A 72,089-nucleotide genomic window follows, 5' to 3' on the forward strand; every position below is an offset into this window, starting at 1 on the left:
CAGCCACTATAAAGAAAATTAACTCTATCTCAGCTGAAACCAGGACAGTTGTGTTGGTTTTTTTTTAAAATATGGTTGCATGCTGAGCTAAGATCTTTGGTTAAGCCATATGCAGTGGCACATAGGTCCCTCTTCAGAGTTATTTGATTTGATACCTTCATGTGCAATTTGTTTAAATTCTCCTGTGCAGTACAGATTTACCTTTATTTCTGACATACTACCCTGTTACCGAGCTGAAGCACCAGCTATCAAAATGCATCCAGGAATTTGGGGCAAAAGAAAAATATTATGCAAAGGCACAATAAGCAAGACAGAGTTGAGAAGAAAGACTGTTTTAAAGAAAACTAGATTTGCAGTGTGAGCTACCTTGTGAAGTATTTCAATTCTAACCCATTGAAGGCTGCAAACCAGAACAGAATTGTGCATCTGTTAAAAGTATGGTTATACTAGCCAGTAAAAGCAAATTGCTGAAGCTTCCCAATTTCTTTCTTCTTGTCTGATCAGTGTACCTTGTCATGGGCATGTTCTTATGCAGTTCCAATGAAATGGTAAAAGAGATTAGCTTACACCACATCACTTGAGGTTCAACCTGAAAAAGTTGCACTTCATACATGAGGCAGACCAACAGCTACTTTGGGCCTACTGATGACTGATCACAATAGCAGCATGATTGTCTGGTTAGTGCATCACTACTTTTATAAAACTTATTAAAATAGCTTATTGATGAGGCAAAAATCACAGTCCAAGGAAACAATTTTCTGTTTCATCTAATGCCGTTATTTCCTGTGCCATGGTCTTCTGCAATAGCAGGATACAATTGAACAGGATTCATCAAGACCCTGAGCAGGGGTTTTGGGAAAAGCTCTGTGTGGTGCTAGGGCCTGGACAATACAGCTCTAAGCTCATTCCTTCTCTCCTGGTGGAGGTCTCCTTAGGCTTGAACTAAACCAAACTGTAACCTGGCACTGTTGTGGCCCACAGATGGGATTTATAGGCAAGCATTACTCCCTAAGACTAGTTCTGGGGTGCAGTGGGTTAGTGATTGTTGAACACTAGACTCCCAAAAGCAACACATTATTTTTCCCCCCCCCTCAACTTGTACATTTAATATAGTCTGACCTAAGCAATAGGCACTTCTTCCTTGCTCCTTTTAAAATATGCCAAAGATAGTGTTCAGGAAAGAAGGTGGGTCACTGCAAATCTACTGAAGGCTGCTAGTTGCAGCAAGTGTTGGAGCATAGGTGTTCTGACAGGACTCCAAGCTCTTTTTTGCTTGTGGTCACTTTTCAAGAGTAGGCAATGGAAAGGGGTAATTCCCCATAAAAGGTAATTGTTCCTTGACAGCAGAAGCTACTGTTACACTAAAAAATGTGAGCCAGTTTTAAAAGATTAAGAGAGCTGCAGAAACAGTGCCAGCTGCCTGCTCTTGGTAGGAGTAAATTAGGTCTAACTCTGTGCTGCCCTGAATTTGTCATCAGCAAAAGGCAGCAAGGTTGGTCAAACTTTTGGAGTGATGTCTGTGTGAGGAAGGACTGAGTAAGCTAGGACTTGTCATTCTGGGAAAGAGTTCAGGCAGGGACGTAGGACAGTAATTTACAAAATAGTGTAGAAAAGGTTAATAGAGAGAAGTCTTTCTGAAGCTGGCTTTTCCTAACTTTGATATTGCTGGTTTCGTACTGGAAGAAACAAATAAAAGGAGCTGGTTCTTCATGCAAGAAGCAGACCTGTGCAACTCCTCTCTAGGGTCCTGCCAGGGTCTGCAGATATGAAGTTTACAGAGGTTAGAATGGAAATGGGACAAGTACTAGGATTAGAGATCCATTGAGGATTAAATAAAGCATATCAGGCTCAGGAAATCTGATATTTCAGACAGTATTTCAGTCAAGCAGCCTATAATGCTCATCCTGTTGATACCCTTTCCTGGGCACCTCCTCATGGCCACGGTTGGAGACAGTTTACAAGCAAGCCAGACCCCTGTTCCAATCAGTATGACTGTCCTTTTGTGGTCATAACCCTTAATTTTAAAAAAAAAAATTATGAACATATATGCTTAATAATCACATATCTTTTATGCCAGGCAGATATACACCCACTGGTTAAATTAGTCTGTGTACTCAATAATTATTCCTCAATGGGGAAGTGACCCAACTTTTTTTTGCTTCTAACAATTTTCTTGCTTCAACAGTAGAGCGCAAGCTTTTCTCCTTCCTACTGTTTATTTTGTCTTCGTTAGGCTGATAGGAGCTTACACATCTCTTTTTCAACTTACAAAAAAAGAAGTGGTAGCCATCAGATCTTTTGCTTTGTATCCACCAACCTACCTACCTCTTCTCTTTGCCCTTTACTCCTCTGACTTTCAGGACTGGAAAGGATGAAAGCAATCAACTATGTGGTATATTTCAAATTCAGCTGCCAGTTAAATACTAAATTCATTACTTACCATTCCATGAATTTTTTTTTCTTCTTGTTGGGGAATGAAATAAAACTGCAAATTTATTGTCTCACCTAGTCTCTGGACAAAATGCGGAATGGATCAGTGAAACCCAAGCATCTGAGGCAGCCAGATAGACATGTAGCAAACCTGTCTATTGGCTGTGCTGGCAATCATAAGTTTTTGAAGGACTGGGGTCTAGGCATCAATGTGATCAATGGGCAAGCTGATGTGCTTTGCAGCAGGGTGCTTGAACTGGAAAAGGAGCTGAAGAGAAAAGATCAAGAGTTGCAAGAGGGTCAAAGTCATGTTCCTGAGCTTCAGGAACAGCTGACTATGCAGATTAAGGTCATAGCAGAACTCACCAAGGAACTTCAGAGCAAGTGTATACAGTTGAACAAGCTGCAGGATGTTGTTAGCACTCAAGGAGAGCACTCTCTTCAGCCTTCTCCATTTAAAATGGCTTCAAGGATTCAAGTCTCTGCCAATAGGAGGAGAGGAGCCAAGGAAGGCGTATCTGCAGAGCCGACAACAGGGCTGTATGATTTGAACGGGCAAGCTACGTTTTCCTTTGAAAAAGCATGAGTCCGAAAGGATTCCAGGTGAGCTCATTTCAGGGGGATTATATGCTTGTGTTACAAGGATATTACTTTTATCACAATGATATCCTCTCCTCATGATAAATCAAGATTAAAGTATCAATCTTTTTTATATAGGCTTTGTCACTGTGGTAGTTAGATGCTGGTTGAGTTTGTGTCTAATTTTAATCAGGAATCATCTGTGTCCCACAGACTTCAGATGAAAAGTGGTGGGTATCCTCTGTATTTTAGTTGAGGAGACTCTTATAGTCTCTTTGGGATTTATCTTACTGCCAGCTAAGCAGAACCTAAGCCTCTTCTCAGGTCTAGGTTTGCCTAGTGCTTCCAGCTTAAGCTATACTCTGGAGCACTGATGAGCGGAAGGCTGGATGCCTTCACATGCGTTCAGATGCTTATTCCTATAGCATGGATGGCTTCAGAAGGAGCAAGTGGCCCCAGGTTAGCTCTTCCAAATGCAATATGTACACTGATTCTGAGCTGTGTACAAAGTTTGTCAGCCCAGTTTCAACTCAGTCTGGTGCGAAATATAATTAAATGTTTTGTATGGTGATTATCCTCTTAGCAGCTTCCTCCTGCCCTCCAGCTTCTGACAGTCATGGTGTAGGAACCTAATTTTACTTCCTCTTTGAATCCTATTATACTTCTAGCCTCTGCAAGAGCCAGAAATATCCATGGTCACAGCTGACCTTGTGGACAGAGGTATCAGACTGGTGTCCTTAAACATACCTTAGACCCTCTTTTATCTTGCAGTGTAGACATAACCTGAGTATCTGTTTTAACATGGTGGTAGCCGGAATCTATCTGGACTTCAGCCAGCAGCGTAAGTGCCTCAGATTTGTGGGGAGCTTTATTATTCTGTTAAGAGTTCATGGCACATTTGAGTCTGTACTGTAGTAGACCTGGGAGTTATCAGACTTGATTTCTCATCCATCATGTCCAGCATTGCACATTAGAGGCTGTCTTGTGAACCAGAAAGGCTGCCTGGGTCACCATAAGGAGCTGAAATCTTATGCTAGCAATGTTTTTCCAGAGTAAGCGAACTGTATTAACATTTTATCACAAGTACCTGGGCAGTTTAAATAATTGTTTGTTTAAGGAGTGTTCCATTTGTAATTACCTGTCTTCTCCTTGGCATGATCCTTGTACTGCAGCCCACCAGATAGTTTTCTAGGGTGCTTTCAGAGACAGAATTGTAACAGCACTGAGGAGTGAAGCAAAGAGAAGAGCCAGCTGATAAGCTAAGTGCAGCACAGACTTTGCCATTCAAAACAAAAACAAATATTGCAGCTTAAGTGATCTAAATGTAATGCTGATCATGCGATAGAAACAGAGCTAGAAATTTTCTTTCCTGATTCAGTGCCTCAGCACTTCTAAAAATGTTTCCCTTTTGGTCGTATGACGCCTCTGTTTTCTTGTCTTTCTAAAAGATTTAGTGTAACATAACAGGATAAAGGAGCAATTCTCTTCCTTTTCCCTCCTTTAATCTCTTACAATCTGGTTCAGAGATTGTCATTGTTACTGCTAAGGCTCCCGTAGATTCATAACAATTTAGAACACACCACTCCTAAATTTATTCTGATATTTACTCCGCTGGAAACAACTGATTGCTTAAGTATGCACTGCATTGGCAGTAAGAGCACACCATCCTCCCCTCTCCTCCCCACCATTTCCAGCTTTTCTGTGATTCTGTTTGTACCTTTGTTTTCTTCTCTTCAGTACTTGCACATTCTTGAATTTTCATTTAAATTCTTGTCTTCCACGATGGCCATTAAACTTGGATTTGTCTGCTAATGATTGTCCTTAGAGTAAGTAATTTGAGAGTGAAGTGGAACTCATCATTTGTTTGATTATCTAGTCCTACAAAGTGTATCAACTTGGCCAGAGCAATTAGCATTAAAGAGTTTGCCATGTGTTCTTTACAAAAAAAGAAGTTGCTCCTCAAGCTTCAGTGCGAAACTAAGTAAAAACAATTTTGGACACGCAACCAAATCTTCAACTTTTAATATTAAAATATTAATTTAACATAATTTAACATTAATTTAACATGAGTTTTAACTGACTAAATAACTCATGTAAACATCTTTAATTGGAGTCAGGTTTATGACTGAACAAAAACGTATCTTGCAGCAGCCCTGCAGGAAAAGACTTGGGGGTACTGGTGGACATTAAACTGAACATGAGGCGGCAACGTACACTTGCAGCCCAGAAAGCCAATCGTATCCTGGGCTGCATAAAAAGAAGAATGGCCGGCAGGTTGAGGGAGGTGATCCTCCCCCTCTACACCACTCTCGAGACCCCACCTGGAGTACTGTGTCCAGCTCAGGTGCCCACAGCACAAGAAAGACATCGACCTGTTAGAGTGGGTCCAGAGGAGGGCCACGAAAATCAGAGGGCTGGAACACCTCTTCTATGAAGAAAGGCTGAGAGAGTTGGGGTTGTTCAACCTCGAGAAGCCTCCAGGGAGACCTTATTGCAGTCTTTCAGTACATAAAAAGGGATTATAAGACAGACAGAGGAAGACTTTTTACCAAGACCTGTAGTGACAGGACCAGTGGCAACAGTTTTAAACTGAAAGAGGGTAGGTTAGATTGGATATAAGGAAGAAGCTTTTTTATGATGAGGGTGGTGAGACACTGGAACAAGTTACCCAGAGAAGTTGTGGATGCCCCATCCTTGGAAGCGTTCAAGGTCAGGTTGGACAGGGCTTTGAGCAACCTGATCTAGTAGTGAAAGATGTCCCTTCCCATGGCTGGAGCACTGTATTAGATGACCTTTTAAGGTCCCTTCCAACCCAAATAATTCAATTTCCCCATCCTTTCTTCCCTCATCTTACAGTTGATTTATTGAATAGTAAATCATCAGAGAGGCTAGAATTAAGAAAAAGTGATTTCTAGGGTATGCTAAGTATTCAATAGATGATTCCAGACATTAAAAATTTATTTTCTTAGAATATTAAACTTATCTTCAACTTCATGTTTTACTCAGTGTTTTTAAACTTAATTTTCTGCAATTAACCATCTTCCAGCTTTAGCTCTTGGTAGGAAATAAAGTGGCAATCTTCCTGTGTTTTACATGTAGGTCCAAGAGCATGGTCCAGTAGTCAGGAAGACAGTTATATAGCGGAATATGGTCTTGTATTATTGGCATTACAGCAGGTGGGTTTGTTGTTGTTGTTGGGTTTTTTAATGATGCTTTTTATTAATGTTCTTTTTAGCATAAGTAGTCACGTAAAAGACAAATCAGACTAGTTTTGGTTTTATATACTGTTTAGATCATCTCCAAGAGTTCATGTCTTTGAACCTTTGGCTAAGGTTCTGAAACTTAAATCAGTCTTATTAATGGGTACTTGTCATCTGCTTTGCAGTGATCAAAGTGTCTTTGTTCAAATATCTTAGGCTTTGAAAGACCAGACATCTTGGACTACAGTACAGCAAGCATGGGTGACTTGCGTTAATACATGTGCAAGATACTAATGAAACCTCAGTTCCTGTGGCATAATCAATTTTTAAAAATCTTGAAGATCATACCGAAAGTATTTGTCATTTGCAAGTTAACATTTTTTTGTGCCACAGCTACCTTAACACTGCTCTGTGACAACTCTTAGACCTGGACAGAGTGCTTTTTTAAATTACCCTTATAGAAAATGTATTTTATAAACCAACATACATTATAGTCACAGAGGGACTGCATATTTATGCTTTCTGCAACAAATCAACTAATAGGGAAAGCATATTTATGCTTTCTCCAACAAATCAACTAATAGTGAAAGATCTTGCTCAGACTTCTGGGGTGAGGGCAGATATATCTTTTGATGCGATAGTGGCCAAAGTATCATTTGATCTTCCAAATACTTTGGAAGCAAACAGATGCGAAAAAAACCACCTCAAAACTGTTTTAGACATAGCACTACTATGCCTCTCAGTTAGATAAGCCTGTGATACACATGCACATGTTTAAGCCACCATCATCTTGCTATTGAGACAACCAAATGCTGGAAGGTGCAAACATTTGGTTTCCTTACCTGGGCTGTAAATATTGTAGTAGGTCAAATTCAGACAGTTGGCATACGTGTAAGGGCAAAGTCTAACCCTCACTGTCTACAGAATTCTGTCCACTGTAATTAAAAAATACTGATCCTTTAGCCTAACAGTGTCTATAGAAGTGTTTAGAGTTGTTGATATAAGTAGCTGCCTCCCCTTTACAGAGAGAGGACTTAATGCAGACCCACTTCGGCATAAGACAGTTGCACAGTGTTGCTATACAGTTATGAAAGGAGCTATTTCAGACGGAAGGGAAGCTCCATGCTATGTTCTTGAATTTGCATTGAGTCCAGAATGTTACCAGTTCCTTTTAGAAACATTTCTAAAACAAACGGCACAATTTTATGCTATTCATTTAGCAAGGTTTTGAGCGTCATACTTTTGTTTGGAGTATCTCAGCATGAAGGTTTTTAATGAAAGTTTTAGAAGCTTTCAATGGTTCTTGATCTATCCCATATGAGTGGATGTTTTCTCATGTATATGTTTCATCTCTTGAGCTAGTTGGATAAATCCATCTCAGTTTCCAAAAATATGAGTTTTTCTTTAATGGGAGTTTGAGCATTGAAAATTTAAGTAAAGCCTGAAGATTTCAGAGTTTGAACATGGTATATGAAAGCAGATCTCTCAAACAAGTATTTCAAATGGAAATTTTTTAAATCTCTTAATCCTTTGCAGTGTTTAGAATCTAGGTGTCTCAGTATCTGTAGGACTTGGTTCTCCATTTTTCTGTGTCCTTCCAGAGCATGCTATCTCCATCAGCAGCAGTTAAGCTGCCTGTATCAAGACCCTTCCCATTATGGGCTCAGGATCATGACCCAGTTCTGTTATTAGCTATTATTGGTTGGGGAAGAACTATCTTGACACTTGACATTGATGTCTTTTACCAGTCAATGTCAGCAGATAACCAAAAATCTCTCATTAGGAGCAGAAAGGTATATTAAAAGAAAGCATTGCTCTGCAAAGTATATGTTGTACCCTTGTACTTGCGAGAAGACATCTATTTTATTATGGGAATAAATTCCCAATCCCGTTCACAAAAAGCCCTTCTTGGAGTGTCAAGTGCTATTTCTAGGGGTTGACTGGGAAGGTATTGAAAGGGGCAGGGAGAACATTTCCACACGAGCTAACAGCAGGGAGGGGAACAAAGCCTGCAGAAGGATGCTATGGCAAAACTGGCCCCATGCAGTGAAGAAAAGTCCTACAAGCGGCAGGACCAAGAAATACCTCAACACCAGAACAGATGTGTGGAGCTGTGCACTCCCTTTTTAGCCTTTTAGTAGTATTCATCAGGACAGTGACTGGCACTGTTATCCTACAAGCGTGAGGTTGTTTACCCAGTGTGCAAGACGCCAATATACACACAGGGCAGAGGTATTTTTATTTCATGCCTGCGCAGAGATGGGTACTAGGTGGTAGCTCCACAAAGCTAGCACAAAGTTCAGTGGTCATACAGGTACACTATTTATACAGTCTAGTTATGCATATGCCTAAGTAATTACACAAAGCAGTTTTCTATTGGTCTACATTTCTCTTATTTCAGATTAAAGCTACAGTGCTACTTTAATATTCTGTGCACGCTCAAAGGTGAGGGGTCTCTGCTTGGGCCGGGGTCTCCAGCTCGAGGGGTGTGACTTTTAGTATTATAATGAGGATAGTTCATGTGAGGGTGCTTCTTATCACACTTCTAGTAGTTGTTTCAGATGGTTCCCAAAACATTTTAATTAGCTTACATATTTCTCCAGGATGTGCTTTTCTCCCAAGGACAGTAATTCTTGTTCAGATGTTCTGCTTTCCAGCCTGAATCCCTGTTATCAGCTTTATGTAAGCCTTATAGACCCATAGAATAGCTTGGGTTGGAAGGGACCTTTAAAGATCATCTAGTCCAACCCCCTGCCATGGGCAGGGACGTCTTTCACTAGATCGGGTTGCTCAAAGCCCCAGCCAACCTGACCTTCAACACTTCCAGGGATGCGGCATCCACAACTTCTCTGGACCACCTGCTCCAGTGTCTCACCACCCTCATGAGCAGAGGAAGCCTTGGCCTTCCACCAGCTCCTGTTAGACTACACTGTTAGACTACAGCACAAGTATGGGATTAAATGTCTTCTGTCCTTTCAGGACATCTAATTATTTCCAGCAGCAGTTCTCAAAAGTGGGGCAGGTATAGGAGAAGCTGAGGAAAACAACAGAGAGAAAACTGTTAGATACTGTGCTGCATGCCCATGAAATGAGCAAGCAACTGATTCAAGAGCCTGAGCCGTGGTTATGATACTCATGTGTCCTTCACTCTGTGGCCAGCTGCACTTTCTGAAAACAGCATAGTCTCCTATGCTGTAATTCTGGAAGCTTTAGTGCTCATTTTAAGTATCAGTTTATGAGCCATTACTGTATTTTATTACAGCATTGTATGCATGATGCAGGCCAGAGTGAATTAAGTACACAAGGTCATTTTTAGCAGAAAACAAAGTTAGAGCTTGTATTCTAATAAGCCTGTTGCTTTCAGCAGAAGCTAAGTTATGATCTCTGTTTCTAAACACAATCCTCACCATAGCTACTTGATTTTATTTTTCTTGCCTCATCTCATTACCTTTACTTATTTTCAGTCATTATATGGCTAGTAACATCGTAAGTCCACTTACTTGCCTTAACTGATTGTTCATTCCTGGATTTTCCTCAGGATATTTTCCCACATAACATAGTTTTGATGATAACCTTGCATTGTTTTATGAATACAAGCGAGAGTGGGCCCTAAATGCCTCAGACAGCTGTTAGGGTGTTTATTTTGTTATGCAGCTTCCTTACACATGCACATTAGGAATATGGGGACTTAAAGGCAGAATTTATCTTTCATTTCAGCAGTAAAGGAAAACCACTCAGTAGGTCCATAAAAGCTCCATCAGTGCAGAAGTTGTTTAACTGCATTCATTTCTGGCATGGATTCAAAGCACTGCTTTATATGAAGTCCTTGACCTAGAACATAGGCAAGTCAATCAAAACTCATAGATTGCCTAGTATGTATGTATAGCCAGCTTTGTCTCGGTTGGTTACTCATTATTAGTGGATTAATCCACGGTTGATTTTCCCACATTTCTTCTTAAAATCCAACTACTGGGCTCTTCCACCAGCAGCTGAAATAGACTGTTCTTGTCTTTACAACTCACCCATTTATATGTATTTACTACTGCAGGAAATGATGCAGAGGCTCTGTCTCAGGGAGCAGCAAGAACAGGGTTGCTCCACAAGAGTAAGTGAACTTACAGCACAGACAATGTCCTCACTAACTAGGGCACCATCCCACAAGGTCTGGACAGGGTAGGCAGAGCACAGTGGTGATAACAGGGTCCACCAGGAGTCCCACAGAAGAAGAGCTCAATCAGATGCAAGCTCTAACCAAGAGACAAAAACAAAGTACTTCCACTGTTGGGCCAATACTCATCCAGAAGACAAAACCAATTATTTCTATAACATAGCTCAGGCAAGAATTGAATGCCCAGACCTGAGCTTAAATAGAGTATGCAGGTCAATGAGCAGAGGATGCATGGGTGGTGGTCCCAAGTGAGGCTGATCAGGGTAGTTAAGGCCTATTACTGCCCTCAGGGCCCTGACAGGCTAGTCCTTGATCACTGATGTGCCTACTTTACCTGCCTTTTGTCTGACTTTTACAGGTACCCTGAAGCTTTTCCAAAGACTTTTTAACAAAACAACTTGAGGTGGCTGTAGTTTGCTATAGCATCACCAAAGTGTGATATAATGTAAGTTTATTTCCCTGAATGCTGAATTTCAGAAAGCAAAGAGGTCAGCAGTAATGACCACATACCTATATCCACAAGCTCTTGTGTTAGATTTTTACTTCTGATTATACCCTAAAAATTCCTAAAAGCAGTAGAGGAAAGGGCCTGCTTTGGGGAGATTCTGTCATGTCTGGTCATTCTTAAGGAGACAGAGTATATTTGGCATCCCGCATGAGCAGACTACTACAGGATTTTTACTCAGGTAAGAGCATTTATGCTGTTTGTTGTCATCTGTGCAAAGGACGTGGGCACAGCAGAGGTAGGAATAGTTTTGCAGGGAGGTGGATGGAGGGCAAAGAGCAGTGTGGGAGGGATCAGCAGTAACCTTCCACCTCCACACACACCTCTCCTGGATCCTGGACTTATTTTGTGAATTTTGGGACAATGTTCAACAGGTACTTTGCAAGCTGACCTTGTGATCATGTCCTGATCATAAATTTGCTTAGTAGCTATGAACAGGGAAAGCCACAGGATCAATGTTATTTTGCAGGTGCAAGGGAAGTTCTCTGTAGTCATTTTTTTAATCACATTCATTTGCAACTTGCTTCATTTTTCCCATCACCAATGTCTTCTAACATTCTCCTAAGAAACAGCAGCACCTGTTAATCATGTTTTTGTGTACTTTTCTTTCCTTGCGTCTTTCCTCACCACAAAGGAGAAACTCTTGATGAGGTCTTCCTACCATCAGTGTTGACTTTAACCTTATTACTATCATTGGTGTTATGTTTTTGCTGGATATTAGAAAACATGTATTAGAATGTTAGAAAAGTGGACCTGATCTTATAACAAGTTGCTATTCCTGTACAGGCAGTGGTATGTGAAGACATACCTTTCACATTTCTTTCCTTCAGATAAGCAAGGCTATATACCTGAGTCGTGCAATAGGGAAATAATATGTTGATAAACAGTGCAAAACTTTCTGGGGAGTATGTCTTCTACTGGGAGCCTTTTTACATCTAACCTGATGCTTTCTGTGGGCAGGGTCACACAGGAGGAGAGAGGCCATAGTGTGACACAGCTAATGGGATGCATATTAATTGCAAGGATTGTAACATTTGTCAGTGTTACTGGTCATGTGAGTGTTCGAAATGAGAGGAAACATCTTGAGAGGAATGAATACCTGGTGAATAATATACCACAACCATGCTGGATCTTTTAAACTTTGGGGTTTTTGCTCGAAACCAGTGAGAAGAAGCTTATCACGGATGCCCTGAATACAAATCGGTTCTTGAAGAGACTGGAGCCTCACCAGATCCAAGATATGGTGGAATGTATGTATGAAAGGACTTTCCAGCAAGGGAGCTACATCATCAGACAGGGAGAGGCAGGCAATCACATTTTTGTGCTCAAAGGTGAATACTGATTATTTGTACGACACACAAGTGCAAGAAACAGCAAAGTAATTTAGAAGTCTTTGCAGGAAACCACAATGATGATGTTTGTGCTCTTAAATAATTTATGCTGGCCCTGCTGAGGGCAATGCAAGTTTTACTTGTGACTTTTATGAAACAGAGTGAGAGCAACAAAAAGCGCCTTAGAAACTTGAACCTTGATTTAATGCTATTTTGTGACCTCTTTCATTTCTGAAAGCCTAGAGGCCAGAAAATCCTTTCTGTTGTAGGTACAGCCAACCCTTTCTTCTCCAAAGGAAGAGCAGGTATAATTTAAAATACAGGAAACTGCTCAATGGTGAAGGCACTTCTGACATAAACTTACTTTTCAACATTCATGAAAGCTTATACCAGTTTTCTCTGTATGGGATATTGAGAAATGAGGCCTGAGTTTACTGTTCTTAAAGCTTAGAGTTTTTTAAAAACAGCTGCTTCTTTTTTCTGGGGAAAAAAAACCCCAACACAACAAAAAACAAGCTTTAGGACAAGAAGACTTGCCTAAAATAATGCCAGCAGGTCTGAAGTAATCTCACTGTAGTCGTCTGTGCTGACTACTACTGTGCTTACACTCAAATCTTGAATTACAGATCAGCCATAGTGGAGCCCAAGTTTAACACCTGAAAGTTGCTCCTAGTGGCAAGACTCCTTTTCATCATCTCACCATAAAAAAAAAAAATCAGTATTTGTGATTAATTTGCATACTTCATCAACTCTGGACCACTGTAAGGCCCAGAGGCTCATATGAATTAGAGTTCATGCTGTAAAGAGTATGTTCTGTTGAGGTAGGAATATTTAAGCCAGAAGCATACTGGTATATGTTGGAAAGCACATCTTCTGGCTTCATGTGGATGGGGTAGTTTGAAAAATTGATGATAGCTGTGTTAGGATAACATAGATGGTGCAGGGAGAGAGTGGAAGCAGGATTTGTAATGGTGTAATCATATTCTTGCTAGACAAAATGATAACATTTTGAAAAACAGATGAAATATGAGAAAGAAGTTGTGCACCTGGAAATTTTTCTGGCACATTAGACCTTTTTTGGGGTCTAGACACCAGCGGGTGTCTTGGAGAGAACAGGGCCAAACTTTCAGAACATATTTAAGGGAAAGTTTTTTTGGGCCATAGCCTGTGAAGAAATTCAGACTTTCTTTGACTTTTGCTAGGTTTGTAGTAAGGCTCAAAGACAATTTCTTAAAGGAAGATTTAATGTGTTTTTTGTTTTTCTGCCCTGTCCTTTGCATTCTGCACATATATACACATACACATGTATGAACAGACTAACCTCTACTCCACACTAGGCTATCTGAACCAGTACTGGCTGTTTTGTTGTAGCAAAGTTTTATCCCATCAGGATTTAGAATGGCCCTTTTCCATGGCCTTTTTAGTGTTGAAAAGTGTGTCTCAGCTTTCCCTCCCTTCCAGATTAGCACTACATTTAAAAAAAAAAAAAAAAAAAAAAGAAACCTCTACTGGTTTGTACATGTGTTTCAAAGCACTGTTTGCATCATTGCTCCCATTCCTGTGTTTCAGGGAGTGGCGAAGCCAGAAATATATTGATTTGTTTTCTCTTCCCTCTGTGCCATTGAGCTCAGTTTTAATACCTATTATCCTGATGATTTTTGACAGAGCACAGCCTGGAAGTCTTTCAGCAGAATAAACTACTCTCCTCAATACCTGTGTGGACAGCATTTGGTGAACTAGCCATTTTATACAACTGCACACGGACAGCCTCTGTGAAAGGTACCTAAGGTTTATTATAACAATGTTGCTCAAAATGAAAACTATGTACTTTTGTGAGGTCCCTATTATATCCAGATTTTCTTTGATGTTTTCATTTAATAGATGTCTGCATGTCCTGATTATCTACAGTAAGCTCACGCTTCCTTCCTTGGATTCTCTCTGCTTGGGAACCCTAATAATACTATCCCATGAATATAATTCCATCTCTAGCATGACCTTTGATAAACAATTAGGCAACTCCAAAGTATGCTGGTTAGCCATATCTGTAGCAAACTGACTGCTAAGGAAGGATTATGTTTTAATGTTGAATGATTTAGTAGCAGCGATGGTCTTTGGCTCTTATCTTCTTGTGTCAAATGCAATGCTGAGGCTGAAATTACAGTGAGTTGGAAAAGATATTAGAACCATGCTGTTGTTAATAGAGCAGATAAAGCCTAATTCAAGAGGAAATAAAATATGTAGGAATTAGTTGCTTTTGTACTTCTTTTGGTTCTGTGTCATTAAGTTACTGAGTCTTGCCAAGATCCATTTGCACCTGGCATTTGCGACTGGCACTCAGGAGAAGATTTGAGTTTGGTCTCAAATGTGGTAGTGGGAGAGATGAAACTTCTAGGTGAGACGTGCTGCTTCTCTGAGGCAAATACTGGCTCTTTGTGTTTACCGGCTGACCAGGATGGAGTCGTTAAGTGTTGCTCTGATACAAATATCCCTCTTCCTGCATAAGACTGGGTATTCATCCATTAAGTACCCCTTGATTCCTTTTCTAACCTGCCATAATTATTCCGTGACAGACCAGTAAGTGACCAAATATGATTAAATTAATCATTTTTCCACTCTCCACCATTCCATAAATATTACTTGTGTTTGAAGGCTAATTTCTGTTCTTGTCTAAATCTGCAGGAACTTTGCACCACCAGTAAGTATGAAGAGTTCATGTTGACTTAAAAAGAAGCAAAACAAGAAGTCGTTCACTTTAAAAGCTTCTGGTCTTTCTTCCTGCACCCAGTTTAAGCACTTAATCATTGCTGGCTGTGCAGGTGGAAATTATTACATGTAATCTGTTTTTGTTGCTGCGTGATAAACAGAACAGCATCAATGATGTGATTATTTTTCTTACTAGCACGCTGTTCCACTTGAATATGTTCCCTATTTTTCTTTTTTGTCTGCTGTATAGTATTAGCATTATAAAGTAGTGTTTCTGCATAGTAAGATGTCATGCTGCTTTAGACCTTTGTTAACATTAATTGGTTTTGAAGTAGGACAAGAATTGTCCAATTATGGACAAGAAAGGCTGTTTGAATACTTAAAATCACTTCAGAAGCCCACTCCTCCCCAATAGCTTTCCTGTGTTTCTTGTTGTGGAGGAAGAGCAGTACAATGACATAACTGAGCATGACTAGTAAATACATATGTGAAAACCCTTTCTTGATGCTGGATCTAGTGACATCCTTTACCTGCAGTCTTTGAAAACTGACAAGTGAAGGACAGACAGCATTTCAATGGCTGCTGCTACCCAGCAGCATCTTTACATGCAGTAGCTGTATTTGAAACTGGGAATGTGATTTACTTCTCTGTTTCTGAATTTCTCTTTCTCTCCCTCATCTTTGAGATTGCAGGCTTTTTTGTAGCTATATAATTGTTTTATTTAGTTAAGGTGCAAGATACAGGAAATGCATTTGCGATAGCTTGGATACTTGCCATATTTTCTTCATGCAAAATAAACTGAAAGATGTTATTTAGGAGAAAAACAAAACCAAAGCAATATCTTTGTTCTCCCTTAAAGCATCCAAAAGTATTTTTTGAGCTATTTTGATAAATGGCAGTTAAGAGCATATGTGTATATCAGGGTTAAGTACAAAGACTGATGACTGTGCATCATTTTAAACCTGGCATTTTTCTTTCCTGTAAAAATGATTCTATATTTATGATAAATTGAGGTAATCAATTGCTCTATTTTTTCTGTAGCTTTCCTTTATCCCAGAGAAAACAGTTTTGTTCCTTCTTATGACAGAAGGAAAACTGCTGAATATGGTGTCACATCTTTTAAAATAAGAGATTAAATTAAATAGAATCACCTTATTTTGCTTAAAAAAATTAAAAGTGCAATGTAGTCTGTTGTGTCAATGATTGCACTTTTCATTTTTTTAAACCGCCTAGTGGTTTGCATCTTTGATGCTGGATCTTATGCATGCTTACTGTATTAATATTTTGATTACCTTTCAAAAGATAATAATTAATGTTTTGATTACCCTTTATTCCCTTATAAAATGGCTACGTTGGAGGAAAACTGTGTGAGGATCACAGGATTAAATGAAAGGAAATTTATTTCTTGACCTCTGTTATTTCTATCTTATTGCATCTCTCACAAACATTTGCATGTAATCTGAATTAGGGATGGATCCAAGCCATAGCATTCAACATTTACCTCGTAAGTTTTGAAAAACTTCAGCCAAGTTTTTGTTTCTTTCAAATCAGCTCCTTTGCAGACTACATTGCAGCTTTTGAGTGCAATGACTGTCCGTGATTAGGAGTAGTTCTTCACAAGCGTTCAGCCCTGTTTGTGCTCATAGTAAATGGCTAGATTTTCAAGGTTACCCAGCCTGTGGAGTTGCATGGAAAGTGCTCCATGGAGGAGCCATTTGGAAATCTATGCCTTACTTTAGTGAGCATTGTTTAAGTGGGAGCTGAATTCTTTTAAAAGTCTGATTGCAGTAGGTGCTGGATATTTAAAAATTTGGCCTTGGGCATTTTGAAAGAGCTAGTCTGTCTTGTACCATGACCTGATACTGTAATATCTTCCATCAAATCATTTGGAAACATTGTTGATTTTGTTGCTGGTTTTTGTTTTCTTAAAGCAATCACCAGTGTTAAAATATGGGCATTGGACAGAGCGGTCTTTCAAAATATCATGAGAGTGACAGCACAAACAAGACAAGAGCAATACAGAAACTTCCTTAGAAGGTAAATATAATGCATTTCTAATTCTAATACTGGTTTGGGCTACTTCCTAAGGTGCACAACAGTACTGTGCCTGTCTTAGAGAGAGAAAGAGGCACTTTTAATGCAAAGGGCCTCAAAAACCTAAATATTTACCTCTCGATTTTTTAGGATTCACAAAATCATTTTTCTCATTTTGATTGTTTTCTCCTGTTTTACTTTAGGAAACAGAAATAGGTGCTTGAATGCTTTTAAGTAATGGAACAAATATATAGGAAGGTTACATGGCTAGAAGTTAAAACAATATATTAAATAAATAGAGTTAAATAAATCCTCCAACTAAAAGTTAATTTGCTGCTGGAGTAGATTAAGGAATATTCTTCATCCCTTGGAGACTTGAATATGAGAACTGCATGTGTCTCTTAATTTATGAACTAATTCCAACATAAATTACTAGGAAATCTGCAGAGAGTAGAATAATTCTCTCTCCTGCAGGGAATACTGAGAGTTGTACTTTTCCTTAGGAAGAAGGTCAAATTAGAGGTTCCAAACCATAATTAGCTGATTTCATATTTTCTTTCTTTAACAAAGAATGACCATTCTGTTAGGCTTCAAATCGAGATCTCAAGCCTGGCCATGCATAGAACATCTTGTGTATTTTTGCATCCATCTCCATCTTTGATTTCTATAAATACTTCTTTGCTGAGCCTGAGTAGCTAGAGATTTCTGTGATTTCCTAACTTTTACAAGTCCAAGTGCTCAGGATGGGAAGTTTTTTCATTCTTACCAGCAAGTTCACTAAGTCATCATTGCAGTTAGTTTCTCTTTTAATAGTTGTCCAAGTAGTACTGAAGTTGTTACCTTTGTCTGATTTTGCAGTCTCTGCAGTGCATTTGAAAATATATTATTGGATCACTATAATGTCTTGGTTTTGCAATTAATGGATTCTGTATGACTGAATTTTGAAATTAGTCCATGTGCCCACTAGAGTTTTTTTCCCTCCTGAAATACAAAGTGGATTTACAAACTGACCAACGTTTGCCACATTTCTAAGTTGTAAGTTGTGCGACTTCTTTTTATCTAAAAAACAGGATAAGAATGCTTGAACCTTCCAAATTAAGATTTAGTTGTATATTATGTGCTTTGTTCAGCACCACCAGTTTAGCTAATTATAAAATGTGGTTGTACAAATTGTATAGATGAGAAGAGATCATGAAAAAAGTGTTAATGATAAGTACTTTTGGGTTTTTTTGTTTTGCATTTCTGTTTTCTGGAAGTGTGTCCCTGCTGAAAAACTTACCTGGAGATAAATTAACCAAGATCATGGACTGCCTGGAGGTGGTAAGATACTGTTAAGTTTTTCTAAATAGTATTCAGTAAGCTTTCAAAATAACAAAGAAGAATAAATAAGTAAAAACAAAATGAAAAAACAACCAAGCTTTTTTTAATATGACAGTGTTTTTGGAGTGGTTGGAGTGGAATTCCATGTTGGCAGCAAATAATAACATTTAGTGGCATAAAAGTAAGTTATATCTTTGGCATTGAAGGAGTCAAGCAAGTAGATAAGAGGATCTATAATCTAGCCTTTATTAAGATTAAGCATAAAGTTGCTGTCCTGGTCTCTGACTCTTTTTTTGGTAATCACACTTTACCTGTTTGCAACATGGATATGTAATACTTCCATATGCCTTGGACCACATACACTGCAAAATATAAGGGAAAAAAGGCCTTAGGACTTCAACATATGAAACCAGCCCAATATCCGTGTGTCTTAGGGCTGCATCTGCCAGCAGCCTTTGGAGGTAAAGGCTTGATATATAGTCATAGCTGTGATGTTTTCCAAGAGCAGTGGTAACTATTAATGCTTTTTGTATAGGGAAAGTATGTAGGAACCCCAGTCTTGGAACAGTTCTGCAGATGGAGAACAGAAGTTCCTCAGAAAACTAAAAGAGCCTCAGTCCCAATGAGTTGGAGGAGGCAGATAGAGTGATGCATGGCCATAGCACAAGGGGATGAGGAGATCATGGTGTTGATTATGTGAAACGGCCTTAGCACAGCAGTATCCTAAGCAGTAACTTTTTTTTTGTGGGATTCCTGGTAAGGGAAAACTTTTAGAAAACACTCGGAGAAGAAAAAAATGAGGTGGTTGTTTATAAACAGATCACAAAGCTGAAAGTTAACATGGAAAAAATGCTTGATTGAAAGTTAAACAATTAGGTAATCAAGGCAAGGTTCCTTAGCAGAGACAGAAAAGTTGGTGCTTTGGTACCTTGCAATAGATGATTTAGGCATTCCCACTGAGGTGTCAAGCCCAAAATTACTTTGGAAATGGGATTTTTGATTTAGAACCCTTTTACGAGCTTTTGATATTTTTTTTTCCTCGTTTTCCCCTGCTTCATAAGGATGATACCAGTGTTAATATTTTTTTTTTTTTAAATAACGTGCTGCTGCATTAAGACATGTTACAGATTGGCCACCATGCTTTATATAGTGGAATGCTTGCATTTTATTATGGGATGCAACATATGCAGAAGATAGGAAGTTAAACATCAATGGAACATCCAGAGGTACTAAGAACTCTGCATAGTAACCAGAATTTTCAAAGAGGCTAATGATATATTGGACAATATTGTCTCTCTCTTCCCCCCTAACAGGAGTACTATGACAAGGGAGATTATGTTATTCAGGAAGGAGAAGAAGGAAATGCCTTCTTTATAATAGCAAAAGGAAAGGTAAGATATAATAAACCTAACTTATAAAGTAACATACACAAACACCTGTATTTCAAAAGCTACCTTGAGGGGTGTGGTCTTCAGAAAAATCTATGCAGAGAGTTTTTGAGGATGCTGTTAAGTTCACAGTACTGTGATAAAAGCCTGGAGCAGCATTTCAGAGATTCAGGGAACCTAATTTTTTTCATTCACAATGAACCTGTGTTATACTGTTCTAATTATAATGTAATTAAAGTATGTCCTGAAGTCTCTTGACACTGTAGCAGAGATGTAAAGTCACTTTTTTGTAAATGAGATTTGATCCTATGTCTTCTCCTAGATGTTTCAATATCTGATGGGCAAAACATAGACTTGTGAAATATCTAAGCAATAATGGAGTCCTAGGTTTAATAGAGAATGGCCTTCTAGGTGACTCAGGGTCTATTCCTTTCATTTGTTAGTCCCAGAGGAGTAAGGCAGCAGCCTTTATCCATCAGCTGTTACACTGGAGGCTGACACAGGACTCTAAAGACTTAAATCAGGAGAATTTTCATCAATAAACTTCCAGTAGGGGTTTCAAGTTTCCAAAATGTGTCTGTGTCTGGAGGTATCCTGGTTTGTTTTTTGCTAATGGGTATGGGCATCAGCAGAATGTGTGCTACTGTGGAAGCAGAGTCTCATGAAGGAGGAGATGTTAGTTAATGTTTCTGGAGGCTATCTGTTTAGCTGAGAAGATAAAAAGCTCATATGATGCCTGCCCACTGTGGGAACTGAAGTATTTTTCATTTTTTCATTAAAATGCGATTTATTTTGCTCTGTTTTAAAAGGTATGAGGAGAAAATGTTGGGGAGTGGGCAATAGTGAATATAGTCATTTTTCGATCTCTTCGCAAAAATCAGAGAGGTATCAGGGAATGTTTGATGGTTTTAATTTTTAAGAGGAGGGAGTATTTATATATATTTGTAACTCTTTCTGCAGCATTACTGAGTTTAAGACATTTATGAAATACACAGAAAAGAAGGGGAAACCATGCAATACTTTGAAACTTACCTTGCTAAATTTTTGTTCCTGTACTTTCCAGGTGATAGTTACCCAGAGTACTGCAGATCACTCGCAGCCTCAGCTGATTAAAAATCTACACAAAGGAGATTACTTCGGAGAAAAGGCTCTCATTAGGTTAGTTCACATTGTTTGATTCATGATGTATAGTATTTCAATTGACCTATCACTATGTGTCAGATTATACAACTCACGGCTGTTTTGAATATAATCTTTGTTTTGATTGTAAAGTCAGCAGATAAAAGCAATGGCTGAATTTGTCTTAATGTTTTGTTTTTTGCAGAGAGAACTTGAAAGTATACGTTGTCATCTACCTTTGGTTTTCCCTGAAAAAGTCAAATGCTGGCCCTCTCTGCATTGTTGCTTATTGTTTATATTTCAGTAAAAGCTGTGATGAAAACTTGTGCCAGACTCTATATGACTCCTAGCATGGATAAGTTCCATCATGACTGGACTGAGCTGTTGTTTCTGTGCCGGTGGCCATGATAGTAAGAAACAGAGAAAAGGAGTACAGAGAAGATATGACCTATGAGCCAAATAGCTCATATAGCATATATGTGCATGACTGAATAGGGATCGTTTGGTATCTGGAATGTTTTGTATCTGAGGATCATTTCAGAAATGAGTAGTAAATCCTGATGTAATGCTAATTACATCTCATCCTAATTTCTTGGAAGGTTGCTAAAGGAAGTCATGATCCAAACCCTATTGAAACTGGAAAAAATACTGTGCTAGACAATAATAATGGCTAGTAAAATGCATTAATTGTGTATGTGGTTCAGCAATATTAATCCAGATGCAGGCTGCAGAGGCCTTCAAGGAGTTTCACCTATAGCAGCTGTGACCCTCCATGAGTACAGTGTGAGGTACTTTGAGGATTTTTATATGCTTCTGAATTCTTGTAATCTGTTTCAATTCTTAGTGATAATGTCAGATCAGCAAATGTTATTGCAGATTAATACAATGTGGAGTGCCTCATTATAGATAGAGAGTAAGTATTATGCTACAGTTTAATGAAAGACTTGCATCCTCTTTCAGTACGTTAATAATAAGACATGGCTTCACTGTAGGCACAATCACAATGTTTTCTTAAGTGAATACTAAGTGAGTGGTTATGCTTTTGGAATACTGAGCTGTGGCTATGCTTTAGACAAAGACAATGAAGAAAAGCTGACAGAAGGTGCAGGAGCACAGAAGCTTAAGAGTAGTTCAGAGTTACTCTTTTCTTTCTCTCCTTGTGGTGGTGATGTTTCACATTTGTTAAGTGCTATTCATTGGCTCAGGGAACAACAAAAACCCCTGCGTGTCCCTGGTTTTTGTGTGTCCTTTTGTTGAGGGGGACATGCAGCCAAATTCCTGGTTTTGTCAGGTAGAGGCCAATTTTACACTTCCTAAAGTGGAAAAGAATAGAACAGATGGAAGATATAGAAAGGAAGCTCCTAGTGGGAAGTGAAACAGCAAACCTGCGTTTCTCAGGGCTAGCTGTAAGGATGCTTACTTGGACTGTGGACAGCCACCATCCTTTTCCTTGCTGAATCCCAAAAGGGCTCCTGCTGAGGGCTAAGATTCTGCCCCAACCCAGGAAATGGCATCTTGGGCTGTGAATGCATTTTCCTCTCCTCTTCTTTAGCTTGTTTAAATAGGTTGCAGAGAAGCATGCCAAAGCTGGTGCATTCTAGGGGAAGGGGATACCAACAGGACTGCAGTAGGTAAACCAAGGGTTGGCATGGCATCGCCAGAGGGTGGCAATGCTAGCAGGAACATTTACACTGCTCTTGGGAGCATGGAGGGCTCAGGAGCATATCTGAAATGCTTGTATACCAATGCACGCAGTATGAGAAAAAAACAGGATGAACTGGAAGCATTGGTCAGCTCCCAGAGCTACAATATCATTGGTATTAGTGAGACTTGGTGGAATGAGTCCCACGACTGGAGTGCTGGGATGGAGGGCTACAGGCTGTTCAGGAGGAACAGGCAGGGCAGGCGAGGTGGAGGTGTCGCACTGTACGTAAAGGAGAGGTTTGATTGTACAGCCCTTACCGTTAGTGATGATGTGGTTGAGAGCCTCTGGGTGAGGATTAGGGGGATGGAAAACAAAGGAGATGTTGTAGTGAGTATCTAGTACCAATCACCCAGCCAGGATGTCAGCACCGATGAGTTATTCTACAGGCAATTGGGAGAAATATCTGGATTGGTAGCCCTTGTCCTTATGGAAGATTTCAACTCCCCAGACATAACTGGGAATATCATACTGCTGTGATGAGCAGGCCTTGGAAATTCTTGAAGTTTGTAGGAGATGACTTCTTGTCATAGGTACTCAGTGAGCCAACAAGGAAAGATGCCCTCCTAGACTTGGTATTTGTGAATAGAGAAGGACTCATGGGGGATGTGATGGTAGATGGCCGTCTTGGCCACAGTAATCATGAAATGGTTGAGTTTAAAATTTTTGATGTAATGAGAAGAAAGGACAGCAGAGTTGCTACCCTGGATTTGAAGAAAGCAAACTTTAAGCTATTCAGGGAGCTATTTAGCAGGGTACCCTGGGAATCTGCTTTTGAGGGCTTAGGAGTCCATGATTGCTGGTCAGTCTTTAAAAACCACCTTTTAGAAGCACAGGAGCAGGCAATCTCACTGTGTCACAAGTCGAGCAAGCAGGGCAGAAGACCATCTTGGCTGAACAGGGAACTCCTTGTGGAGCTCAAGAGGAAAAAGAAATTGTATGATCTCTGGAAGCGAGGTCAGGTTTTGCAGGAAGATTACAGAGCTGTGGTTCATATATGCAGGGAGGAAACACGAAAGACCAAAGCTCAGTTAGAGTTGAAACTGGCTAGTGTTGTTTCAGATAACAAGAATGGCTTTTTTAAGTATGTTAATAGCAAGAGGTCTAAAGAAAACATTGGACCAATACTTGTTGAAGATGGTCATCTGACTAATAGGGATGAAGAAAAAGTAGAAGCATTCCATGCTTTTTTTGTCTCAGTCTTTAATAATACTGATAGACCTTGGGCTGCCTGGTCCCCTGAGTCGGAGGGCCATGAGTGTGGGAACAGTGACTTTCCATTTGTGGGCACTGAAATTGTGGGACCAGCTGTATCAGCTGAATGTTCACAAGTCCTTGGAGCCTGATGGGATTCATCCCAGAGTACTGAAGGAGGTAGTGGATGTTACAGCAGGACCCCGCTCAATCATCTGCCAAAGGTCTTGGGAGTCTGGGGAGGTCCCTGCTAGCCAGTATTACTCTAATCTACAAGAAGGGCATGAGGGAAGACACAGGGAACTACAGGCCTGTTACTCTAACCTCAGTTCCTGAAAAATTCTGGAGAAGATCCTACTGGGTACTATTGAAAGGCATTTAAAGAACAGTGCACTCATGAGGCACAGTCAACATGGGTTCACAAAGGGAAAGTCCTGTTTAACTATTCTGATATCCTTCTATGATAAGTTCACCCGCCTAGTGGATGAAGGGAAGGTGGTGGATGTAGTTTTTCTGGATTCTAGTAAGGCTTTTGATACTGTCCCTCACAGCATCATTCTGGACAAGTTGTCCAACTGTGGGATGAGCGGGTTCATGGTGCGCTGGGTGAAGAACTGGCTGAAGGGCAGGGTTGTAGTGAATGGGTCTACATCTGGCTGGTGACCGGTCACCAGCACTGTTCCTCAGGGTTCAATTCTAGGGCCAGTTCTGCTCAATATATTTATCAACAATCTGGATGCAGGGCTTGAATGCACCATTAGCAAGTTAGCTGATGATACCAAACTGGGAAGTGCTGTTGACTCTTTTGAGGGACAAGATGCCTTGCAGAGGGGTCTGGGTAGATTGGAGCATTGGGTAATCATTAATGGGATGAAATTTAACAAGTCAAAATGCTGGATTCTTTACCTGGGATGGAGTAATGCTGGGCACAAGTATAAATTGGGAGAAGAGTGGCTGGAGAACAGCCCTGGAGAAAGGGATCTGGGTGTGTTGGTTGACAGCAGGCTCAATATGAGTCAGCAGTGTGCCCTGGCAGCCAAGAGAGCAAACCGCATCCTGGGGTGCATCAAACACAGTATAACCAGTCGGTCAAAAGAGGTGATTATCCTGCTGTATTCAGCATTGGTGTGGCCTTGCCTTGAGTACCCCATAATTTAAGAAGGATGTTGAAGTACCTGAATGCGTCCAGAGGAGGGCAACAAAGCTGGTGGAAGGGTTGGAAGATATGTCTGATGAGGAGCAGCTAAGGACTTTGGGTTTGTCTAGTTTGGAGAGAAGGAGGCTGAGGGGTGATCTCATTGCTCTCTACAGCTTCCTGAGGAGGAGATATGGAGAGGGAGGTGCAGATCTCTTCTCCCTGGTATCCAGTGATAGGACACATGGGAATGGTTCAAAGCTGCGCCAGGTGAGGTTTAGACTGGACATTAGGAAGCATTTCTTTACTGAGACGGTGGTCAGACACTGGAACAGGCTTTATAGAGAGGTGGTCGATACCCCAAGCCTGTCAGTGTTTAAGAGGCATTTGGACAATGCCCTTAATAACATACTTCAACTTGGTCAGCCCTGAAGTGGTCAGGCAGTTAGACTAGATGATTGTTGTAGGTCCTTTCCAACTGAAATAGTCTATTCTAAGTCTGTTCTTCTCACAGTGCTGTTACTCACCTGTGAAGTAGGAGAGGTGATTTAAATCGCTTTGGCACTGTGTACCAAGGGCTCCATCCATTGGGATGGAAGGACTGATAGCCTGGACTCATGCCAAGCTGGTTCCTGTGGTAGGGATGGTGGAGCCACACTTAATAACCATTGTGTGTGGGAGGCAAAGTACACCCAGCCTTCTCCAAATTATTTAAACATAACATGAAATGACCTGAGGAGATCAGGCACTCTGTCCCCCTACCCTCTGGCAAACCAAGTTTGGTACCTCAGCTGGTTACTGCCTCTTCAAAGCTCTTAAAATTTCTACTGTCAAAGTAATAGTGTAAAGCTCAGTTTGGGTCATGACTTAGAGGCAATGTAAAGCCTTGATGCAGCAGCACAGATACTGGTTTCTTTCTCTTTCCACTGTATGTTCAGTAGTTTATACTGTTTCATTCATGGTTTTAGGACATTTAATCCAACTGTTGGAATTCATGAGGAGCTCCAAATTTACCTTAAAGATTATGTGGCTAATCTGGCCCAGAGTGATGAAAAGCGACATGCGAAGTAAGTCAGATCATTTCAGGCACATCTTTAGTAGGTAATCATAAAAAAGAGTGATAGATATGTAAGTAAAGTCATAGATGGTAGTTGACGGAGATGGGCGCCTAGGAATGATAGCAATCACTGTAATAAAACTGTCTGGATATGCTTATGGAGTCCAAGAAATTTTCTGAAAGAAAAATTACATAGAATCTCAGTATATTGACTTCCAACCAAGAATTCACTCTACCCAAGAAAACTGAGCACAGAAAAGAAGTGAGAGTGTGCTCAAATAATTTTTTGCATTCTGATGGTGAATTTTGTGACTGGTAAAACCCCTAAAGGTCAACTTTAACTCCCAATTGGGTTAATGAAACTGTATTAGTGTACAAAAGACTAATTGCCATTTCAAATAGAAATAAGCAGACATAAAAGAAACAGTTAATTTTTAATGTTTCAGTGTAGCACTGGTGCTATTAAAAAGTTTGCTTTTTAGTTTATCTGCCTCTGATTTCAACCTGAGCACTATTAGAAGATTAGCAGAGTATGTTTTTCTTCTGTTTAGAAATATAGCTGCATTTTAATTTCTGATCATTATACTGGAACTGCCACACAGTCCTTCAGAAACTGGTTCTCCAACTTGGAGTGCCCAAAGTTTTGCAGCTGACTGCATAATTAGGAACCTCACCATGGATCAGCTCTTGATAAAAATACTGTTGATTGTGCTCAGTGAAATTCAGTAGCATTTTGCTTCTAATTTACTTCCATAGGATGTCCAGAAAGAAAGTGCTTCTGCATAAAATAAAATTAAGATTCCATTAGGAAATAAAAGGCTTTTCTTTTATTTTTTTTTATAGGAGTATTCGAGTACTGCGATACAGGTTGCTGGCAAGGAAAGCACTAACCTATGTTAATTTTCTTAATGCAGAGGAAGATCCTTCTGTGGACAGTTGACCAAAGAGGTGTCTTTGGAGATGATAGAGCTAAAGGAGAAAGTAGCCCATTTCCCTCCTTCCCCATTCCAGAACTTAGAATTTGTCACAACTCTGGGTGTTGGTGGGTTCGGAAGGGTTGAGCTTGTAAGAGTTTGTTTTAAACATATTCAAGTAGTTCTCTGTCTTAGGTGATTGATTTAACTGCTGAAAAATGTGAAGGATTTTAATATTCTGCACGCTTGTACCTCTCAGGCAGAGGTAATTCTATAGAAAGCAACACAGAGTTAAAAAATATTTTCAGGACTTTGATGTTCAAAGAAACAAATCCATTCTTGTGTGCCTTCATCTCCTGCTGTTAAAAGTATCTTCCTGGTCACTAGACATATATTCATCAGTTTGTGCATGTGGAGTTTACGGATGTTCCTACCTGCATTGTGTTCCCTGAATTGCAGGCCTTTTCCCAAGATTCTGCCTGGACCTGAAGTAATGTCCAGCATCACATAGTCTGTGTTGTTCGAATTGCTTCGGTATGCCCCACAGCAACTACAACCAGTCTGATCTAGCTCTGAGCTGTTATGACTTTGAAATTTCCAACACTTTGTAATGGCTCTTTTGAGTCATATTCAGTAGCATGAACAGCTGTGTTTCTGGGATGCGAAGAGCCTCATTGGACTAAAGTCTTAAATTCCACTCTCCTCTGGCTGAGTAGCAAACATCTGACAAAAATGTGAATGCTTCTTGTGCAGGCTGTTGAAGGTGATGCTAAATTAAAGGAGACTATGTGATTTCAGTGAAGTCAATAATTCTTTATAGTAGTTAGACCATCAGTTGTTTTATTCCGATTCATGCTTCACAAAACAAATTTCCACACTGGTTGACTTGCCAGCTTGGAAATTCTACAGCATCACCTGAATAACAAGCTAAAAATTGAATTCTCAGCCAGCTGTAGAACATCGATAGCTGCTTCCTGGGTTTCCTGGAAGCCCTGTTTTAACTTCCATCTTTTTATTGTGTATTGGATAATATTTCAGTTAATGCAAAACCATTTGTAAACATTCTTCATAAACTGCCTCTGCTTTTTGTTCTTTTGTATCATGCTAGTGTTTAGAAATCTTAAATTGATATTAGGACCTGTTGTGGTATAAACTCATTGTAAAATATAGTACCTATCCAAACTGCTGCTATTTTGTATACTTAAAATGAACACAGGGAACATTTCACTTTACAAGTGGGGTCTGGGACACTAAAAAGATCTGATGCTTGACTTACTTAAAATCATACAGAACAGTTCTGCAGAAAATCTGGAATTTATCCCTCATTACAGTAATCCATTTCAGTCCTGTGCTATGTTGAAAAAGATGGATACCTATTGAGTACCTATTAAGAACAGATTGGTAAAACATCCTTTCTTTGCCTCACATGTACTCATCATTTTTATTCACAGGTTAAAGTGAAAAATGAGAACATGGCTTTTGCTATGAAGTGTATAAAGAAGAAACACATAGTGGACGCGAAACAACAAGAGCATATCTATTCTGAGAAGAAAATCCTCAAGCAGATATGTTCTCCATTCATTGTAAAGTAAGTTGATCACAAGGTTTCCTTGAAAGTTGACCCCCCAGTTGATCCACTGGACAGCATTATTAAGAATGAGGTTTGGCATATATGAGTTCTGGAGAAAAGACATTGCAAGTCTCGCATTTTATTTTGCTTTTCCTAAATTGCTGCTGTTTGTCTCCACAGACTTCCTCACACATTCAAAGATAATAAGTATGTATACATGCTACTGGAGGCTTCCTTTGGAGGCGAATTGTGGAGCTTGCTGAGACAGGTAACAGCAAATGAAGTGGAACCTTGTGCTTTAAAATCACCAGTCAGCTCCATATGTCTGCTGAATAGGTTCTCTATTCAAGGGCTGTGCAATGAAAAGATGTTCGGTTCAGTTTTCAACCACATGAGTGATGTACTGAATGTCAGTGCAAAAAAGCTGTTAATATTCTGGATGTTATGTTATCTGGTTAATGAGCAAGACGTTTTTAGAAGTTAATTGTCTGCAAGGATAGTGATTATTTGTGTTCCAGAGGCAGCTTTGATGAAGCCACTACCAAGTTCTGTGTTGGGTGTGCGACAGAGGCTTTTGACTATCTACATCACATAGGAATAATCTACAGAGACCTGAAGCCAGAAAATTTAATTTTGGATGCTGAAGGATATATAAAACTGATAAGATGTAATCCTTTTGTAATGTTATCCTTTTGTGCCTGTATCCTCTTTCCTTGCAGTGGGGATATAAACAGACAGCATGTAATTATAGTACCAGGATCCCAGAGTTTAATAACTCTTACGCTTCATTAGCAAAGAGGGCAGGCTACTCGTTGCACAGTGAGAAACAAAGTCATTGCAAAGCCATTGCAAGCCCCAGACAAACTGGGGATTTGCAGCCTCTGAGAGCTCTTGCCACACCATAAATAGCAAAAATAATTTATCCCAGCACCCAATCTTAATGTAAAGGCAGGAACCACATTTCCCAGGTGCAGAATTACCTCCCTGTCCAGCCTCAAGCAATCATAGTTTCTACATTGTCTCTGTAGAGAGGGACACAGTAAAGATCTGCCATGCTTCACTGTGACTGTGAAAAGTGCAAAAAGAATACCCTTCAAAGAGCTTGAAACATCCACTCTGAGGACAGTGAGCAACCCACTGTTTTCCATGGGCTGTAAATCTTGTGTCCTAAGGAAAGCATGGGTTGTTCTATCCAAAAGGAAAATAATTCAGGAAATTACTTGTCAGAATAAATGCATCTGTTCTATAACATTCAGTAATCCAGTGGAATTACTTCTTTCTCCTTCACAACACCATTGTGTAATTGTTCTAGCTGTAAACTGGCAACTCTCAGATCTTTGCAGGAGGCAAGGAAGCAATTAAGACCTTAAGGCTTCCCAGTGCAAAACACCTCTGCATTATGCAGCATATGTTGATTTTGATCAGGTTGATTTTGGATTTGCAAAGAAGATTGGATCAGGGCAGAAAACCTGGACATTTTGTGGAACCCCTGAGTATGTTGCCCCTGAAGTCATTCTGAGTAAAGGCCATGACTTCAGTGTGGATTTTTGGTCCCTTGGGATTCTTGCAAATGAACTCCTTACTGGCAGGTAAGTGTCTCCTACTCCAAGTTCTTACCTTGTTTGTTTGTTTTTAGAAATGTTTTCAAGGTTATTTTTAAAATAAACAGTTTGGGTTTTTTCCCATCAGTAAGCAGGAATGACTTGCAAAATGATACTTCTTTTTGCCTCTCATGCATGTCTTATCTTCCATCATTTCAGAAACGCCACGGACAAAGTGTGGGACACATTCTCAATTCTGGTTTATCCATCCAAGAAAAGGGCCAGACACCAGTTATAAGTGGCTGGTGTAGAGCTCCTTTAACTGATGATGAGGTTTCCTGTGAGGCACAGCTGACAACAGACTGTTCTTTCCCCCTTAGTGGGTGACGGGGTACAGTGGGGTGGGTGAACTGTAAGCAGGCTCGTTCTTTGCCTCCATGCACGCTTCCGTGACAACTCTTTGTGAATGCTCAATGGTAGTACAACATGGAAGCTTCTCTGAGTTAGGCTGGAGGCAGAGCTAGCTTAGAGGGACACATATGATCATGCATTTTCCCTGGTACCTACAGGCAGCTTCTCAGCTTCAAACTTTTCTAATATCTTAAACAGACTAAAAGGTTGTAAAACTAGGAAGGTGGAAGGTTTTTCCATATTCTCAAATATTTGCTTTGATGAGAAATGGACACATCTGCTCTTGCCAGCCATTCCATTATCAGTGTTGCTTTCTTTTTCTAGTCCACCATTCTCTGGGGCTGATCAAATGATGACATATAATTTGATTCTCAAAGGCATTGAAAAGCTGGATTTTCCTAAAATAATAACAAGGCGGCCTGAGGATTTGATCTGCAGACTTTGCAGATAGGAGGGGCAGTTTGTGGCAGAGCCTGGGTATAGATAGATTGAACTGTTTAAGATCCAGACTAGAGTGTTGAATTCCTGTCGACTTCATTTTAAATGGTTTTGCCTAGGATGCTTTACTCTGATTACATTCAGTACACATGCATGCCTCTGAGTGTGTGTCACACCTCTTAGTCTGCAGAGGTATAATCTACAAATACAGGCTTGAGCTTTCTCTAGCTGTGAATTTTTTCTGAAACACATCTTAGGAAAAACTTATTAAGTGTGGGCTGAGGAAAGAGCTAAAGAATTTAATTTTATTTTCAAGTGCAGTGTTTTAAAAAAAAGCTTTCAAAATTACTTAGGCATATGGCTCCTACAGAAAGTGTAGGGCACTTAACGACTGACTTAAGCCCACTTGAAAATGTGTGAAAAGGTGGTATTTCAGAAGGGTCAGCATAACTCAGAAGCATTAGTGCACAGTGGCATGCACAACCTGTGGCTGGTGACACTGCTGACTGAACTCCCAGCTCCAGTGGGATTTCATCCATGGCACTAGGAACAGTATACACCATGTTTGTGCAGCAGGATTGAAAGGATCTTTGTAGCTGCAAATTTTGGTCTGCCTCCTTTTGTAACTCATGACCAGACCTGATGGCCAAGAAAAAAAAGGTGTGCAACAAAAATTCAATCAGTTGATTTCCCTCTGCTGCTTCTCACAGCAGAATGACACTGTTTTGGCTTCCTGGAAGATTTCTCCACCCTCAAAAGAAAGTAGCAGCGAGCAACACCTCATTATGTCTCCTTATGAGACAACATGTTTTATGCAAGCTCCATCCCTGTGTTAACTGTTAAATGTAAGCAGTTAGGACCTATAAATGCTTTTTTAAAAAAATAAGAATATTTTAAAAATTCTTCTCCTTATTCTTTTTCTCTTTTTTTAAGACAAAACCCTACAGAAAGATTAGGCAATCTGAGGAATGGAATTAATGACATCAAGAAGCACAAGTAAGTGAAAGAGACTGCCATGAAGAAAATTTGGTTTTTAATTTGAAAATATTTTTAATATTTTAGAGCCCAGTCCAGTAAACCCATAAAGCTCCAGGCACGTCCAGGCAGATTGCGTAAGAGAGATTTCTGTTGCTACGAGTATATTTGTGACTACAGCAAGCAACAATATAAACATAAATCCTCAGCATGATTATCTAGAAACGTCTTGTTGTTTACTGGTTTTGTCGCAGGTTGCTGATGTAGAAGTTTAATTCAGTTCTCAGAGAAATCGATGCCAGTTCAGCATCTGCCTTTCAGATGTCCTGACCCTTAAACAGTTGCTTTTTAAGAATGGTAGTTAAGAGCTCTGGAGCAATATTAGGTTTGTGTCCTCTCTCTTCTAATGAAGAAAGTCCTCTATGGATTAAACATTTCCTGCTTTTTCTTTGTATCTGAGTTTTTTCTAAGACCTGCAGTTTGTGCTTGGGAAAAGAAGTGCTTTGACTTTTCTGCTTGTCTCCTTCTCATGCTGTTAAAAGAGGGTGGAATTACAAGGGGACACATATGTCTTTGCATGGCTGTGCTTATGCGTATATTAACGTGCCTGTCACTTTGGCACTTCTATACAGAGGAGATGCAATGTCCCTGCTACCACTCCCTTGTATGGCAATGACAGTGCTCAAGTTTCCTCCTTCTATACAATTGGGTTGTAACATGCACAGAAGTTGTCATGAAAAAATGTCTTATAGCCCTTGCTCACATGTTTTTCAGCTGTTAATAGTATAATGACAGAAAACAATCTGTCTTTCTCTCTTGGTCTCTCCCTGTCTGTCTCTCATTTATTTTTAATCAGGTGGTTGAGTGGTTTTAACTGGGATGGTCTGAAAGTGAGGAAATTAACATCGCCTTTAAAAATAGAGGTATTGGCTTTGGCTTTCAATATCATAATGCTTTACTAATATAAAGGTGCTTGGCTACGAAGAAACAACTGATGGCGAGAGTGAAATTTCCCAAAGATGCATTTGAATTATTATAGCTCACCATTTTTAGTGAAAGTCGAATGAAAGAAAGAGAGACTGCAAGCAACACGTAAGTTAAATTCAGTTAAATAATGGAAATATTATTCTGCCTGTGTACTTTGCATTAGATTTTCACCATTATTAGAATAAATGGTGTTTGGTCAGAGACGAATACTGAAAAAACATATTTTCCTCGGTAATGGGCACATTATTAAGATGTTCACATTACTGTCCAGAGTACAAATTCCTGTATTTTCTTACTATTGACTTACAGCACATCCTTGAATAAGCTTCCTGTTTTAAGTGGCCCATTTCTCTTTGCCCTAAAATGAAAAAAGATTGAGGGTAAAGAATCTGAAACTCACTTTGAACTCAGTTTGAAACAAAAAATAATTCTGATATCTGCTTTGAGTAGCTACCCCATGAGTGTAGATTTGGTCTTAAACAAATTTGAATCAAAATTGTACACAGTGTGGCCCAGTTTTCTTCCTGACTTTATAGGGCTTTGGGTGAAATCTAGGATTTGATAGTATTTGGGGAGTGTTTTTATATAAGGATGCTAATGCCATTGTTCTGTTTTATAATTTAATTACTGCAGGTTTGTCTTTTAAAGAACGAGGAATTTCATCCATTGAAAGAAGTCACCCATATCATGCTAGCTTTTCATTCCTCCACTGGTAGCAATAAAAATTATGCATAATCAATGGAGAGTATTTTCAAAAGTTATCTTCTGAAACAACCGTTTGTGTTTTTAATGTCCTAGTTGTCTGGACCGACTGATCACAGCTACTTTGACAGCTATCCACCTGAAGAGGGAGCCCCTCCAGATGAACTTTTGGGCTGGGACAAGGATTTATGATGTTTTTTTCTTCCAGGATATTTACAGAGACTCATAGGCATCAGTTCTAAACCTGCTCTCTTGCTTCTTGTTTAAAAATCAAATTACACAAGGTTTGTGACAAACACAATGTTCCTTGAAGGACAGAAGACAGTACAGCAACCAGAACTTGTTTGGATAATGTGCCAAAATCTGTGTGCATGCAGAATCTTTATAACATGGGCATGCATTCAGTCAGCAGATGTAACCTGAAGGTTTTTTGATACACAATGTCTCTATGAGCATTTTCAGACACTATGGATCAGATGTATGGTTTTGCCATTGGAAATATCACTGGCTAATATTTTGATATTAACAAGGTTACCATATGTGTTTATTTTGAATGGAGAGGATGAGTATTGGAAGCCAATAACTCTGTGGCATTTGTCAACAGCTGAAACTATAGGCATTTATTTTTTATTTTATCTTAAGTCTGCTTTGTGTTTCACTTTTTCCCATAATGGCCAGTATTGCGTTGATCCAGAAGCGTATAGAAAAGAGACTTTTACTGAAAGGTTGATTTGATCTGATGCTGCAGCTAAAAGGGTATCACTGTGAAAGCTGCCTCTCTGCCACTCGAGTTTTGCACCAGGCTGAATATGTGACACAGGGTATAACAGGTCAAATGAAAATCCAGTAGGAAACAAGGTGTATACATAATAGAAGTTGCCTGGAGAAGCAGGCTGTGGTATGTATTTCCCTTACTGCTTCAAAGAGCTGCATCAATTTCTTAAAATGTTTGCTTTTATGTAGTGTGAAGATAAAATAGATGGACAAAAAGAAATTACCTTGCAGGAAAAAAATATGTAAGTATAGAATAATATTTTTTCTTCAAATATATTTTCAGATTGTTTTCATTCATATTTTGCTGAAATGCTACATCCGTTCACATAAGTGCTAAAACTCCCACCCATTTCAATATTCCAGTTGGTATCACTAGATGTGAGCTATCATTTAAAATCATATTTTATCTTATTAACATATAATTATTCTGTCTTCTACTCATACAGGAGGGGAGAATAAGAGAGCAAAAACTTGATTTTTTTTTTTCTCTTGTAAGGAATTCTATTCACAAATGAGTTTAAATATTCTGTTTTCTTTTTACCGCCTTCCCTTCTCTCTAATGGCTACTAATGAGGTTTAGAAGGGCCAGGAATTCCAATCTCCTCTCAAAAATGATATAAAAATATAATTGTGATTTGTAGCCCAATTTTTCAAGCTCTGTCTTCACCTACTTTGGTACAAGTAAACAAATTGCTAACCAGAACTGTCAAACAACCTGTGCGAGGGAGTCCAGCAAACAGCTAAGATAGATAGTCAGGAGGCTGGAGCACGTGCCCTGTGAGGAAAGGCTGAGGGACCTGGGCTTGTTCAGCCTGGAAGGAGACAAGGCTTTGCGGGGACCTTACAGCAGCCTGCCAGTGCCTACAGGGAGCCAGGCCCTTTATGGAGCTGTGCAGAAAGGAGGTGCCATAAATTGGAACAGGAGAGGTGCTGACCTGACAAAAGGAAAAAAGTGTTTCCTCAGTGAAGCAGGATCCCAGACAGGTTCTGCAATATCTCCTTTGTTGCAGGTTTTCAAGACAGGACCAGAGAGAGCCTCAAGCAACCCGATCTGAATTCAGTGTTGCTTTGAGCAGGAGGTTGGACTAGAGACCTCCTGAGATCCCTTCCAGCGTGAGTGATTCTGTGATTCTAGGAATTAGTTTTATTTGTCAGCCATTTGTATAATCAGAATATAGCACAATGCATGTTCCCATATGAGTTTATATACACCTGGGCTTTGCCACTTAACCTTTAAATTGTTAGAACAGGGGAATTAGTTTGAAATGTTGGTTGGATAATAAATGCAGTTGGATGTTGTGCATTCATGGTTTATATAGAACAATTCTGTTGCACTCCGTTATGAACCACAGCTGCTGTAGACACAGGGATGTTCCGGGATCAATGCATCTGCAGTCCCTGCTAGGATTTGTTTCCGCTCCCACTGAGACAAAGTCGAATCTAAATTTCGATATTGAAGCTGCCACAGCACACTGCATTTCACATGCTGGATGAAAAACCTCCCAGGCAACTTGTAATGTGTGCTCAGGGTTTAGTTACCCACTAGTGATGGCTAGACTTCCTAGCTGCTGATCATGACTTATCCCAACTAGGTGAGGGAGAGACTGCAATAGGGGCAGTTCCATGGTTTGTTCCATAGTTACAATTATTTACTGCTGGGTGGCCATTGCTTTGACAACAAATCAATTTAAATATTTTGTATAACATTCAGTACAAATAAAGGCAGTAGAATATTTTCAATTGAATTTAATGAAGGTTGGATTGAGCCCTTGGAGGAAGACACTACATGTTTAGCTGGTTTTGTTTCCCTGCCTGGTTGTAAACTATTGTGGAAACTTGCAGCCAGCAAAGCCTGTGCAAAACAGTGGTAAGCATACACACTCAGAGAGGATGGAGCAGAGGCTATAAGCTGGGACCGTAGGTGCTTTAGACACTTTGCAACTAACTCTGTTTAGCAATACCAAAGACCATATTTTCTTTTCAGGATTTAGACAAGCACTAGACATTAGGTATGTGTGTTTCTCTGTGTGTCTGTTTGTCTTTCTCTCATAAATATTTTTATTATAGTCAAAATAATATTGCATCAAGTTTTATAAATGCTTTTGAATGTATTTTTCCATTGTATTTATAGGTAGTTTTCTTTTATATATATATATGTGGTTTTTAAGTGAAGAAATGGCCGTATGATGTTTAGTGCAGTTAGCATTAAGTCTGTGCAGCTGTAGGATATGTTTTATTTATAAAACTTGTTTGACTTGCAGTGTGTGCAAATAAAGTTAGCTTACAGTGCAATGGGAAAGACATTCATTTTTTACAATTGCATTCCATACACCAGTCTGGATTCTTAGCCCTGAATTATACTTCTTGTCCGCATGATTCAGAAGAGACTGAGGCAGAAAAGACTACCCTGGAGAGAGAGTCACTGATGTCATTTCTTGCAGCACGTCCCCCACTCAGGCTATGTTTTTCCTAGTGGACATTGGGAAAATGAATGCATAAGAAGCTGCAATAAGTGAGGTCACAGATAGTTTTGTGTTTATGTAGAGTTCCCATGTACATTTGATTCACTTTATTTCTGGCATGTATGCAGTTGACTGAGCTGAAGTTTTCCAGAAACAGAAGCAGAAACTGATACAGTACAGGCTAAACATTACTTGAACTAACCCAAACTGTCTTTAACAGAGAGATGTACTTCAGACTTCAACTCAGCAACAGTGGAGTTATGCTGTTGTATAACAAGAGGTTAAATAAGTGATTCAGGCTCAAATAGTTTCACAGTGCAGGAGATCATGGGAGAACTGAATGGACAGTTATGATGATGATCAGATTATGCTTATTGTTGCATTTTATAATTTAAGGTCAGTGAAAAACAGACCTTGACATTCAGGTTTTGGGCATGCTGTGGATATGCTTAGTAATTGAGTTCTGTCCTTGGTGTTTTTATCTATGTTTTGCCTTTCTGTCTTGTCAGCTTTGCTTTTATTGTGTGGCTCCCTGAGAAACCCTGCTATAGCTATGCTTTTTTCCCTGTACTTCTGCCACAAGAGAACATGCCTCGGGAGGCAGGAGTGATGACAATTCTTCCTGACAGAGGACAGAGATGAGGAACAGTTAGCCTGGTCTGGGTAGATGGAAGTGCCTTTCCCCAACTACCACATCAGAGTGGAGATGCAGGTGAGCACTTCAGAGAGACATGTAGGCAGAAGCAGCAGCAGAGTGAAAAAGAAAATTCCCAGATGTATGATAATTCCATCCAGTTTTTAGTGCAAGTGATGAATTTTCACCATGTCCTCACAGCTGCCCCTTCAGGCTTTGAGAAGGGTGAGGTTGGCCACCCCGATGCCTGAATGCGTCATCTGTTAATAGAAAGGGGAAGAAATAATCTCAGTTCCCCAAATGTTTGAATTCATACATGAAGGGGTGTGGGGTGGATGTTAGAGAGTGTAAGCCTGTAAGATTTTTGCATTGCATGAGAGGGAACAGCTGTCCTGACGTTGAGAGAATCTCTGTGATTTCAGGCAGAATTTAACAGTTCTCACTTGCAATGAAAAGCATCTGAGGTCACTTTCTCCTCCCACTACTCAACAAGCTATCTCTGAACAGACACAGCTTTCCCCTGCTGTGGTCCCCAAGGACCTTGCAGTGTAGTGGCAAGAATAATTTTTGTCTTTATTTGGCAAAGTGGGAGCTGAAGTCCTGAGAGATTTAAGCCCCTTGGTGATTTTTGAAGTCCCTCTAGACAGCTGTGTGTAGCTTTGGGTTTAGACACCTTTGACAATTTGACTTCCTCGAGATTATTCAGAAAGTGTGAGAAAGAAGAGGCAATTAAAGCCAGCCTTCTGAACTGTAGCGTAGCATGCTGCCCTAAATTCATCCTCCCTTCCCATTTTTTACAAGGCAGCACAAGGCTGATGCTCTGTATCTCTTGAGTTCCTTGTGCTTGAATGTTGTAGCACAGTTATTTTGCTTCCTGGCATGGATTTGAGCATTTCTGATTTACTTCTTTACTTCTTGATCTAGAGCTGAACAAGCAGGAGTAAATAAAGAGATACAGACAGGCGCACACACCTGAATATGCCTGTTACAGAAATTTGTTTCCCAGCTTAATTTCTCACCACTGAAGTGGCTGCATGTACACGCTCAGATAAACGGTTCCTATGTGTAAGATCTGTTGAGGTGAAAGGCCAAGGAAAATGGATTTGCACCACATTATGATTAACATATTTTGCATGTGGTGCAATTTTAGGGAGAGAGGGGAGGCAGTGCTAAAGAGGTAGAATGCAGCATCAGTAAAAACAGGTAATTCCTCCCAAAGGTGGAAAGCAAGGAGGAGGTTGTGCAGAGAGCAGACATGAAGATATGAAATTAAACACATCCATAATTGTGCACAGCCACGACCTGTCTTCCTCAAACCTTTATGTTCCTGTGGCTTGGGAACTTGGGTCACCTCCAGGTGAGAGGGTAGGGTGTTACTCTGAGACCCAACACAAATTTAGTCAGTAGGTTGGGCCAGCAGGGAACGACCGAGCAGTCAGAAGCATCTTTTCCCCTCAGGAGTCAGAGTCTCTGCTCTTGTCACCCTCTTGTAATCAGCGGCAAGAGACGAAGGCCTGGTTCTTCTGTACATTGTGTGCAAGGTGATGCTAGACAGGGAGTTACAGGTTCAAAGCAAATTGGCTTGCACACCAGCCACAGAAAAGGTGGGTAATTATTTTCTCACAAATCCATGATCCGTTGTTTGCCACACAAATATTGCCCGGTGGTCTATTTTGGGGAGAGCAGCAAGACAGCAGCAAGATTTACATCAGTGTCCAGGTGCATCTTTTGGCAGAACTCCCAAATGTGAGCTCCTTGTGACTCCTGATATGCTGTGGCTCCTTGCTGATTGGTGGGAGTTGGGACAAAGCTACTGAAATAAGGTGAACTCCTGATGCACAGAAGTCAAGGGTATACTGTGGCTGACCTCCACTAGCCAGTACTTCATCGATGTGTGGCAGCTGAGAAGTGGCAAATGTAATTTTAAAGCTCATCTGATGCGCTTGCAGAACCAACAGCCATTACCCGTAACAAGCCGCAGGCCAGCATCGGCAAAAGTCAGAATGAATATTCCAACTAAATTATGGGGCTAATAGCAGGAGGCACGGCTGCTGAGTAGTCTAGCTAGTCACTAGGGAGGCAAAGTCCATCCCCGGGTAGATTGTTTTCCATGCTGTCTTGCTAAGCAAAAAGCATTCCAGAACAAGAAAGCCGAAACCCACTCTAATGGGACTCAGAAGGTCACCCAGCAACATTGTACAGTTACACTGTTGTAGTGCCTGGCTGCCAAGAGCTTATGTTAGGGGTGTTTCTGATCAGCTTCCCTGACTGAGAGGAAGAGCAACAGCAACATGCCGAACCTTATCTTGAACTGTGTTCTCTGTGGTGCCATCATCCTGCTGGGGACAAAGTAAGAGGGACCCAGATCCTAGTTCCTTCAGCTTGTGCATTGCCCATCAGTCAGGGGGCATTGTACTTGGGCACCAGAAGCAGATATTTTCCTGGGGGAATGACTGCCCTTCTCTGAAACAGCGGTCTCTTTTGCAGTGTGATGATGCCCCAGCCCTCCTGTGCGGAGTTAGAAAGCTGCAAGGTACTTTCTCCTCTGCAGTGTATTCAGAAAGATGTAGTCTGGTGCTATTCTAAGAAAGGAACATGCTGTAATCCTAACAGAAGGCAACGTGGGGAGAAATACGGCCCTCAAGGGCTACTGAGCAGCTCCTACCTTTCTACTGAGGATAAGAGGTGTGCACCTCAAGAGCATCAAAAATACTGTAAAGGAAGTTATTTTGGTGATAGAGTGTTACTCATCACCAGCCAGCTCACCTTGAACAAAGAAATGGGATGTATTGGCACAAAGCTGAGGCTGCCTTGTCAAGCTCTATGAAATCTATTTTGCAACAAACTCTCTACAAATTGAAAATCAGATTTAGTTAGGTTTATTGTTTGAGCTTCTGTGGTTTTTTAACAGTAGCCATTGTCTCACTGAATTTTGTAAACTATGGATTTATTTGTGCAGCTGTTACAAAAGACAACTATTGAAAACCACTGCATCTGTTTTCGTTTGCAGGGCCTGATGTCTACTGAAAATCTGAACCTGCTTCCAGCTTAGCAGGTGGCATCCCCCATGTGTCCTAATGACACTGGGCCCTGGAGTGGACCAATGGATTAAAAGGTGAACCCTACGGTTACAGTCAGCCTGTGTGCATCACTACTTCTGACTGTCCTTAAAGTCATGACAGGAGCCCACACAGCTCCACACCAGAGAGACAGGCTCTTTTTTATTACAAAGACACAGCAGTGAAAAGCTCTTTGTTGTCTGCAACTGTCTGTCTTTTCAGCCAGGAGAAAAGCACAGCTTTTGTCTTACAGTTTTTTAAGTCCATCTGATTTGCACACAGAGTGACTGACTTTTCTCCTGCCCATTTGCCTTAGAGAAGGCTTGCAGATTTGGGCCCAGTCTGTCCAGATGATAGCTTAATGGTTTTCAGGTTCCTTCTGCCTAAAAACTACCAGGATGCTGCTGTTTGCATTTTATTTATAGAGGTACAGCAAAAAAAAAACCCCAAAACCAAAAAACCCCACATTCTCACCATCTCCTGCCTGAATGTTTTTAAAGCTCTCATTACAAAGGATTCTTAATGTTACTGGACCTCAAAGAGGCTAGAATTTGGCCCATACTGGTTTTCACAGGCTGATGGTGGCCTGTGACTAGCTGGTTTCCCTGTGCAGTACTTGGTTTCCCCTGTTGCATGGGCATTTCATACCGCAACAAAGGAAAGAAAGGCATTTTGAAAAGGAAGAGAACATAGTTCTTAAACCAGAAGAACTGGGCCAGGAGCCTAAAATTACTTGCAATTCAATCAATAAAAGAGAGTTTAAAGTAATTTCTGACTGTATAGCTTTACTATAACATCATTAGAGGGACCCTCCAATTAAAGTCGAGTTTTTTAAATGACTCATTTGCAAGACATGTTCCTTTAGCGATGCTATGAGTAAAAGTGCTTTCAAAAGCAAACTGAAAGTCTAGCATTCGAGGCTTTTATCTTTCCAATCTCTTTTATTTATTCCAGGTTTTATCTTTCCTCCAGATCCAGAGCCTCAGAAGTTGCAGATCAGCACACCTCTATGGGAAGCACTGAAGGTAAGTAGGTTTATATCAGCTGGAGGTCTGGTCATTTAGCAGTTTTGCTAACTGGCAGTAGGAAAGAATGGTCATGTGCAGAAACTGATGCACAGACTCGGCCATAGTTTAAGAGTACACTTGCCAGAATTGTCAGTGTTCGTCTGTAATTCATGTATCATCTGACCTTCTTCCTAGCTTTCTTTTTAGAGTTACAAGAAACAGAAAACCACTCACTCTTGTGTTATGCGCAACCAGAAGAGGCTTTGTGTTAGGATTTTTATTGAAGCAGAGCTCACTGCAAGGCCTGGCCTAAGCAAGACAAAGGCTGCTAGTGTCATCCCAGAAACATCCCACAACAATGACACAGCTGTCACAGAAATCATGAGCTGAACATCCTTTGACTCAAATATGTAGAAATAAATTAGAGTGGTTAAGTCAATGAAGGAGAACAGTGCTGGAACGTAACTAGATATACTGCGAATGATGTACATCTTTACTTCACTTGTAATGGATTTGGGGCCTGGGGTTTCTTTCAGCTTTGTGATGGGCATCAAAGGTTACTTTTTTGAGTGACTCAGACTGAACAATTATGTTTTGAGATAATTTAGCAAGATTAATTGAAAACAAATTTGCCTGAATAGAGGATCACATGAACATTCATCAAAATCAAAGGCCAAAACACCCAGCCCAAACAACAAACCAGTAATAATCCAGCCTAGTCATGAAACCTGGTGCTTCTGGCTGAATCTCTCATCCTATCCCCTTGGAGGACTGAGCCATGGAAAGAGAAACTTGCATTTAACAGTTGTTAAGATGCTTCTTTTGATTAATCATGTCTTAGTTTTTACTTGTAGGCTGTCCATTGCAAGACCACAGCTGTCATATGCAACACCACCTCTTTTCTTGGACTAGAAACAGAGACAGTTTCAACAAATCCTACTGGTTCTTGGTCTCATTACACAACACTGTAAAATTTGTCTGGTGGGTTACCTGGGAGATCTCGGAAAGGCCTTTCCCATGTGCTGCAGAAGAGCCAGAAGCCCTCCAGGGGAAAAGTGAGGACAGAAAATTTTCACAGCTGTATTTTGAGAGTTGTGTTTCAGAAAAGAAACAGTTTCTCTCCTGAAAATATACAGTTGAATTGCAAAATATATAGTTAAACTGCAAATGAAATCACTAAAGATTTCCTTCAAGGCCTCTTGCTGTAGATGCAGGAGAAATGGGTGGATTCTTAGGGAAGTTCTGCTCATCGCAGACAAAAACCTGTCTCCTGAAGGGACTGGCAGCAGGGATGGTATAATCCGTTAAAGGAGTAACAGCAACATAATGGATTAATTTCACTGATGCAGCCACATTAAGGACAAGGGGAAGCCTGTGGGAGACTGAAATTTGCAGCCAAGAAGCGCAACAGTCAGAACAGAGGATCTGGAAACAAACCACCTAAAAAGGGAAATACTGTGGATGTACTGTTTCCATCACAGGGCTGGCCAGTCAGTCAGGCACAAGGAAAAAGTCAGAAACCAGAGAAAGCTTTTTCACTCCCTCCACCACTCTGAGGAACATTTGATCTAAGAGTTTTATGGACATGCACTTTTCTGCCATCAAAAGGAGAGAAAGACAAGAGCTAACTGGTTAAATATTTTGCATAAATACTTATGAAAGTCTCAAAAACTGATAACCACTTCCAATTTATTGCTTTGGCACTTGAACTGTGAAAATATTGGAGGAGGAGGAGGAAAGGGATTAGTGAATAGTGTGTTTATAGGACTGCTGCCACCCAAAGTCAAGTGAGAGTATAAATATAATCAGAAAGACCACAGAGATGGGATTTCAACCAAAGACTTAGAACAATAGGTTTAGAACAATAAGTATCTTTAATCAGATATGCTTAAAGAAGTAAATATCACTCTGCTGGGATTGTACCTTCCCCTCTTTCAGTGAGGGCATTGCTTATTTTAGAACAAAGCAACGTATATTTTTCATCAGAGCTCATGATTTGAAGAGGGATAACAGCAGGAGGTCTCAGCCATGACCTGCTGACTTGTGTCCCCACATAGGTGCCTGAAGTCCTGGGCTGGGGGTGCCCCCAGTTCCACCCCACTCTGGCCTCCTCTACTCCCTGGCTGGGGCAGTATGTGGTGCGGTAAGGCCCTGAGGTGATCTCTGTGCCCCTCTGGACCCAATGCAGGCACTATAGGGCTGCACTTGCATGTTGCGGCTCTCACCTGGCACCTTCCTGTTCCCTGCTCTGGCAGGGGCCTGTGCCCAGCAGGACAGGAGGTCCTCCCCTTAGGGCCAGGAAAGCTCAGAACCCTGCAGAGCAACTCAGCTTTTTCTGTGGCAGTATCACTGGCACTGTTACAATGCGTGTTACCAGACAAAGGAGGGATGCGTTTGTGGTGAGAGACCACTATCCAGCATTTACTGTCCTGGGTTGGTCTCAGCAGTGAATGGCTGGGTTTGATACAAGCTGTATCAATACTAGTGATATTTTTCAAAAAATAGGTGAATGCTGGACCACGACTGGCCTGCCTGTCTACCTTAGTGATGTTAAGTTTCTTCTGTGATGTGAAAAAGCTATGTTTTAAATCATGTCGGAATTTATTTCCCCTAAAACTTTTTGGGTTATACCCATGCCCATCCCACTGGAGGGAGACAGGTCAGGTCAGGATCATTTCTCTCCCACACCAGGCAAGAGGCCATGAGATTGGAAATGTCATTAGGGACACACTGCTGACCGTGGCAACACAAATATTCCTACTGACTTGTGAAATTTGCCTATGATCCTCATGGGGGAAAGCAGATGCACTCATTATGTTCATAATCACAAGGGCTAACACGAGGCTCCCGGTCCTTCATCAAGAGAAGTAAGTTTTCACCTGTAATAGGATTCACTGGTTGTTGATTTGCTTTACCTGTAATTTTCTCTTGTTTTTACCTTAACCCTTCAGCCATGGTAATTCACCTGTAAAAACATTTTTTTTTAACAAGAACAAGGGGTTCTGTCTTTCCTTTTCATGTATATGGTAATGAAAAGAAAACAGCTGAATTAAACATAAGCAACATATAGCTAAAAATACCCTTTGTACTGCAAGGGATCACTGTGCTACTGAGGGAACACAATACCCATGCTATAACATCTCTCTTGGTAGGTGCTTAGATACTTTGGCTGATGTAAAAGGCCATATTAACTGCTTTCTGGATGCTGAGCCGCGGTCCAGTGTTGACTCTCGGTTTGCCACAGTGTTGGTCAGGCACCGGCACCAGTTGCATCCTCCCAGCTGTGACACCACAGCTGCTTCTTCACAAGGGTTTTTTTTCAGCACAGGCAATGGTGCAAGGGAGCAGCCGAGTGGCAGAAAGGCTCAGCCTGGGCCTGGACGAGGAGAACAGCCCCGACACGGTCAGCAGCTGGGGGACACCGGTGCGGGAGGGTGAGCCTGGGCGAGGAGCACGGCCCCGACGTGGGCAGTGCTGGGGACACCAGTGTGGGAGGATAAGGCTGGGCGAGGAGCACGGCCCTCACACAGACAGTACCGGGGGATGCCGACATGGTAGGAAATGTCAGGTGAATGCTCTCGATGATCTTAAAGGTCTTTTCCAACCTATACAATTCTGTGATTCTGTGAAGCAGGCAGGTGGGCATGCCATGCCCTGGGGGTGACCAGCAGGGTCAGGCACACGGGAACACCGCAAGCACACATGAGCTGAGGAAGCTGTGCCTGGCTGTGGTTGAGGAAGAAAACATGGCTTCTAGCACTGGTGCCAGTCCTGGTCCTGTTGCGGGGTGGTTTGGGGCTGGCACCACTCCTAGGAAGGGGCCCCGGCTGCAGCAGAGTCGGGGTCGTGGCCATGGCTGCACCTTGTATCTCTGTTGTGCCTGGCTGTTGCTTGGGAGAACTTTTTTGCTTGTGGCTTCTAGTTGTGTTGTGTGTCCTGCTGGGGGATGGTCTGAGGCTGCACTGGCAGCACTTCTGGGCAGGGGTCCCAGCTGCAGCAGGGCCAGGCCAGGGGTCGGGGCTGTGCCCCATGGTTCTGGGACTGGTTGCTGTGGGGGAAGCTGAGGGAAGCTCTGATGCCAGAGCTGCCCCAGGGCAGCTTCTCCCCACATCATCAGTGACCACCCAGCCTGCCCCTGGCAAGTACTGGTGTGGGTCTCAGCCATGGCTGGGCTGAGGACAGCCCTGTCCTCCCCTGTGGGGCTCCTGGTTGTTCTGGGCCCCTCCTGAAACCTATTTGGCTTGCTTCAGCTTTATTTGATGTTTGGCACTTGGCTTGGCAATGATGTTTAGCAGGATGGGAAGCACAGCCTGTGGCTCCCCCAGTCTTGCTCCTGGGCAGGGTCAGGGTGAGGCTGGCAGCCGGGGGGATGAATGCTGTGCCAGGCCAAGCCCTGGATGGGAACAGCCCCTCGTCGGCCGCAGTTGCTCTGTGTCACTTTGTGCCTGAAATGCTCCTCACTGAGCAGAGGGGTTTAGCACACTTTTCATTCTCACCTGCTCTTCTGGGAAGAAGTGTGTTTTTTCAGGCTGAGCTCCGAGCTCTTCCATTGTCATTTCTCCCTCCCCTCCCCATTTACTGTGTGGCACTGGGCAGCCTCTGCCAAAAGCGAGGGGTGGGCAGGAGGGAAGAGTTGTCCTTGCCTGGGACAGGCATCTCCAGTGCATTATGAGGGGCCATGCTGTGCACCCTGGGAGCTCTGACTGACTGGTTTCTCTCCCCTTTCACAGGTACAGAGGAGACACCACTGCCTTGTGCCACCACCTCGCCTGTGCCCCACAGCCTGAAATCCCTTGTAGCATGGCTGCCCTGGGAGAGCTGGGGGGGAGGAGGCCGGGCTCCCTGCTTGCACAAGGACAACTTCCCTCCCTGCTGCTCCTGGCTGGAAAGAGCTTCTTATTGGGGACAGCCCTGCCTGTGCCCACCTCAGAGTATGGATCTGGCTGATGGACCAGGTAGTTTCAGCTCCAGCCAGAAGATGTTCCTGAAGATGTTCCTTAACCTCCAGCTGTAACAGGAAGGAGCGTGTATCTCAGCTCTGGCATTAGCCAGAGGCTATGGATAGCAGATACTTCTCTGTTCAACTGTGCTGGGAGTGCAGCCCCAGCTGATGGATGTCACAGCTTGTTACAGCTCTAGCTAATGGACACTCCAGCTGTACGGCAGCTCCCGCGACTGGATGCTCCGGATAAGAGATGCTCCTGCTTCTTACGGCTCTTGCTGATTGACAGTCCAACGTGTTACTACTCATGAAGCCCCACCTAATTTCAGTTCCTGCTTCTTACAGCTCTGGCTCTGTATTGCAGCTCCGGCTCCTGCACAGCTGTGATGAGAGATGCTGCTGCTGCTCGTTTCAGGTTCAGGTAATTTCAATTCCAGCTACTGGACACTCCAGCTTCTTATAGCTCTGGCTTGTTTCAGTTTAACATAATTTCAGGTCCAGCTTGTTGAAGCTCCAGCTTTTGGCAGTTCTGTCTTCTTACAGCTCCAGCTGATGGATGCTCAGGCTTGTTTCAGTTTCAGCTCCAGCTCATTCCAGCTCTGGCTACTGGACCTTCCAGCTAAGAGACGCTCCTGGTTCATACAGCTCTGGCTGATGGATGCTCCAGCTGGTTTCATTTTCAGGTAATTTCAGCTCCAGATCGTTGAAGCTCCAGCTCTACATTGCAGCTCAGTTAGTTACTGCACAGTTGGGATAAGAGATGCTTCTGCTTCTTACTACTGCTGCTTGCCACAGCTCTGGCCAATGAACACTCGGGCTTGTTTCAGTTTCAGGTAGTTTCAACTCCAGCTCTATACAACAGCTCCAGCTACGAGATGCTCCAGCTATGAGATACTCCAGCTTGTTCCAGCTCCGAATGATGGACACTCCAGCTCAAATAATGTGAACCTCCAAGTTATTTCAGCTCCTGCTTCTTACAGCTGTAGCTGGCGGTCGCTCAGCTTGTTTCAGTTTCAGCTCCAGCTCATTCCAGCTCTACTTTGTTGAAGCTCCACCTCCAGCTACTGGATGCTCAGGATAAGAGATGCTCCTGCTTCTTACAGTTCCTGGTTATGGGTGCTCCAGCATGTTACTGCTCAAGGTATTTGAAGCCCCAGGTTATTTCAGCTCCTGCTTCTTGAAACTCCAGCTCTACACAGCAGCTCTGGCTACTGGACACTCCAGAAAAGAGATGCTTCTGCTTCTTACAGCTCCGGTTGATGGGTGCTTCAACTTGAGCTCATATACACTCTTACTGCTGGATATTCTGGCTTGTTAATTGATGCTGCTTCTTGTTATGGCTTTTGCTTGACTGATGCTCCTTCTTGTTACAAGCTAATTGCAGCAATCTGGGCTTTTGGCAAGGTCGTAAATCCATCACTGTCATAACTTGAAGATTAATATTAACTGTCATAATTGTATGTTGTCTAAATATTGATTAATTATTTAATAACTATTCTAGTCATTGTACAAAGCTTAAAAAAAGAGTTGGAAAAAAGCACCTTTCCCCCTAGAGACTAGGTCAGATGTTGAGTTCAGGCTGGTGCATGCCAGCTTCCCTACCTTCAGGGACCAATGTGACCTGACCCCCACCGCCCCCACTCACCCTGCCCACCTGGCCCACAAAGCACTCCCACCACCCACCCTCTGTCTCCCACCCACCCACCTGCCCAAAGTTGCCCCAAGCTTCCGTTGTGGGGGCTGAAAACAGCCCACTTAGCCTCCGTTTCCAAGTCACAAAAATGCAGCACTTACTTACTTACTTGTTTTTTTCTGAGCCACAAAAACACAGAACTTAGTCTCTGTTTTCAAGCACTGAAAATGCAGGACTTAGTCTTTTTTCAGAGCATTAGAAACACACGGCTGTGCTTTTCAGACCCCGAACCAGCCCCAGAGCTTATTTTAAGGCCCAAAAATGCAGCACTTAATCTCTGTTTTCAAAAGATGAAAATGCAAGACTTGGTCTGCATTTTCCATCCCAAAAACATAACACAATTTTCTGAGCCCCAAATCCACAGCATTTTATTGGGTACCCATGAATAATGTGTTGTGCTCACTCTTGCTCATCAGTGCTCATCAGTTCCACATGATGCCTCTTCCGTCTTCTGCACCAGCTGCTGCAAAGGAAGGAAGACACAGAGCTGGGAAGCTCTGTTCCTCTGCCTGAAGGACAGAGGGACTCCGACCCCAGGAGCACTACTCCTCAGCACTACTGGCCACTGGCCCACCCCCTATGCATCAGCTTTTCTCACCAAAGTGATGCACAGCAGGGTTCCTGCTGGATCTGGCTGGGCTCCGAGGCAGGCACCCTGAGCAAATGGAGCTGGGCATGTAAAGCAGCGGCCACAAGAGGTTGCACCCCTGCTTATGGGGGGCTCGAGCTGCTGCCTGGACTGCAAAGTGCCTGGGAGTGCAGAGCACTGGCTGGGTCCTGAGTTACAGGGCAACCCTGGTCCCAAAGGTCAAAGGAGGCTCCCTCTCTCCAGTTTGGGAGCACTCTGACCTGCACCCCCGCTAACAGGGCGGTCACCCTGCACGAGCTGCTAGTGGAGCACCAAGGCTCTCAGACCCACAGCCTGCTTACAGGCAGATAGGTGGACACACAGGGAGCCAAAGAGCTTGTCCTTCCCCTGCAGCAACAGGAATGACTCTCAGCAGCCAGGCAGTGGAATGGGATGGCTGGGGGGCCGGGACTCCAGCCCCAATGACAGAGAGGGCTCACCTGGCCCCACACGTCTCAGCCCCACACCCCCTGAAAGGCCAGGGCCAGAGATACCCACCTGATTACAGGGGGTCCCTCCAAGCACCTCCTGCCAAGCGAGCAACCCCTGCCACCCCCGCCACTCGCTTGGCACTCCCAAGCACAACCCACAGAGCAGGAGGCTCCAGCCTACACTTGAGTTATGGGCTGGCCCTCCTGGCTGCAGCACACCACCACATGTTCAGGAGCCCAGGGCGCGACCTCAAGCCCAGCTGCAGGGAGGTTGCCTCAGCCAAAAGTAGCAGCAGAGGTGGGCCTGCACCCTCCCTCCAGCACAGCACTACCTCAACCTGCACCCTCTAAAGGGCGAGGGAGGGGTTGTTCCTGCTGGCTGGCTAAAGCAGCTGGCTGCAGCACTGCAGCCTCCCCAGCCCTGCTTACAGGAGGGAGATCAGGCTGCTCCTGGGGACAGAGGGCTCCTCAGCTCATGACACACACCCCGAGGATGGGGCTGTTATGCTAGCAGGTTGCCCAGGAGGAGACCTGGCCAGGTGGAGATCCAGGCCTTGACTACAAGTGGGTCGCCTTGCCCTCACTCCTGTCAAGTGGCTTCGCTCCATCCAGGGAAAGAAGGGGCAAGCCCGGACTCTCCCTCCACTCATCAGCTGAGAGGGGACCCCCGTGTGGCTGGACAGAGCCCTTCTTTCTCTCCTGGGAAGCTCAAGCTAAGCTGCGGCACTTTGATCATATGCCTAAAGGACGAGCTCACTCACTTGCACACTCACACCAATGTATAAGGACAGGGGTAAGGCACAATCATGACTTTCCAGAGAAGAAAGAGAGCTCAGTGCAGCCAACATCTTGGAGACCCAGCCCTAGCCGCAAGCCAGGAAGGAGAGACTCAGACCTGCCTCCAGGCTGCAGGGAGGCCAGAGCACTCAACATGCCAAGGGACTTCACAGGTGGCCAAAGGGCAAATGCCATGACATGCCCCGATGACAGGGGGTCACACTGGCCAGGCCGCCAGCAGGCAGGGAAATGGCCCTCCCCAGCTTACAGCGTTATCCCACAAGTGTGAGGTTGTTTACCTGGTGTGTGAGACACCAATATACACACAGGGCAGAGGTATTTTTATTCATGTCTGTGCAGAGATGCGTGCTAGGTGGTAGATCCACAAAGCTAGCACACAGTTCGGTGGGCATACAGGTACAGTATTTATACAGTCTAGTCATGCATATGCCTAAGTAATTACACAAAGCAGTTTTCTATTGGTCTACATTTCTCTTATTTCAGATTAAAGCTACAGTGCTACTTTAATATTCTGTGCACGCTCAAAGGTGAGGGGTCTCTGCTTGGGCCGGGGTCTCCAGCTCGAGGGGTGTGACTTTTAGTATTATAATGAGGATAGTTTGCATGAGGGTGCTTCTTATCACACTTCTGCTAGTTGTTTCAGATGTTTCCCAAAACATTTTGATTAGCTTACGTATTTCTCCAGGATGTGCTTTACTCCCAAGAACAGTAATTCTTGTTTAGACACTCCGCTTTCCAGCCTGAATCCCCCTTATCAACTTTACATAAGCTTTGCCCTTCTACCAGCTCCTGTTAGACTACAGTTCCCCCCTTTGAGACTATGAGACTTTTCTCCATAGTCCTCATCTGTCTCATTATTAGTTCTCACTAATAACTTGCGCAATTAGTCATCTAACACATTTTAAGGCACAACTAACAACAATACAGATGATAAACTTGCCAACAATCCAGTTAGGGAGAACCCAAAACTTTGCAATATTTTGTTTAGAGGCCTGAATATTTCTACTTGATTTTGCCACTTGTTTTATTTCAGTTATATCGGGGATATGGATGCAACAGCCTTTGTTTTTCAGTTCTAGGTACCCACATACCCCATGCTTATGTAATAACATTAAATCTAAGGTTAGCCTGTTCTGCAATGTCATCTTTGAAGTTTCCTGTAATTGAGTGGTTTAAATCCTGTAATCCTGCTCTGGTTGCATTTGCCAATAGTTCTACTTGTCCTGTTAGACTGTACAACCACATTCGACTCTGAAAGGAGTTAATTTGGAGACCAGGAAAGCTTCAGTTTAAATCTAAAGTTAAAATTCCCAACTCGAGGGGATCGGCTGCAGATGTAGGTAATGGTGAACAAGCCATTATACTGCTGACATTATGGATTCTTCCAAAGGATTGGACAAGTTTTAAGACTAGATTTCTGTTACAAAAAATAAATGCTAGGTTAATCAAAGTCAGAGATACAATTTTCATTATAACTATGCTAAATTAATAACACTTTCCGAGCGTGTCCTAGGAGTAATTTCAATAGTAGTTTTCTAAAAGAAAAACCTTGATACAATTCATCGACAGTCCCCGGTTAGTCGGAGTTTCAGTTCTCCAGTTGGCATAGAGGTCCACTTGTCCTGGTCTGGTGCCTTCTTTACTCCAGTACAATGAATCCAAGAGTCAATCCCATTCACCTTTACCGCTGTATAAGTTTATAATAGCACTGTATAAGGTCCTTTCCACTTTTCTTTCAGGGGCTCGTCTTTCCCAGTTTGTACGTAGACCGAGTCTCCTGGTTGGAATAGGTGTATCGGGGTGTCCAAGGGAATGGGAGTCTTCTGGTTGAGGTAACTATGCAGGGAGGATAAATTCTGCAAGAGAGAAATCAAATACTCTTTAATTACAGCCTGTGCCTTTATATGCATTTGGTCTCCCTTCATGGTTAAATGATTGATTGGATATGGTTTCCCATACAGGATCTCAAATCGACTAACACCTTCCCTAACTCTGGGTGTAACTCGTACTCTCATTAATGCCATGGGTAGAATATCTACCCATTTCATCCGAGTTTCCTGACACACTTTAGAAATCTGCCTTTTTAGAGTTTGATTCATTCTTTCTACTTTGCCACTGGACTGTGGCCTCCAAGGGGTATGCAAATCCCATTTAATGTCTAGAAATCTAGAAACTCCCTGCACTATTTCTGCAATAAAGTGGGGTCTGTTATTGGAGGGTATACCTTCTGGAACACCGAATGTGGGGACAATTTCTTTCAATAAAATTTTAATCATTTCCCTAGCCTTGTTAGTGCAACAAGGGAAAGCTTCGGGCCAACCAGAAAAGGTGTCTACCATTACCAATAAATCTTTATACAGATTACACCTTGGCAATTCTGTAAAATCTATTTGCCAGTATTCCCCAGGAGTTAGTCCTTGTTTTATGATTCCTCCCATGATCTTCTTGGCAATTTTTGGGTTATTGGTGCAACAGATAGTGCATTTTTTAACTATCATATCTGCAAGGCTTTGCATTCTTGGCCCAATGGTGCATCTTTTGGCAATTAGTACTAATGCATCTGCTCCCAAGTGCGTTTCTTGGTGCAGTTTCTTGAGTAGAATTTCCATCATCTTTTCAGAAATTAATAATAGCTTCAGTGATGTCAACCACCAAGCCTGATCATTTTTGGAACAATCTAATTGCTCTGCCAATTGATTTTCCTTCTCAGTATATTGTGGGGGTGGTAATTCCAAATGGGGTACTGGAATTAAAGCTCCTTCAAATTTTGATTTCTGTAATGCTGCTTCTTTTGCTAACTGGTCTGCTTTCCGATTTCCCTTTGTGATTTTATTGTTTCCCTTCTGATGCACTTCACAATGCATTACAGCAACCTTCTTCGGTTGAAGGACTGCCGGTAAGAGCTTCATTATTTCTGTTCCATATTTGATTGGAGTCCCATGTGAACTTAATACTCCTCTTTCTTTCCAAATTGCCTCATGTGCATGCACTACACTTAGAATCTGTGTATATATTGACCCTTTACCTGACTAAGCTGCAAAGCTCATGTTAGCGCAACCAATTCTGTCTTTTGGGCAGATGTATTACTACACAAAGATTTAGCTTCTAAGGCCTGAGTATGTGTTATCCAGCTTTTCATCTTCCTTCCAAAATAAAGCTGCTTCCATCAGTAAATACCTCCAATTCTGCATTTGGTAGGGGTTTGTCTTGCAGGACGGGGCTACTGGAATACACTTGCTCGATGGTGGTTAAGCAGTCATGATGCAATTCACCGGATTCGGAAACTGGGAGCAAAGTTGCAGGGTTAAGAGCAGAGGTCAGGGAGATTACAACATCATTGTGTTCCAGCAGCACCACTTGATATTTAGCTAACCTGCTTGGGGAGATCCAATGATGCCCTTTGTTTTCAAGGACAGAAGACACAGCATGAGGTACAAATACAGTAACTGGTTGGCCTAACGTCAGTTTCCGAGACTCTTCAATCAAAGTCGCAGTCGCTGCTACTGCCCTCAAACAAGCGGGCCAGCCTTTACTGACCTCATCTAATTGCTTTGAAAAATATCCCACCAGTCTTTTCCAGCTCCCCAGTTTTTGTGTCTAAACTCCTAATGCCACTTGCTGTCATTCATGTACATATAATTGGAAGGGTTTCCTCAAATTCCGGAGTCCCAAAGCAGGAGCCTCCATGAGTTTCTTTTTAATTTCATCAAAACTCTTCCTACATTCAGGTGTCCATTTGACAACTCCCTCAGGTCCTTTCACAGCAGCATGCATTGGTTTGGCAATTAGTCCAAACTTGGGAAGCCATAAGCGACACCATCTGGACATTCCCAGAAATCCTCTTAAATGCTTCTTTGATGTGGGTACAACAATTCTACAAATTGCCTCTTTTCTTTCCATACTTAATTCTCTCTGTCCTTTGGTGATATCAAACCCCATATATTGGACCTTTTTTTTCCCAATCTGAGCCTTTTTCTTAGAAACCCGATACCCTGCCAAGCCCAGAAAGTTAAGCAAACTGATGGTGGCTTCCAGACATGCCTCATAACTGTCTGAACCAATTAGCAAATCATCACATATGGCAACAACGTTACAGCATCGTGATCATTTTGCCATAGTTCCAATTCTTTGGCTAGTACCTTACCAAACAAGGCAGGGCTGTTTTTGAATCTCTGGGGAAGGACAGTCCAGCAGAGTTGTGTCTTTCGTCCTGTAGCTGGATTCTCCCATTCAAAGGCGAAGATGGTCTGGCTCTGCTCATCCACAGCTATACAGAAGAAAGCATCCTTTAGATCTAATACTCTGAAATAAGTGTTACTGTTAGGCATTGTAGTAAGGAGGGTATATGGGTTTGGAACCACAGGGTGGACATCTACTATCCTTGCATTAATTTCTCCTAAGTCCTGTACCAGTCTATATTCAGAAGAATGGGGCTTCTTTACAGGTAGGATGGGAGTATTAAATTCCGATTGACACTCCTGTAACAATCCATGGTTTAAAAAAGAGCTTATTATAGGTTCTTAGCCTTTTTGGGCCTCCAGCTTAATGGAGTATTGTTTCCTTCTTAACTGGTTGAGCTCCTGGTTTCAGTTCAATCTTTACGGGGGTTGCATTCTTCACTCATCCAGGTATCTTTGATGCCCATACTAGAGGTATGACTGCATTCAGTACTTCCTCTGGAATATTCATTTCTTCATTAGGATCTTTGTCGGTTAACAAACATATCTGGGCTTTCCAGGCACTCTCTGGAGGAATATGCAACTGAACAGAGTCTTCCGAAAAAGTTAGTTGTGCATTCAGTTTACAAAGTAAATCCTGTCCAAGCAATGGTAAGGGGCATTCTGGCATAGAAAGGAATTCATTAGTTCATTTAGTATTTCCAATTGAACGTTCCATAGGTTGTAAAAACGGCCTTAAAGTCTTTTTCCCTGTTGCACCAACAACGCTTCTTTTAGTTCTGCTTAAGGGTCCCCTACAACTAGTTACTACAGAATGTGTGGCTCCACTATCAATTAAAAAAATCTATTATTTCATTCCCCAGCTTGACTGGAACCAGAGGATTGGCTGGGGAAACTTTATACACCTTATATGCAATGGACAGTAACTGTGAGATTGTCATTCCATCCGCACCCTCTACCTTTTGTAATTTCTTTCTTATATCTGCTGCTGCTTGACCAATAAACAGCATGTTAAATAACTTTGAATTGCTATCATCTTCCGGATGCAGATCCGTCCATTTTTGAGCTACTTCACACAGTCTCTCATAGAAGGCTGACGGGGTTTCCTTATCCCCTGCCTTACTTCATGTAGTTTAGAGAAATTCTTAGGTTTTTGCACTCCATGTTGAATCCCATACAAAATTAACTTTTGATATTCCTTCACCCTCTGTAATCCCTCACTTGTGTTTGGATCCCACTCTGGATCCTCTTTTGGGAGGTACATATTGGTATCAGGCACGCTCCCCCGTTGTGAGATCAGTCCCTCTGGAGCCTTCTCTAAAATCATTCTCCTCTCCTCAGTGGTAAACAAATATTCTAGGAGAGCCTGTACATCTCCCCTGTTTGGATTATGAGTCATCATTACAGTTTTAACAGTACTATACATTCCTTCTGGATTGTTCCAATTGAATACAACAAGATTTTCCTTTTTCTCTTTTAACGCATATATTCCAATCTGATGTTTAGAATCCAGTAAACCACATTTCTTCCTAATATCCCAATCATTTCTGAACGGAAAAAACATATCCACATAAGGTATTTCATCCCATTTTTCAGTTCTCCGACAAAACAACATTAATTGCAATATCTCCAACAAAACAACATTAATTGCAATATAGCGTTATATTTCAAGGATCCATTCTCAGGCCATTTTTCACCATCTTCCAATTGATATTGTGGCCACCATTGATTACAATATCATTTTAGCTTATTTTTAGTCATGGGATCCCCCCCAAATTTATTCCCATTCTTCAGGATGCATCCTAGAGGAGAGCAAAGGAGTGCCTCCTGGGAAGCAGCAGCACCCATATCGGTACCGAAAAACTCGGCGTTTCTACACAAAGCAGAACAAGGGACATCTCCCTTCGTTAATCAGAACAAAACAGCGTGTAGAAACAAACAGATCGATGCTACTGCCACTTATCTTCCCTGATGCATCTTATGCAGAGCCCAGAACAGAACAGATGGTGCCTGCTTCCTGAGAGATCTTGCCCTTACCCCCCTTTTCTCATATCCCCCCAAAATACCTCTTTTCAGTAGCGGTGCACCATTGTGTCGCTTACAGCCCGACTGCAGGAGAGGAGCTGAAGGATCAACAGGTCGGTGTGCGCTGGAGTCCACTCAGGTCTCTTCTCCCTGTCAGATGCGGCAAGGCGAACCGGGCAAGGCTGTCAGCTCAGTCCCACCTGGGTCGCCAAAACTGTTGTCCCACAAGTGTGAGGTTGTTTACCTGGTGTGTGAGACACCAATATACACACAGGGCAGAGGTATTTTTATTTCATGTCTGCGCAGAGATGGGTGCTAGGTGGTAGCTCCACAAAGCTAGCACACAGTTCGGTGGTCATACAGGTACAGTATTTATACAGTTTAGTTATGTATATGCCTAAGTAATTACACAAAGCAGTTTTCTATTGGTCTACATTTCTCTTATTTCAGATTAAAGCTACAGCGCTACTTTAATATTCTGTGCACGCTCAAAGGTGAGGGGTCTCTGCTTGGGCCGGGGTCTCCAGCTCGAGGGGTGTGACTTTTAGTATTATAATGAGGATAGTTTGTGTGAGGGTGCTTCTTATCACACTTCTACTAGTTGTTTCAGATGGTTCCCAAAACATTTAAATTAGCTTACATATTTCTCCGGGATGTGCTTTTCTCCCAAGGACAGTAATTCTTGTTCAGATGTTCTGCTTTCCAGCCTGAATCCCCCTTATCAGCTTTACATAAACCCTGGCCTTCCACCAGCTCCTGTTAGACTACACTTTTAGCACTATTTTTGCAACATCCCCTGAAGGGAACCAGAAGATACAGAAATTTGCAGTCTCTGACATGACATATTTGGAATGAGCTCAGATTGCCTCATTTGAAGTGATGATAGCATTCTATATTAACAAAGTGTATCAAGTAAGAGGCACACTGTTCTGTGAGCAAGAGAAGACAGCATAGAAAGAGAGTATGGCTAGTGTGTCCCCTCAGTGTTCAAAAGGTACAATCTAGTATGTGATAACTCAGCAAGCATGAAGTAATATATTTAAAACAGACAAAGGGTTTCTTGCTGTCTTCTCAGGTATACACAGAGACAGCATCTTCCTAACAGAAATAGTTTACATATTACCAGTTTAAACAGGAGCCACATGTTTAGGTGGTGTTTCCCAGACCTTTAACAAAACTCCACCAGAGCAACAATCTCTTTCGGTAATTGAAATGCTGAATTTGATGAGTCTTTTCTAGCTATGTGTGACGGTGTGCTTCCCCCGCCCCCGACCTTTATCTTCTGCAACCCTGCTCGGGTGATAACTACCAGTGATAGTCGTAATGGATGCATCTGGTCATGATGGCTGCTGCATCTGACTCAAAGTGGATTCGGGAGACAGATAACAACACAACAGCCAAGGGCTATTGTGCAATGTGCCCACCTAAGAAACAAAAATCTGTGGTCGGCATGCAAATATGACTATGGGTCAATCATCCTACCCCCATAAATAGTGAGCAGCCCAAGAGCCCTTTGAGCTCTCCTGCAGGGCAGTGGGCTGCATGGCAGGATCTCCCCTTGAGTAAGGACGCCTCTCAAGGTTACTCCTCGAGGCTGAGAGATACCTTGCCGCAACAGATCCTTGGTAAGTGACTGTTAGCATGCTAAACTTTGAAATCTTAGCTAAGTGATATAAAGGATTGCACATATATAATCCTTTAAACATAAAGTGTTGACCAAGTCTGGGACTAGGATTGGATCTAGCTGCACCTAGACTCCCCTCTGAGAAGGAGTTTAGAAAGCAAGGGGATCCTTTTCCGAACCTCATGACTCAATGGGCGGGTCTCCCTGACAGTCCTGTCTGACCCTGTCCTCTATGCAGTAAATAATCAAGTGTACCTTGCCATTGAATCTTGTTAAAACACTGTCGCACTGAACTTTGTTAACTCCCTGTTCTGTATCAACAAAGTATATTTTTACTTCTCTCCTATGAGTGAAGTGCACTCTCACTCCATCTGCAACACCATGCATCAATTACAAATCTTCAGAAAAGAAAATAGATTAATTCCTCAGAGATCAGTTAAGTCATTGTTGCCATGAAAAGCCAAAATCAGGACTCTATAGTCGGGATGACTGTATCAGGAGGGAGAAAGCCAATGATTTCCTTTTTGTTCTAGTACAGCTGATACTGTTGTGTGAAACCAGCACTGTAGTTTTTTTGGCCTAAAGTAAATTTCCGGGCCTCTTGGATGTTTAGTACTACAGCCGCCACAGCTCGTAGGCACCCTGGCTACCCTTTGCTTACTTCAGCAAGCTGCTTAGAAAAGTAGGCCACAGCTCTTTTGTAGAGCCCCAGTCGTTGAGCTAGGACTCCCAGAGCTATACCTTGTTTTTCATGGGAAAGCAGCCAGAAGGGTTTAGTAACGTCAGGCAGGCCCAGGGCCGGGGCCTTCATCAGTTCCTTTTTAAGTGTTTTGAACGTGTTTTGAGCTTCTCTGGACCAAACCAATTGAGTGGGATTGTTTTGCAAAAGTTCATACAAAGGCTTTACTATTATTCCATAATCGACACCAACCTGCCATTCCCAAGAAGGTCCTGTGTTCCTTTACCGTTTGAGGGAGGGGGGTTCTGCAGATGGCTGCTTTTCGTTCCGTTCCTAATTCTCGTTGTCCTCCAGATAGCTCGTATCCAAGTAAGTTACTTGCTGTCGCACCATCCGAGCTTTCTGTTGAGAGACTCGATACCCATTCAGGCCCAAAAAGTTCAACAAATTAGTAGTCCATTGAATACAATCAGACTTTGTTTCGGTTGCTATTAATAAGTCATCCACATACTGTAGAAGAGTTCCGTCTCTGGTGGGAGGATCCCATGTCTCAAGTTCTTGTGCTAATTGATTTCCAAAGATGGTTGCACTGTTCTTAAAACCTCGGGGTAACACTGTCCAGGTAAGTTGGGTTTTCCTACCAGTAGCAGGACTTTCCCATTCAAATTGCAAACAGGTTTTGGCTCTCCTCGGCCAGAGGCAAGCAGAAGAATGCATCTTTCAAATCTAATACTGTAAACCATACTTGATTGTTTCGTAATTTAGTAAGTAAAGTATAAGGATTGGCCACCACAGCGTGTAAAGCTTTAAAATTGAGGGGGTTTAGAAAGAATGCCTTTTCCTGTTGGCCAGTAGCTCCCACTACAGTCACAAAGTCTTTACTCACAGGTATCAATTTTTGATTTAAAACAGATTTTAAAATTTTTTTTTTTTATTTAAAAAATTTAAAACAATTTATCCCATAAATCTCAAAGACCCAGTGAAGTATCATCTGAAGATACTTCCTGGAATATTCGTGCTTTCTCCCCGAGTGCATTTAGATCTGCTTGTATCTGCGTATCGTCATTGATATATGGCAACATTTGGGCTCTGCACAACATTGGGCCTCTGCAGTTGTTTATCAGGCAATATTGTGGCTCTGCACTTGCTTACCTCCGTAAGCAAGTCCTCACTGTCCCTCAAAACTGCATTCACTGCCTCATTGACACTGGGGGTCTGCAATTGCTTACCTCCGTAAGGGTGCAACACTCTGTATCTCACTGTCGCAGATTCCAACTCCTCACTTCGAAAAGTCCAACGACTGCTCCCACACGAAAGGTGTCAGGACTGAAAGCTCTTGCAGGTCCTCTCTGTCCCTTGGAACTGCATTCACTGCCGCACAGACAATGGGGCTCTGCACTTGCCTGGCTTCCTAAGAGGGCAAGACTGTGTATCTCACTCTAGCAGAAACCGGCTGCGACACTCTAAAGGTCCAACGATTGCTCATTGTTCCACTTTCCAGCCTGAATCCCCCTTATCAGCTTTACGTAAGCTTTGGCCTTCCACCAGCTCCTGTTAGATTACACTGTTAGACTACAACAAGGTGGGCTTGGTGTCTAGACAGCTCCATTTCCCCCTTGGGTGCAGAGAGAGTGACACTGGGGACCCTCCTTAGAGGGTTGTCACTCACTCCAGGCAGCCGAAGGAGCAACACGGCAAAAGGCCAACAAAAGCAAAGACCCGAGCCCTGTTTACAGGAAGGTCACCCAGCGCAAAGCCAGCCAGGACACCGAAGGTGCCAGCGATGCTCTTGCGAGACCACAGCTCTGGTGACAGGGAGGTCCCTTTGCCCAGAGTGCCTTTCTCATCCCCCTCTTCAGGGCACCACTCCTCTTTGTGCTCACTCTTGCCTTGCGGTTCCATACCATGCTTCTTATTTCTTCTCCGCAAGCTGCTGAAAGGGAAGGAGGACATAGTAAGCCCTGAGAAGCGCCAGCTCCTAACCAGTATGCCCAGGGATGGACTGACTCTTGGAGCACCACTGCCTCAGTCAGGCCTGCAACCTACCTGCAGCCCGTGTCAAGGGCAATTTTCCATCCTGGCACCCTCCTCTCCTTTCTTCTCTAGCCTCTCTCTCCCACTCCCCACCCCCGTCACGCTCCGTTTGGATTTCTCAAATTTACAGGACAAGGTATTCTGTGATTTAAACTTTATTTCATGAGCTCATTAAGAAATACGACAAACAAACATGACAAACAGGGGCTCAATCCCCTTTTAACCAGACCAGTCTATCACGTGAATTCACTTATTCACCATTCAAGTCATAAGGTTTCATAACTTACAACCTGTAACTCTTAATATCGTGCACCTATGAGCAAAACAAAAGAATTAGTTACCTAGCTGACGGTGAGATTGCTCATCCTTCCTCCCCCGTCACAGTGCGGGCATCGCCTGTATCACACCGGAAAGCACAAAAGCGTCAGCAGTCCAGCTGCTGTTGGATCTGCTTCAAAAGGGGTAAGCTGATGTTTTATACCTTCCAGCTTGGAGGTTTGGTCTATACCATTTCCATAAGTTAGTGGATCCTGAGGAAACTGCCAGACAAAAGATAATGGCTGCTGGAGACAGCAATTTGCAGGTGATAATGGCTGCATAACGGCCCTTTAGCTCTTTCTTGCCACCTGTCCTGCCTATGTGGTGCCCTCGTGTTGACCTAATAGCACAGCTCCCAGCATATATCAGGCCTTGGCATGAGCTGGGTTAGCCAAAATCTAAGCAGGAGTTGAGTGAACCGTCACACCCCACCCCTCCGTATAGACCAAACATCCAGCAAACCCCTTGCCTGGGCGAGTGGAGGTACTGTTACTCCTCTTGCCTCACCAGAGGTGAGGGTAGGGGAAAGTTTCGAGCACTTTCATTGAAGTCTGGCTTCACAGTTTGTAATCAGGTAACAATTGATGGTACATGCTTTCAACACGGCAAGATAAGTGATAAACACGGACATACAAGCATACTAATGACACAGTGGGTGAGTGAGCCAACTAGGGAAGGCACCCCACTGGACTTGTTGTTTGTGAACAGAGAAGGACTTGTGGGTGATGTGGCAGTTGGAGGCCGTCTTGGGCATAGCGATCATGAAATGGTGGAGTTTTCAGTTCCTGGAAAAGCAAGGAGGGGGGTGAGCAGAACTGCCACCTTGGACTTCCAGAGGGCAGACTTTGGCCTGTTCAGAAGCCTGGTTGGCAGAGTCCTTTGGAAGGCAGTCCTGAAGGGCAAAGGATTCCAGGAAGGATGGACATTCTTCAAGAAGGAAATCTTAAAGGCACAGGAGCAGGCTGTCCCCATGTGCCGAAAGACAAGCCAGGGGGGAAGGAGACCGGCTGGGCTGAACAGAGAGCTTTGACTGGAACTCAGGAAAAAACAGGGAGTTGATGACCTTTGGAAGAAGGGGCAGGCAACTCAGGAGGACTACAAGGATGTCGTGAGCTTATGCAGGGAGAACATTAGAAGAACCAAAGCCCAACTAGAAATTAATCTGGCTACTGCCATAGAAGACAATAAAAGATGTTTCTATAAATACATTCACAACAAAAGGAGGGCTAAGGAGAATCTCCATCCTTTATTGGATGCGGGGGGAAACATAGTGACAAAGGATGAGGAAAAGCCTAAGGAACTTAATGCCTTTTTTGCCTCAGTCTTTAATAGTAAGACCAATTGTTCTCCGGGTACCCAGCCCCATGACCTCAAAGACAGGGACGGGGAGCAGAATGAAGCCCCCATAATCCAAGGGGAAATGGTTAGCAACCTGCTACAACACTTAGACACACAGAAGTCTATGGGGCCGGATGGGATCCATCCAAGGGTACTGAAGGAGCTGGCAGAAGTGCTCACCAAGCCACCTTCCATCATTCATCAGCAGTCCTGGCTAACCGGGGAGGTCCCAGTTGACTGGTAGTTAGCAAATGTGACGCCCATCTACAAGAAGGGCCGGAAGGAGGATCTGGGAAACTACAGGCCTGTCAGTCTGACCTCAGTGCCAGGGAAGGTTATGGAGCAGATCGTCTTGAGTGCCATCACATGGCACGTACAGGACAACCAGGTGATCAGGCCCAGTCAGCAGGGGTTTATGAAAGGCAGGTCCTGCTTGACCAACCTGATCTCTTTCTATGACAACGTGACCCGCTTAGTGGATGAGGAAAGGCTGTGGATGTTGTCTACCTGGACTTCAGTAAAGCCTTTAACACTGCTTCCCACAGCAGTCTCCTGGAGAAACTTGGCTGCTCATGGCCTGGACAGGTATACTCTTCACTGGGTTAAAAACTGGCTGGGTGGCCGGGCCCAAAGAGTTGTGGTGAATGGAGTTAAATCCAGTTGGCGGCTGGTCACAAGTGGTGTTCCCCAGTGTCGGGGCCAGTCCTGTTTAATATCTTTATCAGTGATCTGTATAAGGGGATCAAGTGCACCCTCAGTAAGTTTGGAGATGACACCAAGTTGGGCAGGAGTGTTGATCTGCTTGAGGGTAGAAAGACTCTTCAGAGGGATCTGGACAAGCTGGATCCATGGGCCGAGGCCAATTGTATGAGATTCAAGGCTAAGTGCTGGGTCCTGCACTTGGGCCACAACAACCCCATGCAACGCTACAGGCTTGGGGAAGAGTGGCTGGAAAGCTGCCCAGCAGAAAAGGACCTGGGGGTGTTGTCTCACAAACAGAGTTCGTTACCCAGTGTGCAACACCCAATACGCACACAGAGCCGAGATATCAGTTTATTTCAAGTTTTGTGCAAGACCGGGTGCTAGGTGGTTAGTTCCACAAATCTAGCACACCACTCGTTCATGCAGGTACAATATTTATACAGTCTAGTTATACATATGCATAAGTAATTACACAAAGCAGGTTTTCTATTGGTCTACATTTTCTCACCTTACTCTTAAAGCTACAGTGCTCCTTTAATATTCTGTGCATGCTCAGGGGTGAGGGGTCTCTGCTTGGGCCAGGGTCTCCAGCTCAAGGGGTGTGATTTTTGGTATTATAATGAGGATAGTTTGCGTGAGGGTGCTTCTTATCACACTTCTAGTTGTTTCAGATGGTTCCCAAAACATCTTAATTAGCTTACATATTTCTCCAGGATGTGTTTCACTCCCAAGGACAATAATTTTTGATTAGATGTTCCATGTTCCAGTCTGAATCTTCCTTATCAACTTCACATAAGTCCCGTCCTTCCACCAGCTCCTGATTGACTAAAGGGGTGTTGGCCAACAGCCAGCTGAATATGAGCTGGCAGTGTGCCCAGGTGGCCAAGAAGGTCAATAGCATCCTGGCTCGTATCAGAAAGAGTGTGGCCAGCAGGACTAGGGAAGTGATCGTCGGCCTGTACTTGGCACTGGTGAGGCCCCACCTCGAATACTGTGTTCAGTTTTGGGCCCCTCACCACAAGAAAGACATTGCGGTGCTGGAGCGTGTCTGAAGAAGGGCAATGAAGCTGGTGAAGGGTCTAGAGAACAAGTCCTGTGAGGAGCAGCTGAGGGAACTGGGGTTCTTTAACCTGGAGAGTTAAAAGGAGGCTGAGGGGAGGCCTTATCCCTCTCTACAACTACCTGAAAGGAGGTTGTAGTGAGGTGGGTGTTGGTGTCTTTTCCCGAGTAACAAGTGATAGGATGAGAGGAAACAGCCTCAAGTTGCGCCAGGGGAGGTTTAGATTGGATATTAGGAAAAATTTCTTCACCGAAAGGGTTGTCAAGCATTGGAACAGGATGCCCAGGGAAGTGGTTGAGTCACCGTCCCTGTATTTAGAAGACATGTAGATGTGGCACTTAGGGACATGGTTTAGTGGTGGACTTGGCAGGGTTAGCTTAATGGTTGGACTCGATGATCTTAAAGGTCCTTTCCAACCTAAATGATTCTATGATTCTATAATAACAAAGCTAATAAAATAGAACACAATAATACAATTATTATAGGATGTAACATAAGATGCAATATGCCAGTTGCAGATGGTGCGCATCCCATAAAAATGTCATACCAGCAATGTCCAGCGGTTTGTTTAATTTCTGTTGCGATTCTGACGATTCACCTGGTATTGTGTTTGATAGCAAAAGTCACTTGGTTTTGGTATGTAATAGCTTTTTCATAGCTGGCAATTAAGGATTCCAGTTCTTCAGTTTGAGAGGACACTGTGTCCCATATTGGTTCTAAGGGCACAGACCAAGTTGTAGGCCAGAATTCCACAAGCATTGATGTGAGGTTTGCTTTACGGTTTCTTTACAGTTTGCTTTACGGCACAGGAACCATGACCTCGACAGCACAAAAATTCCCATAATGAATCCCAACGGCTCCATTTCCAGTGGGCATTGCCATCCTTTATGGGTTCATCTGATATTGTTACATGTGTGCAATTGTGTAAAAGGACAAACTTAATAGGTCCTTCAGTGGTATTGTGATCATATTGTAAGGCAGTGTCCCCAACTATAATGTGAATATTAGTCTCTCCCCCACAAGTCCAAATTCCTGGATACGGACTACTAATGCTTAAGCAAAAGGTAAGGCTGATGTGGGTGGTCAGGTGGATACCTTGGTTCTTGCTGCCCCACTGGTGGGTTTTGGATCTGTTGGACCTCACTGTCCATGTTAAGGCAGAGGTTACCACCTTCTGTGGGTTTCCTTGATTACCGCATTGTGCATCTACATTTATGTGACAGAATGCCAGATTCTCCAATGCAAGGATTAGATGTCCAGTACATGAAGGTTCATGTCTTTTTAGATGTTAACATTCTTTCCAGTGATAGCACTTTACCATAGAGAGTATTAACAAAGTTCCAGGGAATTCTTATTGTACTTTCTAGACGGATACTTTCTGTAGTATGCAGGTTGAACGACAGCTTTTCACTTATTCATCCAGGAGTTCAACAGTTCTTAGGGAGAGAGAAAGAAGACTTAGGTCTTGGATTGTATCCAAGCCTCAGTAATGATTAATTTCAATCCAACAGCATCCACAGTTTGCTATATTCCTTTCCCTCAAAAGTGCTGTAAAGTGACCCAGTGTTTTCAAAGTGATGGGTGTTGAATTCTTACCTAATCCCCTGGATGCTACACAGAGGTATTCAAAGCATCCTGCTGGTGTTGGTTCAGCACAGGGGATTGTTCATAACCTCTGTATAGTGGACTGCCAGTAGGAGTCTGCTGTGAGTTCAGTGCTCATACAGCTTCCCGTAAGTTCTTCCCCCAATTAGCATTACCATTTCACCATTTGAGCTGTTAAGCAACCCATTCCATCTTTCTACTGTACCATTACTCTGAGCTCAACAGGGTAAGTGGAAAGTCCACTTAACTCCATGCTTAAGACACCATTCCTGTACTATTTTATTTTTGAAAGATGAACCATTATCTGACTGTATCTCTTGTGCAACTGGGTGCACAGCAAGCCACCAGTTTAATCCTGCTGCAGTTGCCAATCCAGGTGCAGTGCACGTAGGGTAAACATTACCCAAACCACTTACTATTTCAACTCCAGTCCTTTCAGAAGTAAGTGTCATGGGTCCAATACAGTCAACTTGCCAAGTACCCCAAAGGGCTTTGCCTTCCCTAAGGTTTGCTTGTTGTTGACTTTTGACAAGATAATCCCTCATATCAGTACAAAATCCACAAGTGGTCACTAGTTGAACTGCTTGTTTAGAAATTGGCCAGCCTCGTCTTGCTGCACACTGATATAGGTCATATGCACCAGTGCATCCCAATCATTCATGCAGCCATTTACCTAACAATTCAATACTCAAGGTAGAGGCAAAACCTGCCACATCTATACTGGCTAGGTTGTCAGCCATATTGTTCCATTTGGCCACGTGAGTAGTATTTTTCTGGTGTGCAGCTACATTCTTCCCCACACATCTCGATTCCCTATCTGCCAATTACATTTTGCCCAATTTCCTAGCCGTTGTGTAGCACCAGCCCATATGGCATAGGAATCAGTGTGCCATTTCTAAGAGCTTTATGGTATAGAGCTCTGCTAATTGAGTAGAACCTCCTACTTGTTCAGTTACTGCAAGTTCATGAGCTACAGATACAGCAGCAGCCATTCCTTGCCATTTACCCTGTATTTTACAAGCACTCCCATCAGTAAATCAGACACCACCTGGTTGACGGGGACTGAATTCAGCAGCATCCTGGATAGGAGAGCATGGAGGCTCTGTGTATTCAGTAGGCATTCCTATACATTCCACTACTTCAGTAACTTTATTATCAGTCAGGCCATCTGCAGTTACACAATGATGGATATACAGTGCCCACCTCTGTACGGTGATCTTATGTGCTACACCTAAAGGCAGTGGTTTACCACCAAAAATAGATTTAAGAATAGGTATTGGCACATGTAATTTTATGCTTCTTCCCTGAGTCAAATGTTCAATTGCTACTAGCCCTTCATAAGCTGCTAGTAGCACCTTTTCAAAAGTCGAATAATTGTGCTGAGCATTCTGCCATGATTTGGAGCCAAAAGTAATAGGGAGTTCCTTGGAACCAGTAGGCCCTTGTTGCCATAGTCCCCACCAATATCCCTTCTCTCTAACCTGGATATGTAGTGAGAGGGGCCACAGAGGGTGGGTGGGTCCCAATGATCAATACACATTCACATTTTCCTTTAGAAGCTCCAGGGCCTCTTCATGTTGTGGAGTCCATTCCCAGACTGCATTTTTCTTTAGTAAGTTATAGAGTGGTTGTGCTATTATACTAAATCCTGGAATACATGTGCTCCAAAATCCTAAAGTCCCAGCACAGCATGCAACTCCTTTTTATTCTCAGGGATGGACAACTGTTGGATTTCTTGTAGGACCTCAGCAGGAACTGTTTTCTTCCCACCTATCCATCTGACTTGCAAAAAAGTTACTTCCTGGCTGGGTCTTTGTTTCTTTTCTTCTGGTACCTCTACCCCAATTGACTGCGTGTTATAGTAATGTCCATATCCTGTTTCACAGGTTCTGCTGAGTGTCCACCTATTAAGACATCATCTATATACTGCACCACAGTAACCTCTTGTGGTAATTTTAATGTTTCTAGCTCTTTAGCTAGTGTAGCATGAGCAACAGTAGGGCTATGTTTAAAACCCTGTGGTAAGCAAGTAAATGTATATGGGAGTCCTGGCCAGGTAAAAGCAAATCTCTTCCTGTCCCTGATATTGGGATCATGAAAAAAAACACATCCTTCACATCCACTGTTGCCATCCATGGAAAGGCTTGTTTGTTAAGAAAATTGACTATATGCTCACTGCAGTATGAGCGAGTTCAGTGGCAGTGTTCAAGTCTCAGTAATCTACTGTTAGTTGCCACTTGCCATTAGGTTTCTTTACCAGCCATACAGGAGAATTGTAGGGGGAATGAGACTTGACAATGATTCCTCATTCTTCCACCTCCTTTATCAATTCTGTGACAGGATGAATAGCACCAGAAGGCCATTTGTATTATGGAATATTAACTAGCTTGCTATGGGGTAAAGGAACAGCTGTTTGCAACAGATTAACAGTCAGGGATGCATCTGTAAGATGTAAACTGTGGGGCAAAGAGGGTGGTGTCCCTATTTCCCATTTTCCCCACAAGTCCACCCACGACTGACCCTTCAATACATCCGTACCTAATATATTAGGGGAACCTAAAAGTAAGGTCAGGCAGACTGTCTGTCCATTAGATAGGATTAGTTTAGGTCTGACCAGTGGGTGAGTAGTGATTTTCCCATTAACACCTACAAGAGAAACCAACTGCTTGCTAAGCGGAGGCTGTCCTTTGTAAGTGTCCTTACATACCATTGATATTTGGGCTCCTGTGTCAATGAGAAATGTTGTAAGGTAGCAGTCATTAGCTGCAACCATCATCTCAGGACTTGGATCCTTAGCAGTGAGAGTACTGCCAGTACTGCCCCTGAACCAAGCCCTGCCCCTAGTTTCTGCATATTCACAGTCTAGATTTAGTGCTGATAGATTTGGGTATATGCCTGAGCTCACTTCCCTTGCTTCCTCCGACTCCCTAGTCATTATCCCTTTAAATCTTAGGGTGTCACCTCCATCACCTGACACAGGTACCAGAGGGCTATAATGAGAAGTTAATGAGGGGAAACCCAGCCAGTTGCCCTAGGACAGGAGTTGGCAGCCCATTTAACTGACTCTAAGCAAGCCCCTTATGTAAACACATTTTCCATAACCCCTTACACTCAGTAGTAACTGAGGGTATGTCCCAGTTTCGCCTTTTTGCTTTTGTCCTTTGCATGGAGACAGGCTGTCTCTTTTCTATTACATTTTGAGGTTCTCCCCTGGTTTTTATCCTGTGGGGCGTATAGTCGTAAATCTGCTAGCATACATTGAAGGACCTCTTGGAAAGTAATACCATTTAAGCCTGTCTTAATGGCCAAAGCTAAAGATTTCAACACTTGCTCAGCTCCCTTTATTGTAGGTCAGAAGTGTATAGGCTCACAAATCACCTCCCAGGCATGCAGTTCTGCGGGAAGGGGTTGTCTGGCACCCAGGGCAATGGATGCTGATCCTTTTAATTCAGCTAAAAATCACAGCTTTCAGCAGGGCGGTTTGCAGGCTGGCTGCCAACTTCCACAGCCATGCACTTTTCCCTCCATGGTCATTGGGATGCATAGTGCATCCCCAGTGCAAAGTGCAAGTCCATAAGGGACTGGTAATATTTGGCCGCACAGTATCCAACAATATTCCCGGACTTAATGCCAGCAATCAAGCTTCAGCTAGGGTAAGGTGGAGCTGGTTGGATCTGGCTGTCCAGATCCATGCTAGCCAGTCCACGGGTGTTAATGCCTTCGGTTAGCTCAGCACCTCTCTTCCAGATCTCTTAACTCTAGGGCAGTAAACCCTCAAGTCATTGTTGTGGAGGGAGGCAGGTTTTGTGCCCCTGCGAGCATGCTTTTTTGTTCAGTCTTGATTACTGGTGCCAAGAGGGCAGGGAATCATGCTCATTATCACCTGGCCTTGAGGGAAGGTTATCAGGATCTGCTTGTTTCCAGATATCCCCATCCCAATCATCATCATACATGGCACAACAGACTAATAGGGTCTACCATAGTAGCTTCCAACAACCTCCTCCTGCACTTCTCAGCTTCTGCAATCATCTGGGGCTGAAGTTTTGACTCAAGCAGCCTATTTTGCATTTCTAATTGTTTACCCTTTACTTCCCAAGTATTCTTTCCATTTTCCTTTTCCTCATTTCCCTTTTTCAACTGTACATTTTCCCCTTTCAACTCAATCATATCCATTGCTGCTCTAAGACAACTGCCTAGCAGCCAGCACATTGCGTCTTTCCCTTGTCTCTTCTTTAATTTACAAGAAGCCTGGCATCTGGCAAACTCCTGCCAAAAAATTATCAGCATTCATACAGTGGCTCTCGACCCAGGACAAATCCCACTTGGGATTTCACCATCCCTCTTTCTCAAATTTTTCTCCCAGTTGTTGCCACTCAGTGTCTGGTTTTTCATTCTTCTCCATGGCACAGACAAACACAGAGACACAGAGAATATCTTTACATTCACACCAACAGATTGCCTCAACAGGCAGGGCAAAGCAGCTTGTGCTTGCCAATAGAATGTGTCCAAGAGAAATCCCACCACTGCCACCAATAAAATGTCACAATTCGTTTGGATCTCTCAGATTTACAATGTACAATGTGATTTAAACTTTATTTCATGAGCTCATTAAGAAATATTACAAACAAACATGACAAACAGGGGCTCAATCCCCTTTTAACCAGACCAGTCTATCACGTGAATTCACTTATTCACCATTCAAGTCATAAGGTTTCATAACTTACAACCTGTAACTCTTAATATCGTGCACCTATGAGCAAAACAAAAGAATTAGTTACCTAGCTGACGGTGAGATTGCTCATCCTTCCTCCTCCGTCACAGTGCGGGCATCGCCTGTATCACACCGGAAAGCACAAAAGCGTCAGCAGTCCAGCTGCTGTTGGATCTGCTTCAAAAGGGGTAAGCTGATGTTTTATACCTTCCAGCTTGGAGGTTTGGTCTATACCATTTCCATAAGTTAGTGGATCCTGAGGAAACTGCCAGACAAAAGATAATGGCTGCCAGAGACATTCACTGAAGGCAAACATCTTGCTGAATTTACCAGAAGGTGCTGATGATCCTTCTTCTTCCTTCCTCCAGAGACAATGTCTCCACGAGTTTCTGTTGATCTTGGGCTTCAGAACTCTAACTAAAGGAAAATGCCATAGCTCAGTTGTTAAATTGAATCAGTCCCTATGCTGACGCTTCTTTTCCATGAAAATCCCGCTACATGACCCCTTCTTCATCCCTCCTGGAACAGAATACCTAGAGCCAAAATAACTACACAAACCAAAAAGCTCATTCAGCATGGCCTAAAAATCGTCATCCTTTCTGCTACTTTCAGCATTTTGCAACATCATAGCTTCTCCCACAAAAATGCTGCCAATGTCTTCCCTAAGATGTCACCCTCAAAAATGCTTATCCCGTCCTAAGTAACCTCAACCTTACTCTCATCAATGAGGGAGCTCTCCCCTAGGGCTTACCCTGTCCCCTCTGAGGAGCATCAGCTCTTCCCTAAAAATTGTCATCTCTCTCCCCTATATTTCCACTTTTTCTCCAAAATGGTCCCCTCTAAGTTACTTCAGCTTTTCACACAATAAAAGCTCATTTTGTCCCAAGATACCTCAACTTCTTCCCCCACAATGCCACCTTTGTCCCCTCAAAGTTACCCCAGCTTTTCCCCCCAAAAATGTCCATTCTATACCCTTTGAATTACTCCAGTTTTCACCAAAAAATGCCATTTCTCTATCCACTGTTACCACAGCTTTTACCAAAATAACATTCCCTTTAAGTTACTTCAGCTTTTCCCCCCCAAAAATCCCATCTGTGCCCTCTAAGTTACCTCAGCTCCCCCCCCCCAAAAAAAGTCCACTCTCTCTCCTCAAGTTACTTCAACTTTTCCCACCAAAGATGGCACCTCTGTCCCTTCTGATTAACCCCAGCTTCCCCCCCACAAAAGGGCCCCCTCTGTCACCTCTGAGTTACCTCAGGTTTTCCCCAAAAATCATAACTCTGTCCCTTCTAAGTTACCCTAGCTTTTCTGTCAAAAAAATACTCATTTTGTCACCTCTAAGTTACCTCAGCTTTTCGCAAAAAATGTCATCACTACCCCTTCAAATTACCTTAGGTTTTCCCCAAAGTGCCTCCCCATCCCCTCTAAGTTACCCCAGCTTTTCCCCAAAAAAGTCACCTTTGTCCCCTCTGAGTTACCCAGCTTTTCACACAGAAAATGTCCCTTCTGTACCCTCTAAGTTACCTCAGCTTTCCCCTCCAAAGTCCCCTCTATCCCCTCTAAATTACCCCAGCTTGCCCCTGAAAAAGGTTCCCTCTGTTCCCTCTGAGTTACCTCAGGTTTTCCCCCAACGTCATACCTCTGTCACTTCTAAGTTACTCCAGCTTTTCCATCAAAAAAATGCTCATTTTGTCACCTCTAAGTTACCCCAGCTTTTTTCCAAAAAATGTCCCCTCTGTATGCCCTAAGTTACCTCATTTTCCCCAAAAACGTCCCTTCTGTCCCCGAGTTATCCCAGCTTTTCACACCAAAAATGTCCCCTCTGTCCCTTCTAAGTTACCTTATCCTTTCTCTAAAAAGTGTCCCCTCTGAGTTACCTCAGGATTTTCCCAAAAATGTCACCTCTGTCCCTTCTAAGTTATCCCAGCTTTTCCTCCCAAAAATGCCCATTTTGTCACCTCTAAGTTACTCCAGCTTTTCCCCC

At 42.6% G+C, this 72,089-nt stretch overlaps 1 protein-coding gene and 1 long non-coding RNA gene across 2 annotated transcripts; one reads left to right on the forward strand and one right to left on the reverse strand.

Annotated features, from left to right (window-relative positions):
* Positions 1-2,521: 2,521 nt before the first annotated feature.
* PRKG2 (protein kinase cGMP-dependent 2) lies at positions 2,522-32,753 on the forward strand. Its single transcript, XM_072862011.1, is given in 18 exon segments — positions 2,522-3,033; positions 12,047-12,213; positions 13,879-13,992; positions 16,848-16,953; positions 18,207-18,270; positions 19,584-19,661; positions 20,722-20,816; positions 21,622-21,690; positions 25,777-25,875; positions 26,780-26,930; positions 28,231-28,367; positions 28,530-28,617; positions 28,845-29,027; positions 29,775-29,938; positions 30,626-30,760; positions 31,673-31,735; positions 32,571-32,656; positions 32,659-32,753. Coding segments are annotated over 18 exon segments (2,406 nt in total).
* Positions 32,754-50,221: 17,468 nt separating this feature from the next.
* On the reverse strand, positions 50,222-59,159 carry LOC140651995 (uncharacterized). The gene is made up of 3 exons (XR_012042621.1): positions 58,590-59,159; positions 56,076-56,184; positions 50,222-51,687 (listed from the first exon to the last, which is right to left on the reverse strand). It is a non-coding gene; the product is annotated as an uncharacterized lncRNA (long non-coding RNA).
* Positions 59,160-72,089: the final 12,930 nt, after the last annotated feature.

The sequence above is a fragment of the Ciconia boyciana genome, chromosome 5 (assembly GCF_034638445.1).
Source record: "Ciconia boyciana chromosome 5, ASM3463844v1, whole genome shotgun sequence".
In the NCBI taxonomy this organism is placed as follows: domain Eukaryota; kingdom Metazoa; phylum Chordata; class Aves; order Ciconiiformes; family Ciconiidae; genus Ciconia; species Ciconia boyciana.